This window comes from Prionailurus viverrinus, chromosome A2 (genome assembly GCF_022837055.1).
Source record: "Prionailurus viverrinus isolate Anna chromosome A2, UM_Priviv_1.0, whole genome shotgun sequence".
Lineage (NCBI taxonomy): Eukaryota > Metazoa > Chordata > Mammalia > Carnivora > Felidae > Prionailurus > Prionailurus viverrinus.
In genome coordinates, this window is record NC_062562.1 from 100,968,267 (window position 1) to 101,040,355 (window position 72,089).

A 72,089-nucleotide genomic window follows, 5' to 3' on the forward strand; every position below is an offset into this window, starting at 1 on the left:
CAGCATAGAGCCCGATGTGGGACTCCAACTCACAAACCGGGAGATCATGACCTGAGCCGAAGTCGGCACTTAACCGACTGAGCCACCAGGCACCCCCACCTCAAAGCTTTTTCAAACTTCCCATCCTCTACCACATTCCTGCTCACAGTGGAGGAATGCAGCCCTTCAAACCACTGCCATGCAGGTGACCTCTCTAATTCATCAGTTTGTTCTTAAGAAGGGAATGCCTTCATTCCATATTTGTCACTGAAACATTTTATCCTCTTTGAATGTGTAAGTGCTCATTAAGTATCTGAATAGTATTAAAGAAGAGGTGAGGTTAATAGTTATGAGATGTGAAGAGGTAAATCTTTCCTCCTGTTGCCACCTACCCCCCTCGCCAGACATTGAACTTCCATTCCCTCTAACTACTGTTATGCTTCCTGAAGAAGAAATACACAGCTCAACAAGGAGATTCCTATTCTGCGTGTTGGAAATGCATGTAAGAAACTCAGGAGAGAGACCAAAGATAAAATATAAGCCTAGAAGGGGCACCTGAGGGGCTCAGTCAGTTGAGCACCTGGTCATGATCTCACAGTTCATGGGTTAGAGCCCCACATCAGGCTTTGTGCTGACAACGCAGACCCCACTTTGGATCCTCTGTCCCCCTCTCCCTGCTTGCGCTCTCTCTCTCTCTCTCAAAAATAAACATTATATATATATACATGCCTAGGAGTCACCTCCCTGGGGATAATCACTGAAAATCCAAGAGGAGAAAAGCATGCCTTTCACTCATGCTTCCATAAAAGATTACATGGACAGTTGTGTTGGCTCATAGGACCAAAGGATACACCAGTTGGTGGCTCACAGTTCAGGTCAGGGCAAATTCTATCAAAACAAAAGCAGGTGACTGGTGTCTGCCTTAGAATGGATCATAACACACTGCTAAATTTCTTCAACCAAATATACATTAGAAATAGGGGCGTCTGGGTGGCGCAGTCGGTTAAGTGTCCGACTTCAGCCAGGTCACGATCTCGCGGTCCGTGAGTTCGAGCCCCGCGTCAGGCTCTGGGCTGATGGCTCAGAGCCTGGAGCCTGTTTCCGATTCTGTATCTCCCTCTCTCTCTGCCCCTCCCCCGTTCATGCTCTGTCTCTCTCTGTCCCAAAAATAAATAAACGTTGAAAAAAAAACTTTTAATAAAGAAATAAAAGCTGAATCCTTTTTACAGACTTTTGGCTGAAAGAGAGAACTTCCATGCTAGAGTCAAACTAGCGGAAGTTGTATGCCCTGCTCTTGCTTAATTAAGGTCCAGATTCCTGCCATCGGTGCTCCAGTGAGTCATCTGCATCCTGCCTGATTTACTCGGTGACGGTTGACCCAGTGCCTCGTGTACATAAAAGAATGATGAATCTGAAGCATATGGCGTCTTTGTAGTCATCTCATCAATTTTAAAAGTGCATTTGAATGGTAAATAAGATAGCATTTAAGATGGTTATCGTCATAGTTTCATTCTCAAACACTATTCTTACATAGGACAGACAAACAGCAATGATGGAATGTGTTAGGAAGAGGCCTTTTATACCAAACAGAGTCTCTTTTTCTGTAACATTTGAATACTTGATAGATTGACATAAGAAAGGTTGTTCAAGTCAATAAAAATAATTCTGCTATGTAGAACTTTTAAAAAGAACATTCTAATTCTCTTAAACCCTCATCAGAAATGTATCTCTATGTACAATATGTCACGTTGTATTTATGCATGTGAAATATTCACCACAATATTGGGTATGTGAACATAAATATTAATGGCGTAATACAAAAACAATTCTATTGATTAAAAGTTATTGTCCCTTCTGAGGATATACTCAGTACTATCATTATCCCTATTTAAGTGACTACCATCACTACTGAAACCACAAAGTAGAATTTAAAATTTTTAAAACATGTCTACATCCTAACCAACTATGAATGAAGTCGCCAGCTTCTGATTTAGTGCCAGTACATTTGCAGGCTTGTTTTGTCATTCCATTTGATTTTATGTTATTTTTAACTCTTCCCTATTGCCTCCTACTATACAAAGGCAGCTGTGTTCCCAAATGTGTTCAACTTCACAGTTATGTTGTAATTTTGTCTAAGAAAAAAAAAAAGATGCAAATAAAACACAGGCAAAAGAAATCTTGGTAAAAAAAAAAAGTGAATGCACAAAGATGTTTCTCAATTAAATATTTGCATGAGGATACTACAGAAAGTTTTGAGGACATTTGTACATTTCAAGCCCTAGAGAACAAAGGACGTTAAACATAATTTTAAAAACATAATTATCTTTTATGACTCATAACTAGGCAGAAGTTGAATGAGTAAAAATAACTAGAAAACTAAACCAAGATATTGACGTATCACTATTTACAACTGAACATTTGTGTATGTAATATAATAGTTATAAAATCAATAAGTGAGGGGCGCCTGGGTGGCTCAGTCGGTTAAGCGGCCGACTTCGGCTCAGGTCATGATCTCGCGGTCCGTGAGTTCGAGCCCCACGTCGGGCTCTGTGCTGACAGCTCAGAGCCTAGAGCCTGTTTCAGATTCTGTGTCTCCCTCTGTCTCTGACCCTCCCCTGTTCATGCTCTCTCTCTGTCTCAAAAATAAATAAATGTCAAAAAAAATTTTTTTTAAATAAAAAAAATAAATAAATAAATAAAATCAATAAGTGAAAATAAATATAAGTTAAAAAAATTAAATGGACGTTCAAATCCTTAGTCTTATTAACAAGCATTGTGATCTGGGGCAAGTTATTTAATTTCTGTCTTCTCACCTATAAAGCAAAGATAATGCATGACAAGTAACTGTATCATAAGATTCTTAGTTGAAAAAATAAAAAAGGAAAAGAAACAGAAGCCAACTCTAGGTAGTTTAAGCAAAAAAAAAGTAATTTGTTAAATGTTTTCAAGTGACTACACCAGCTACAAGAGAACCAGAACAACAAACATAGATGCTATTTAGCCAGAACCAGGGCTCTAAATCAGACTGTAAAAAGCTGGAGACAGCACTGCTATTCCCACTGCACATGGACACAGTGATTTGCATTGACAGCATCAAAATCACCGGACACAGGATGCTGTTGTTAGTACCTCTGTCACTGCTACCTCTGAGAAACTGGATGTATCTTCCATCATCTAAACCAGAACAGATTTTGTAGGATATCTTCTTTTGGCAGAGTCAGCTTCAAAGACTGGCATGGGTATATCCAACTGGCAGAACCTGAGTCACATACCTGTACTTAGCTACAATGAAGTCAGAGAAATAAGTTTCTGGTTCCCATAATGAGGGGCCTACTCACTGGGTTGAAAGTCCCCTAAATTTAAATAGGATTCAAAAAAAATAAGACAAAAGGAATGGAAAAGATCCATGACAGTCCACTCCTTTGCCATCTCAACTTTCTCATACATTCTTCCTCCTTATATATAAACTTTCAAGCGAATACATCCATTATTGGTTCCAGTTCTAAGCCAGGATCTCTGGGATAAGATTATTCCTCCTTCACTTTACCATCCCATCTTGAATAAGATGTAACCTATGGGTTATAAAAATTGCCATCAGCATAACTCCATATAAAATCACAGGGGACAAGCAAAGGGTTAAAAGATGAAAAAGTATGTGTGCTTAAATACATATATTTTTCACATCAGTCCATTTTTCTTCAAGTCATAAAGCTCTAGTTGATATTTATGATTTTTCTTTTTACAATATACATTGCATATTTTTGTTCTTGAACCAGCAACACAACTGGTTGTTGCCTTCAGCTGATGAGATGACACCAAACTATCCCTCAGAGATCTGCGTCCTGAATGAATGAAGCTGCTCCAGTCATCCATCAACACGCACCACTGTGCAGGGAAGTACTTCAAGGCACTCCAGAGGATCCTTGGTTTCATCCATTCTCTATCCTTTCCTCCCTGCCTTCACTGATTAACAGCGACTCTATTTCTCTTAGATAATCCAAACCAATTACCCCTACTATAACATATAGTTTTCCTGTGAGTACGCTAGCAGAAAAAGCTAAGAGTCGTGTCAGTTTTCTCCAAATAAAGAAACCACATCTGGAGCAGAAACTTCAATGAGCATCGTTACCTTATTAAGTGTGTCGTAATCTACTCACATTCTTAAAATCCACCAGTCCTGTGTATAGGCTAGATAGGTGAATTGAATGGCCATGTGGTAGAATAACTGCTCAATTAGCTGCAAGTTATTGATGAGGGCACTCATCTCTGCAGTCCTTTCAGAAATGTGAAGTAGCTTTACTATTGTGGTATGGAGAAGTAATTTGAGGGACTTCTGCTTGCTCTTTCCGACAATGATAGCTCTCACTCCATATGTTAATAAACCAATAAGGGTATTCTGCTAACTGCTAAATATTTGTATTCCAACTTTGGCTTCTGAACCTGGGACATTAACTAGTAGGTGGATTTATGAACTCACTGGGATCATGTGAGAGCCAAAACATCATTAATCACCCGAGTTCCATAAGCCACTAGTCTCACTGGTGAACCACAGTGGTAGAAAAAAGCTATGACTAAAAAGCCCTTCAAGGATCTTGGTTTTCAAAGCCATGGTGGAGGGCATATTCTCTGGGTCAACCTGGGAGTCACAGTTAAGGGGTAGCTGAGCGTTTTGTATGTAATAATTCCTATCTCCCAAAGCTTTAGCATGCCTTTCTCTACAGTTCACTAAGAATGTTCTGACATGTCATTTTCCTTTAACGTGTGAAATTGTTGGGTCTACATTTCAGTTATACAAACAAACAAATCGCTAAGGACACTCTCATTGCTTATGCTAACACACCGATACCGGACTCTCTGGTTGGCACACATGTATCAATAAATTCAGTCTAGACCAATATAGCATTCTTTCCACCTTGGGCTATCATAGTTAAGATTCACTTCCATACATATTATATTTCTGCCAATACAAATTATCAAAATCTTGCAATTTTTTATGTCTTTGGTGCTCCTCTCAGATCATCTCTTGAACCTGCCTCCTTGGAACCTTTTTATAATCGAGTTCTGTTATAGACCTAGAAACTATGAGATATGGAGGAGTTGGGCAGGATCAACATTTCTCTATAAGACCTGAGGAGAATTTATTACAGATTCTTCAGGTAAAAGAAAACTAACTTCATCAGGTAAGAGAAAAAGGATATTTCTACTGGGAAGGGAGGCTCAGAAGAATTTGAAATAAGCTCAGATGTCCCCATCTCAATCTTTAAGGTTCCACTCTTTCCCAGCTAATGCCCAGCTTTAAAATGCAGTATCTTCCGAGGCTTTGAATTCAATTTGTGTTGTAATTCAGCCATCCACAGGATCTAGACCATGCGGTATATAAGATAAATACTTCTTTCAAGGCAATCAAGAAAGATTTCTGAGTCTCCACCCAAGCCTTAACCTGTAAATATAAGGCACCAATTCCATCATTTTCTTTGTCTAAGTTCTCCAGCAACTTAGGGACCTGTGTTCCCCTCAAAAATTTAAAATATCCTGCCACACCTCTGCTTACGCTTGGCATGAAGCTTAGGAACTATGGATATAACTAGCGTATAAAATTGACTAGTCTCAGGGATATAAACACAAATCAGTCTTATTTTCTCTCACTAAGACTTTGAAATTTACTTCCTGGAGAAATTTTCTCCTATTATTAGAGTCTACTAGGATTCAGATACTGTTCTAAGCATGTTACAAATATTAACTGAGTGAATCTTCATAATATAAGGCAGTAGTGACTATTATCATTCCCAATTTACAGAGAATGAAACTGAAGCCAGGAGCAGTTAAGAAACCGGCCCAAGATCAACACAGCTGGTAAGCAGTCCATCTGGGATCCAACCCCAGGTAGTCATTTGGTTACAAAGTCTAGCGCTTTTAATCACCACATCATGCTGCCCCTTGAAAGTGAAGTCACTACTTCTACCGCCATCAGGCAGGAACAGCAGTGCCATCCCCACGCTGGGCACCGGGCGTTACCACTGAAGGCCCTGCCACCACTTCCTTAGGAAAATGCACAGGCAGCGATATCTACTGCCGTGCAAGCAGAATGGATTTCATTTTGTACTTTTATTGTTTTCATCACTGGCTTCTGACTGGTAGAGCCTAAGTCAGATGGTCAAATCCCTATACTCTAATGAAATGGAAGATGGGGAAAAGATGAATATTTCTATAGTGGGAGGTAGAGACTCACTGGAGTTAGAATTCACCAAATATAAGAAGGGCACAAATGTCCAGGAAGGATGGCAAATGTCTTCTATACAACACCTAACACTGTGTCTTGCACAGATGTAGACACACACATGAAATAGGAACAGTAATGATTATTCCCATTCGTTACATAAAGCAGGGAATATGCACTCTTATGTGGTATCTATATCTTATTGTAATGAATCCACATTTATTTATGCCTTTAACTTCACAAAATGAGTCTTCTGTCCATACTTTCCAGTAACACATAGGAATATGTGTGTGTTATTTCTTTCATTAACATTCACCACTTCACCAAGCCTACACTGTCACAGACCAAAAAAAAAAAAAAAAAAAAAAAAAAAAGATCTAAAAATACATCAACCCACATGCTTTTGAACAAGAAAAAAGGGCTCTCTCTCTTTCCCATGGTGATTCCCTCTCCTCCACACTTCTCAGAATGTTGGTCTAAATTTAGGTTTAAATGACTTCTCAGGGTGCAATGTATTCCAAGATATTATCCACATGTTCATGTTCTCCTCAAATCCCTATTAATGGAAACAGACCCCAAATTAAGGTTCTTAGACATAGAAGATAACTTTAAGTTTTAACATGTCTTTGCAATTGGTGACTCAAGCATCAGGGAAAACACATACTGCAACAGAAATAACGGAAGAACTAAAATGTTTATGCGTGTTTAGGTGTAAATATATGCGCACTAACTAAAGAGAGAAACCAAAAACACAAAAAAGGAAACATGCATATTCCATTGTAAGGCATCATGAAGAATGTTACTGAATCAGATGAAAAGTTAAACCAACTTGGTAATTCTGTCTCCAGGGCGGCAGTAACAGTTCCCTCCAGAACGTGGTCAATTTGCCAGACCCACTTGAACTTTACAGATCCTACATTAAAAAGTAGGTAGCATATCTATAGGAAAATGTGTTCACACTCATTCCAATATCACTAATTAATTTAAACCCAAAGGATTATCAAGACACTACAACAGGAACAGGACTCCAATGTCACACTGAGAATTATCACATGACTTGAGAAACAACCAACCCTTGAAGGCCCTGAAAGCATCTCCATCACCACGTATTGCAGCTGCCTCCCGTAGGATGAACAAGGGAGCAGCCTAAATAATTTCAAGGGAGCACTTAAAGAGGCCAGAGGTATGTGTATTCATTTTCATTTCTCCTGGGGGAGCAGCTCTATACATAGCTACTTATTCACAACCACACTGCTTATGCAGAAACGATGACCCGGGCAGAACCACAATGTGCCAAGAATTCTTTTCACATCTTGCTCCTTACCACTCTCTCCCACCCTCAGCCTCCCTTTCTCCTAACTCCATCACACATGATACCCTTGACCTACTCAGAGCCCTCCTCCATGGTGCCACCCTAGATCCTGAGGTCAGTGCCTGCAGGAACACTCTTCCCTTCCCTCTGTCTTTAGAACCACTCACTTAGGGCCTTGCTCTCTGCTCTTCTAGAACAGTGGGTAAACTAATACATTAATGAGAGGTAAATTATTAGTGGCAAATAATGCCCTGGTAAATTACTTCTCTAGAATAGCTGCATCCTAAAAGGAAATGCCTGAATTTTCACATGGTCTTCCCTGATTCCTCTGGGTTAGATTTCTCCATTCATTATTATCTCACTTAAATGTGACATTTTTCTTTTCTTTTTTAAATGTCTACTTATTTTTTAGACAGAGAGAGACAGAGTGTAAGTGGGGAAGGGGCAGAGAGGGAGGGAGACACGGAATCCGAAGCAGGCTCCAAGCTCTGAGCTGTCAGCACAGAGCCCGACGTGGGGCTCGAACCCACAAACTGCGAGATCATGACCTGAGCCGAAATCGGACACTTAACTGACTGAACCACCCAGGCGCTCCAAATGCGACATTTTTCTGTATTACATTATAAAATTTATGAACATGTCAATCTCCAGTCTCAGATTATAAGATAGGAGAGGGCAGCCGCAACAAATTTTATATCCTGCAAACATCCAGCAAAGAGTTTTATCAACTCTATGAATAAAGCCTGACTGAACAAGCCGGTTTTTCAGAGTACCCCAAGTCACACCATATAGCATGCCTCCTACTCTAGCTTGGTATGAAATCCATTCTGGAATTAGGCAGTGGGTGGAACTGACATTTGGACCTCCCTGCCTCTCTCTTTCCTCCACAGGCAGTGAAGCTTCTCTTCCCCATCTGGCACACAGACTATTCAAAGTTGGGGTGACATGAATGGGGAGACCGTGAGGAAAAGAATGCTCAGGAAGTAATAAGGTTCTTTACAAAAGACTTCAGGGAAAAGAAGAGAGTGAAGTTGGATACTGTTCTGAAATTTTTTGCTTCTAGGAAACTAGTGAAAATGACGAAGTGGAAAAACAGGTGCTATAAAAAGTGCCAAATTATTCCTCGCCGCTCATGTTGATCAGCAAGACCATATCCAACAGGCTACTGAGTCATAGTTTTCCTGGTTGTGAAAAAATGATGTCATAAGAAATTACTCCCACAGAGCTGGTCAGTCACTTAACTCGGAAAATAAAATCGACAAGATTCCAATAGCACGGCATATGGTATCATGTTACCAAACAGAAGACACTGCTGAAATAAGGTATGCCGTTTACATTTTTAAAAATCCCATTATTAAGAGATATGCTTATTTCCATTCACATATGTGTGTTTGGAGGAAATATGCACATTCTAAAATTAAAGCTACCAGATCCAATGACAAGATACAGATAGTTAATGGTACAACGAAGAGAGAGAAAGAAGGAGAGGAGGAGGGGGGAAAAAGAAGAGAAAAGGAAGAAGAGGAAAGAAAGACACTAGATAGAGTATCTTTAAGCATGTAAAGTATTTCTAAAATCAAGAATTCCTACCTCTTAGACACACGTCTGTCATTTTTTAACTGGCTGAATTCTTCCTGAAAAGTGCTACAAACTTTTAAAACATAATCTGCACCTGTGGTGAAGGCAAGCCTCTCCTCTGGAAATGGTGAAAGGGTGGTCAGCTTTCCTACTCAGCTACTAAGTGCATCAAGGAACACTGAAAATGCACCACTGTCCAGAGAGGTCTATCTAGCATTCCAGAAAACTTGGAAATAGAGATTTTAAAAAATGTGAGGAAAGCTCTGTGGTTGAAAGGCAATGAATACAACTTGACATTCTAAATAAACAATCTATCTAGAGGTGGGAGGAGGGCCAATTCTTAAGGAATCCATTTATTCACCCTTTTATTCACCCATCCATCAATTCACATATCCTTCTATTCACTCATTCAACGAGTGCTTATTGAGAGCCTCTACATACCAGGCCCTGGAAATACTATACTGAATAAAGCAAACACAGTTGACAGGGTATACATTTTTCATTCCATAGTAAGGTTTTGCTTTTGCTCCAAGAGAAATTACGGAGAAATAATATATTTTGGTCTTGTCATTAAATGGCAAAATATAGCAGACACCTGATGAACCCCTCAGGGATATTAATTGGACTTTGTGTCACTAGGAATGCGATAAATTGATACAACAGAATATACTTCCATTAATTATAACTTACCTGCCTCATGAATATTTCAGAACTCACTCTTTTAACAGGAAATGGGGGCAAAAGGAACAGAATTTTAGAAAACAAAGTTTCTTAAACCAAAAGATATATAAAGGGAATTCATCTCCTCTTCAGTCTCAAGCAAATCATTCACAGGTCAAAGGTGACAAAGAATTATCAAACTTTGTTTCAGTCTCGAAGGATTTTACATTGTAGATGTTAGGTTTCAGAAGAAGTGGACACCTGAGAGTCTTCCAAAAATCATAAACAAGGAAAAATAAGACTATGCCTTACAAACATTCAGGTTGTCCTGACACCCTTCACATACTGCTTTCCAGCCACGCTGCCTCGCAAACTGATTTTAAATCTCATATATCTCTTTTAATGAACTTAACCCCCAGATCATGTCTGTCTACTAAGTGAAGCTTAAAAATCTAAGGCCAGATAGTGGGTGCTTTTTTAACCAGAAATTCTAGCAGTGAAAAGAAACGTGGTATCTGTGTAAACACCCTCCCTCCTGGCTTTAGATGGTCTCTAGTACTCTATTCAAACACTTCTCATAGCCCTAACGTGGTGCTTTGTCACCCCTTAGGGAGGTTTCCCCTATCCCCACGCCCCCAACATTTCCCATGTTCCTCCCAGTATTTGGAGTGAGTTTTCCCTCGCTCTCCACACATCCAGTGTCACCTCTCCCTTCCAAGGTCTAACTCAAATGCTATTGCCCATAGACCCAAGGTACAGACCTTGGTTCAGGCCTGGTCAGGTTAACAATGCTTCCTCTATCATCTCTAATTCCCATATGATTTTAGTTTGTACTCCACATGTTGATGCTTGGCCAAATATTGACAGCCTCTGTTCTCTGAAGACGAGGAGCTACTTTAATCAGTTACTAAAATATTATAGCACAGAAACACTTGGCCCAACATATGCCTAAGTGTTAGAAGGAAAGTGAGTCCTCAACTTGTTAAAACACAACAGGAAATACAGAAACGAAGAGGTGAAGGGTCTTCTATTCTTCCTTGTTCAAGGTGATTTGTCCTTGTTCCAAATATGATCTAACTTAATTAGTGAATTATTCAAACTAAACGTGCCCTAAGAAATTATGAAATAAGCAAAGTTTGCCCACAATGCTTCTCACCTTTCCTTTTTAACCTAGACTCTGGGTTACTTTTTCTTCCCAGAGATCACAAAGGAGAAAGAGTAATTGCCATCAGGATCAGGTAAACTAAGTCACTCTCCTGAATGTAGTCTTGAGCCAAAGATCAGGATCAGGAGAGATCTCCTTTGCTTTGCCAGGCCCCAAGTTAGAGAGCAAATTTTCTCTGGATAACGATGTGTAACTGTTGGTATGTTCACTGCAGTGACATTAGGCAGAAAGAGTTTCCAATAAAATCGTCCTATTTCCTATTGAAGGTAGCATTATGGAACAACAATAGCTAAGATTATTTAAACCTTTGCATATGATAGTGCATTTAATCCTCTTGATCCTTTAATGCAGATCATGCTTTCAATGTCTATCCACCTTTGCCCCACACAACCCTGGTCTATGGACAACACAACAGCCACAGTGAGTTAATACCCTAAGTCAGACTATGTCACTGCTCTGTTCAAAACCCTTCAGTAATACCCAGTCTCTCTGCTAGTAAAAGCCAAAATGTTTACAATGGCCTTCGAGATCCTCCAGGGTCGGACCCTCTCTTCTCTCTCTGACTTCACTTCCTACTACTTTTTGCTCCCCTGCTCCACTCCAACCATCTGGGCCTTTTAGCCCAGATCTTCAAACACAGTAGGCACCTCTCTCCCCGGGGTCCTTGCTCTATTTCATAGGCTCCAATGACATCTTCCCAAAGAGACCATCCTTTTGAAATTGCAATACCCATTTCCATCCCCACAGTATTCCCTGTTCCCTTTATTCTACTTGATTTTTTCCCCCTAACAGGTATCATCATCTCAGATACTACATTATTTGTTTGTTTGGGGGCTTGTTTCTTTATTGGGTTTTATTTATTGTTTTATCCCCTGCACTCTGGAATATAAGCTCTGCCAGGATCTGGGTTTTTATGTTTTGTTCTCTTGAATTCCTAGTGTTAGAACAGTGCCTGGAATACAGTAGGCATTCAGTAAAAATATTCACTGAATGATTGTGTGAAAGTAATTGAGGTACAGAGAGATCAAGAAATTTGTTTAAGGACACACAGCCAATGAGAAATGGGATTTAAACCATCTCTGCAGAATCCAACCTCTAAATAACAGCAGAGTGTTCAAGCTGAATCCCTCGGAAGCAGACCCTGATGCCAAGATTTATGTACAAGTAGTATATTAGGCAAAATATTCCCAGGAGAAATCTATAAGGGAGTGGAGGACAAGGCAAGGAAGAGGAGGGAGTCAAGAAGGTAAGGCCTCAGACAGTCCTGAAAAGTAGAGTTTCTGCCTGATCCCATAGGGGACCTCTGGAGTATAAGTCACACCTCGACTCAGAGGAGTCCTAATCAGACCCAAAGCAAAGAGATGAGCTTAGTGGCCCTTCATTTGGCAGTCGTTGGCCAAGGGCTGGGAGATGGGTAAGGTGCTGAAGCACTTCCTTCTGGCTCTCTGTGCATAAGGGCAAAGAAGTTGTTCCAGTAGCCTGACAACGATTAGGGTTTAGAGGGGAAAGCACACAACAGGGTAGGAAGCCTTTGGAGTGGAGGGACAGCACTAACACATGTGCTACGGTGGTCCTTCCATGTCCCTCCTAATGCCTAAAATCATGTCCCAACTCTAGGTCATGGCCTAAGACTTCACATAATCTAGCCTCTGTTGACCATTCAAGTCACATGTTGCACCACTATTCCCTTGCTTACTGTGAACTAGCAGCTCAGGGACCATGGCCTTTGCACCTGCTACCTTTCTTTCTAGAACACTCTTCATTAAACTCTACACACAGTTTCCTTTTCATCTTTCACAGGCCAGCCAAAATACCCTCAAGGAAACTTTTCCTTAAGCAGCGCACCATCCCAACACTTTTTATTTCCTAAAAAGAAGAACAAAAAGAAAAAGAAAATTCCTTATCACAATCTGTAATCATTTTTGTTTTTTTATCTATTTGTATTCGTATTCTGCTTCCCCACTAAAATACAAACCCCATCAAAATAATGCGATGTCTGTTTCCCCGCCTGCGCTATCCCCAGTGCCTAGCACATTATAGAAATTCAAACTATCCCTTCCATGAAAACAAACACTGAGAGATAAATCTCTAACCATGCAAAATCACAGCTGCATCTACCTACCCGAATCTATTTGAGTATATCTTCAAAAAGTTAAATTAGTTATCCAAATAACAAATAAGGTTGGAAAGATAAGGACATACTAGTCTGGTTATTAGTGTCACTTTTTTTCAATATTTATTTTTGGGACAGAGAGAGACAGAGCATGAACGGGGGAAGGGCAGAGAGAGAGGGAGACACAGAACCGGAAACAGGCTCCAGGCTCTGAGCCATCAGCCCAGAGCCCGACGCAGGGCTCGAACTCACAGACCGCGAGATCGTGACCCGGCTGAAGTCGGCCGCTTAACCGACTGCGCCACCCAGGCGCCCCAAGTGTCACTTTTTAACCTGGTCATTTTAGCTTCAGATAGACCCCGCTTCTTCTCTTCATCCACAGAGAAGTCGTCAATTTAGATACACTACATAAGACCAGAGGCTAAGATTGCGAGCTAAAATAAAAAGGTTTCATTAGCCCATAATTTTGTGAGATTAGTTAAAACTACCCAGGGACTTCAAGCAGAAGCAACCTACAAAAGTATAGAAAACTCTCATATTCGCCAGCCTCCATTAACATTCCCTTTCTCTCTTTTGTGAATCAGAAGATAGTACGCCAAATGGAATGTAGAAGGAGTATTTGTATCTTTTCTTTTCTCAACGGTGGAATAAAAGCCACTCTTCTCCCCAAAATAAGTCATTCCTTGTCTCAAAAATTCTGCTTCTACAAGCACAGATGTTACAACAGATACAAACAGGAGCACAGAACGTGAATTTTAAGAACTCTCTGAGGTCAAAACAAACTTTCAATTTGTTGTTTTGACTTAGAAGCTTCAAAGACTTCATGTGTTGTCTGATTTGCCACCAAGGACAAAAGCCCCCAGTGTAAATAGGCTATGAACATTTCCAACTTTCCGATCTTAAAGATTTCTGGCAAGGATGATCTTAGTAATTTCTTTGGAAGTAATGGCATGTTACCTAATAACATGACTAAGAATTCCTACTTGTACCTAAATTTAAACTTTTCTCTTTTTAATCCTAATAATGGGGTGCACACGTCAACTGGGCTTCCATCTTCCGTTCTATATATATAATAAAACCTACACTAGGAGTAAATGGTACCCTTTCTTCAAGGCCAAGCTCAGCCAGCATCTCTTCTAGGTAAATTGTCCCATTCCCACAGCATTAAGTAACCCACGCTACCTTTCTTAAAATTTCCAAAATACTTCTCCCTTGGTCTTCTGGTACCTACCTCTTTCTGCCATCTGTGCTAATGATTCTTGAAGTGAACCCGCCTTCTGTCCTCCCCTGTGTAGTAGCGTGGCGATCGGTTATGAGCTGTGCTCTCGGGGCACGCTGCCTGGCCTCCCCAACTAACCAGCATCACCCGCGCGTGTGATCCCTTCTGCCAGGCAGCAATAGAAGGGATGCAGTTTTCTTCAACTCAACTGAATCTGTTTCAGCTCCTCATTCCACCTGATTCAGAAGTGACTTAGCCAATTCCAGGTTTCCTCCATCAATTCAGGGCTCTCTCCCTCCCCTATCAGAAAACAACCTCTTCCTGGTGCTGCATCCATGCATGGGGAGGGGGAGGGGGGTTGCCAGCAGTTATCATCAGCCCCTACTTGGTGTCGTCTGAGGAATAACTGACCTCATCTACATCCTGCTGGAGGTGCCCATTCCCGTGGCCCAGGCCCAGTGGCTGCACACCTCAGCTGCTGGACACCTCCAGATACAGTGGCCCTCAGAAATGTTGCCAGTTTCTCCTGCCTATCCAGGGCGGCATTATCCTGGTCGTTTTTGTATCATAATAATAAAGAAATGACAACCTTGCTCTTACACATCCTTAGACATACTCTATCTTTCCAAGCCCCCAGAAACATGTACAAAGCTGCATCACCCACTGTGCCTTTATACCCAAAACAACAAAACAAAAAACAAAAACATAGGTGTGGGAGGATTTAAAGGATTATAACTAGAAGATATTTTTCTTTTTCAATGCCCTTTTTTTAAGTTTATATATTTATTTTGAGAGACAGAGAGAGAGCACAAATGGAGGAGGGGCAGAGAAAGAGAGAGAGAAAGAATCCCAAGCAGGCTCCGCACTGTCAGCTCAGAGCAAGACATGGGGCTCGAATTGGCAAACTGTGAGATCATGACCTGAGTTGAAATAAAGAATAGGGAGGCACCTCAACAGAATGAGCCACGCAGGAGTTCCAAACTTTTAATATTTGTTTATCAAAGTCATATCTGCAGACATGCTAGTTGTAAGCAGCAGTCCCCAGCCCCGTCCCCTTCTGCCACCAGGCTCAGACTCTAGCTGTTTGAGAAAAAGAGTACACGCTCTTGATTCAGACTGAGAAGTGTCATTTGGGCTAAAACCCCAACTGGGAATAATATGAAGTGCAACTGTTAAGAAAAAGAAAGCAAACTGAGATCATTACACAACAACATATACATGCTAGACCATGGTCAGAGTCAGTGCTTAACAGTAAGGAAGGCAGTAAATACAGCTCATTGTCTTGCACTGTCAAAGACTCTTCACATCTATTCTCTCTCATTTTTCAGCGGGACAGCAAGACCCTAAAAGGCAAACAAGAGTCACAAACTAGACTCTGCTCGCCTCACCTGTCTCCTCCACTTTCTCTGCAACCACCTCTGACAAACCCAGTCTGGCTGAAATTGAGAAATTCAATAAGCCAAAATTGAAGGCAGACATGCAAGAGAAAAATGTCGAACTGGAAAAGCCAACCCGGGAACCCCAGTGACACCTGTGGCCAATACACACTGAACATTCCACAAGCGTTGCCTTCTTATTCTACTTCTTCTAGCTACTTAACTTTGTTAAGAAGCAAAGAGGTTGGATCAGATTTTAAATGATGGTGCTGCTCCTTTTCACATCAAAGAATCGAAAACTACTGACAAGGCCTGTCTGTTCCAGGCAGGTCTGGCTAGCAGGGAAGGAAAATCCTTGAATGTTGGTGAAAACGCAGCTGGATGGCATCACAGTGAATTTCAGGTAGAAACCAACCAAGCTGGTCCAAGGTGTCCTGCGGGCTGTAAAATGCAATGTGACCAGAATGGCAGTCTGATTCCATTGCATTTGTTGTTGCAATTTGTTGCAGTGTTGTTGTTGTTCAAATGATTTTAACTATTGGAATGCATCACTTTTTAAATAAGCAAATAAAACACAAAAGTTTAAAACGTAAAGAAAAAAAGACAAACAACCTGGTTTCACATCTGTATTCACTACTTCACCCTTCAGCATTCTTCAAAGAATTGATATAGATGCAAAGATCAATCACTATTGACAAGGTTACGGTATAGGTTTTGCTGCACTTGGAGAGTCTGGGACGGTGGTGCCTGGGAAATGCATAAAATAACCCTGCATGGATCCTATCTCCCTTATCTACTATCTTTGTGAGCTTGGGTCAAATTAATCTCTCAAAGCCTCAGTTGCCTTGTCAACAAGACACAGATAATGATAGCATTCATGTCATAGGGGTACTGCAATAATTAAATGAAATAAAGCACATAGCAATCTGGCATTTGGTAAGCACTCAGTAAACAATAACTATCATTATTCTCACTATTCTTCATATTCTCATATGGCCCAGCCTCTTTGGGTAGTTGCTCCTGTCGCCTTTAAATCCCAGTTTGCTTAAAGTGAGCTATGCCTTAATTATGCTATCTAAACTCATGAAGCCTGTGATCATAAAATACAGACCAGTGCTGCAAGCTTAGATATGTAATAAGAAAAGTAAAGATCCACAGGATTTAGTTTTATTTACAGAAAGTGAGTGTTGAGTAAGCTAATTTCATTTAGGTGTTCAGAGCTATCTGTTCCCTAGAAATAGTCTTCATAACAAGATGTGTCCCTCAGTGAAGCGTTGTTTCCTCTAAAATACCTGAATCCTAAGAGTCAATAATAATGACACAATCATATTTTTAATTTACTGTCTACCATTTCCCAGGCACTACATATGTGTTTTCCACTATGATTTTATGTTTTCATCACAAACACCCTATGATGTGGGCATATTAAACACACACACGCACACACACACACACACACACACATACACACACACACACACACACACACACACACGTGCACACACAGAATCAGATGTTAAATTATATGCCCAAAGTCAAACAGTGAGTGTATGAATAAAAACCAGACTACAAGACAGGTCCATCTTACTGTAATACCTGTGTTTCATTTCATTATCTGTGTTCTTGAGGCACCTGGGTGGCTCAGTCGGTTAAGCATCTGACTTCAGCTCAGGTCATGATCTGACAGTTTGTGGGCTGGAGCCCCATGTCAGGCTCTGTGCTGACAGCTCAGAGCCTGTAGCCTGTTTCAGGTTCTACGTCTCCCTCTCTCTCTCTCTCTGTCCCTCCCCTGCTCATGTTCTGTCTCTCTCTCTCTCAGAAATAAACATTAAAAAATAAATTAATTAAAATTTTAAAAATTCAGATAAGAAAACATTATCTATGTTCTTATAAACTCTAATGGATTCTAAGTGTGTGTGTGTGTGTGTGTGTGTGTGTGTGTGTGTGTGTATTTGTCACTTCTGTATCTCTAAATTTTAAAGTAGCTATGCAGAGGATGCCTTAAAGTAATAAAACCCAATCAAACTAGAATGGATGAAGTAATTTAAATGATTCTCCTTTGCAGGTTTAGCACATGCTTGAGAAACATCAAGTAGAACAAAGTGAAAATGCTGCTGTAACAAATTTTAAAAATCAAAAATAACTAGACTTCCTTCCCCTCCATGAAGTCTTCTGCTAATGGATAACTTACCATTAGATGATAGGGGAATCCAAAATAAAGTAAATGGAAAAGGGATAAACTTCTAAAGGTTTATAAAAGGCAATAAACTTCTAAAGGCTTCTCTGAATTCCCAGCTACTGATAATGCTATTTGCTAATTTTGGAAGAAATCAATTCCAAATCTCTTGAATTCAGTTGGCTAGAAGAGAGGAAGAGAAATTATTGAATCTCTACTTAAATTACTTCCTTATAATTAAAAATTCATTTATCCATAATTCTATTGATCATCATGGCTAATAAATAATAATAATAAATTATTATTTCATATACAAGTGTTATTCCAGGTAATTGCATACAGGATAACTCTATTACTGGGATAGCTTTATGACTGATGTTTACATGTCACTAACAATGACTCATGGCCTATATAAAACAAGCATAGTGCAAGGCTGCAGGCCTTTTCCTTTCTGTTTATAAAATAAACATCTAGGCTGAAGTATCAGACTTCTCCATGGCTGATGCATTAGTGTCTTCAGGTGTCCCCTCAAACTTTGAAGATGATCACAACCATATAGTGCTAATACTTCCCACCACAAGAGTTTATGACTTCCTTTAAATTCTATTAAAGGCTATGAAAATCATTGTCCAAGTTTGGTTTCTTCCATATTATGAACCATATTCCCTAATATCCAAGGTCTTGGGCAAAACTCCCTCCCACTAATAACTTGAATACCTCCTTGTCTTTCAATTCCCCTTTTTCCTGAAGTTTTCACCAGTTACTTTAGCAGGGCATCTTGGAATACAGTCCTTCATGTATTTCTTGCTCCTGGTTCCTTTCAGACAAATCTACTAAAAACATCATGGAGGCAGCTCAAAGGTTTTTATAAGTAATCAATCAATTAATTAGGCTTATAGATGGTGCTCAAACATCAAAACTATCAATGTAAATAGGGACACAGTACTATTGAACAATTAAACATCTCTCTGAAATCTTCCCATGAAATTGTTCTGATCATGAAATTTCATTACTAAGGGCACGCTGTATTAGCAAATTTATGTATACATACAAATTTATAATATATATTAATATGTAATATATTCTATCTATATTTTAATATAGACAATGCCTATTAGGAAGTTTACCTATACATGTATTTATTATTGTTTTAAAGATTGGATGTTTCTATACTTTTTAATAAGAAAATCATATCTAAGCAGATATGGTTTGTACAGCTCTGACTAAAGACTCTTCATAGTTTATCTGTTTCCATCAGTTACTTCATTTTAATTTTGATAAAACTATTGAATAAGGGAAGTGTTTTTCTGAAACTCCACTTTATTCTCTGTGGTAAGTACATTGTCACAACAACTCATGACAAAACAAAGATTTAAGGACTATGGTCTGATCTCACCCATGAGACTAGATTAAATCAAGACAGGGCCCATAGGGCAGTTATATAGGAAGGGTATTTTCAATGAAAGATGAATTGGGAAAGGGGCTACTTAAAATCTCAAAAAAATCACTAAGCAAAAGAAAAATTATTTTTAAACATGAAAGTAGGAAATGGGACATGTTCATTCATTTGTTCAGTTAACATTTATTACCTACTGTAATCATATATTTTTCTAGGAACTGAGTTTAAAGTGAAGAACAAGGAGCCCCTGGGTGGCTTAGTCATTTGAGCATCTAACTCTTGATTTCAGCTCAGGTCATCATCTCAGGGTCATGAGATGAAGCCTCAAGTCAGGCTCTGTGCTGAATGTGGACCCTGCTTAGGATTCTCTCTCTCTGCCTCTCTCACTGTCCCTCCTCCACTCACGCATGCTCTCTCTCTCTCTCTCTCTCTCTCTCTCTCTCTCTCAAATATAGATAAAATGAAGAGCAAAACCGATGCATTCTCTGCCCTTAAGAAATTAATATTCCAATTAAAGATACAGTTACAGGTAAACAATATATAAACACAACTTGTAGTGAATGTAATGGAATCACAAACTTGGTACAATTACAGAAAATTTAGGAGATCACCTGTTTAGAAACAGTGACAAGGAAAGCCTCATATTTAACTTGAGGGTTGTACAATGAGAAAAGATCAGCTGTGCAAAGTGTTGGGGGATGAATACTTTAAGTCAAAAAACATTTTGTAACGGGACAAAGAGTAAATATTTTATGTTTTGAGGGCCATTTGTTCTCTGTTGCAACTACTCGATACTGCTATTGACAATTCCTAAACAAATGAATATGGATGTGTGCTCCAATAAAAGTTTATTGACAGAAACAGTCTGTGGGCCAGATGTGGCCTATCAGCCATAATTTGCCAACTCCTGCTCTGGGCACACATACGACCTAGGGAAGGACAGGAGAGGTATTGCTGTGTTCAAGGAACTGATATGACACTGTTATGGCTAAAGTAGAATAAGTGGGAGGGGAGGGGCATGAAATGAGCTTAACAGGTAAGCAGGGCTCAGGTTGCGCATGTCTTTGGAGGCCAGGGTAAGGACTTTGGATGATATTTAAACAACTTATAGTTTTAGCAGGGTAGTAACATGGTGTGTGTTTTAAAAGCTCATTACAATTTCTATGTGGAGAATGGACTAGACTATTGAAGTAGTTCTGGAGGTGCCATCATGGCCTGGATTCACATGATGGCAATGAAAATGGGAAGAAGTGAATATATTCCAGAAACATTGAAAAGTGAGGATCCTAAATCATGGATTGTGCTGGGGTGGGGACACGATGATGAAAGAGAAGGGAAAATTAAGTTTGATGCTCAGCTCTCTGGCTAGAGCAATTGGATTGACCATAGGCAGTCAACTTGAGTTAAATGATAAATTCCAAAGAGGAAGACTAGAGAGAGAAAAGCATTGCAAGTTAAGTTTAACCCATATTAGAAAATATTTTAAGACATAACACTTGCCGAACACACAGTGTGAACATATAGATGCACTGCCATGCCATCAATCTACTGTTGGAATCTGCCACTGAGCTCTAAGTCTCCTGAGGTAGAGAACGCATTTACCCAGGACCCAACACAGCTCCTGGTACACACCAATCACTCAGTGATTGCAGCATTAAAAAAAAATAAATGCTCTCGAGGGGCAAAGATGGCAGAAAAGCATGGAAGGTTTTTTTTACATCTCTTGCCCCTGAAATGCAGCCAGATCAACACTAAACCATCTTGCACACCTAGAAAACTGATTTGAGGATTAACACAACAATCTGCACAACCTGAACCACAGAACTCAGCAGGTACACAGTGCAGAGAGGTGAACTGGGGGAGAGAGAAGCCGTGGAGGGCAGAGAGCTGTTTTTGCTTGTGGAGAGAGGACAGAGCTGAGGGTAGAGTATGGGAAAACCAACCCTCCACCCTCAGAAAAAAGGCAGCTGGAGAGAAAGTGGAAGAGTGAAAACAGCCACAGTGAAAAAAGCCACTCCTTTGTTTCTGAACAAAAAAAGGAGAAAGGAGAGAGTTTAATTCCATTAAGACTCTATAAACAGGGGAAGCAGAGTCTGAAACTATGCAGCTTGATACCTGGCAGTGCTCTGGTAGGAAGGGCGATTTCCCAGAAGCAGAGAGCAAGGTCATCAGGGTCCTCAGGCCACATGGGGAGAGGCAGTCCCCCTGCTGGGAGGACATTTGGTGGAGGCTGTGCAGCCACCCTACAGGCAAAGATCCCAACGGACCCCGGAGAACAACCACATTTGCTGGTGTTGGAACGAGGATATTAAGGGGGAAGTCTGGCACCAGATGTGTGTTGTAACTTTCCATACCCTGAGATGCTGCTGCTACATCGTGTGAACTTTCTCTGGCGTGGGCTGGCATCCAGCCACAGTCTCTGGGCATTGGCAGCAGGGTGGTCTCTGTGAACATTCCTGGGGATGGGCCAGCACCTGGCCATTGCTCAGTGAGACCCTCCCCCAGAAGGTCTGAGCAGGTCAAAGCCACAGTCCCTCAGAAGTCAGAAGTGAGGGGCCAGGAAACTCAGCCCCATTTGAGATAAAACTCAGGAGGAAGTGCCACCTGGCAGCCTGACAGCTTGGCTATGTAGAAGTGGGGAGTAGATGGAAGCCAGAGACAAAGGAGGGGTGCTTCATTGCTAGGTTTGGAGAGCAGAGTTCCTATATTAGAGACTGGGTAACTGGGTGACGCCATTTTCACCCCTCCCACGCATGTGCATACACACCTACGCGTGCCACAACAACCCACCCCAGTAAGCTAAGCAGCACCATCTAGTGGAGAATGGAGCCATTACACTAAACCCTGCCCAACTGGGCCAACAGCGCTCTTGATGAACACCACAAGTCTCTCCGCCTGCTTAGTTTATGGACTATAAAGTGCTTCATAGCTTGACTTCTACAAGAAACCAGATGTAATTTCAATTGTACTTCACTCTGTTTGCTGGTCCTTTTATTTAATTTTTTTTTCTTTTTCTTTTCTTATCCTTGAATACAGAAAGAGAAAAAAAATCTATTTTTATTTTCCATTTTTATTAAAAAGATTTTTTATTTTTTCTATTATATTTTTTATTTTGTAAATTTTTAAATTCTATTTTACTTTAATCATTTCATTTTATTCTATTTTATTGTATTCACTTTTTTCAAATTTTAAACGTTTTCCTTTTTTCTCTTTATTTTTTCTTTTTTCTTCTTTATTTTCCTTTTCTGATCCTTCTCTTTTTTCTCTAATCTATCAAGCTTCCTTCAACCAGAACAAATGCTAGGATTTAGCATCCTTTATTTGATTTCTCTGTGTTGTTTTTAATTTTTAATTTTAGTTTTTTTTACTTTATTAATTCCTTTTCTTCCTCCAAAATGATGAAACAAAGGAATTCACCCCAAAAGAAAGAACAGGAAGAAATGACAGCCAGGGACTTAACACAAATACAAGCAAGATGCCCAAACCAGAATTTAGAATCACAATAATAAGAATACTAGCTGGGGTCGAAAATAGATTAGAATCCTCTTCTGTGGAGACAAAAGAAGTAAAAGCTAGTCAGGATAAAATAAAAAATGCTATAACTAAGCTGCAATCTCGAATGGATGCTATGGCAGCAAGGATGGATGGGGCACAGCAGCGAATCAATAATATAGAGAACAAACTTATGGAGAATAATGAAGCAGAAAAAAAGAGGGGACTAAGGCAAAAGAGCACAAAATAAAAATTAGAGAGCTCAGTGACTCATTAAAAAGGAATAACATCAGAATCATAGGGGTCCCAGAAGATGAAGAGAGAGAAAAAGGGGTAGAAAATTTATGTGAGCAAATCATAGCAAAAAACTTTCCTAACCTGGGGAAAGACACAGTCATCAAAATCCAGGAAGCATAGAGGACTCCCATTAAATTCAACAAAAAACTACCATCAAACAAGGCCTATCATAGTCAAATTCACAAAATACTCAGGCAAGGAAAGAATCTTGAAAGCAGCAAGGGAAAAAAGTCCTTAACTTACAAGGGAAGGCAGATCAGGTTTGCAGCAAACCTATCCACAGAAACTTGGCAGGCCAGGAAGGAGTGGCAGGATATATTCAATGTGCTGAATCGGAAAAATATGCAGCCAAGAATTCTTTACCCAGCAAGGCTTTCATTCAAAATGGAAGGAGAGATAAAAAGTTTCCCAAACAAAAATTAAAGGAGTCAGTGACCACTAAACTAGCCCTGCAAGAAATTTTAAGGGGGACTCTCTGAGGGGAGAAAAGACAGGAAAAAAAAAGACCAAAAGCAACAAAGATTAGAAAGGACAAGAAAACACTACCAGAAATTCCAACTCTACAGGCAATAAATTCATATCTTTCAGTACTCATGTTAAACATCAATGATCTAAACACTCCAATCAAAAGACACAGGGTAACAGAATGGATAAGAAAACAAGATCCATCTATATGATGTTAACAAGACCCATTTTAGACCTAAAGACACCTTCAGATTGAAAATAAGGGGATGGAGAACCATCTATCATGCCAGTGGTCATCCAAAGAAAGCCAGAGTAGCCATACTTATATCAGACAATCTAGATTTTAAAACCTGTAACAAAAGATGAAGAAGGGCATTATGCCATAATTAAGAAGTTTATCCACCAAGAAGACCTCACAATTGTAAACATTTATGTTCCAAACGTGAGAGCACCCAAATATATAAATCAATTAATCACAAACATAAAGAAACTCCTTGATAATAATACCATAATAGTAGGGGACTTCAATACCCCACTTACAACAATGCACAGATCAGTTAACAATCAACAAGGAAATAATGGCTTTTAATGACACACTGGACCAGATGGACTTAACAGATATATTCAGAACATTTCATCCTAAAGCAGAATACACATTCTTCTCAAGTGTACATGGAACATTCTCCAGAATAGATCACATACGGGACACAAATCAGCCCTCAACAAGTACAAAAAGATCAAGATCATACCATGTGTGTTTTCAGACCACAACACTATGAAACTCGAAATCAACCACAAGAAAAAATTTGGAAAGATAACAAAGAGTTGGAGACTAAAGAACATCCTACTAAAGAATGAATGGGCTAACCAAGAAATTAAAGAAGAAATTAAAAAGTACATAGAAGCCAACGAAAATGATAACACCACAGCCCAAAACCTCTGGGACGCAGCAAAGGTGGTCATAAGAGGAAAGTATATAGCAATCCAGGCCTTCCTAAAGAAGGAAAAAAGGTCTTAGATACACAACCTAACCTTACACCTCAAACAGCTGGAAAAAGAACAGCAAACAAAATCCAAAACCAGCAGAAGACAGGAAACAATAAAGATTAGAGCAGAAATCAATGCTATCGAAACAAAAAAAACCAGTAGAACAGATCAATGAAACCAGGAGCTGGTTCTTTCAAAGAGTTAACAAAACTGATAAACCCCTAGCAAGTTTGATCAAAATGAAAAGGGAAAGGACCCAAATAAGTAAAATCAAGAATGAAAGAGGAGAGGGCGCGTGGGTGGCTCAGTCGGTTGAGCGACCGACTTCAGCTCAGGTCATGATCTCACGGTTTGTGGGTTCGAGCCCTGCATCGGGCTCTGTGCTGACAGCTCAGAGCCTGGAGCCTGCGTCGGATTGTGTGTCTCCCTCGCTCTCTGCCCCTCCCCCACTCATGCTCTGTCTCTGACTCAGAAATAAATAAACATTAAAAAAAACTTTTAAAAAAAGAATGAAAAGGAGAGATCACAACCAACACTGAAGAAATACAAACAATAATAAGAGAATGTTATGAGCAATTATATGCCAATAAAATGAGGAATCTGGAAGAAATGGACAAATTCCTAGAAACATATAAACTACCAAAACTGAAACAGGAAGAAATAGAAAATTTGAATACACCCATAACCGGTAAATAAATCAAATTAGTAATCAAAAATCTCCCAAAAAACAAGAGTCCAGGGCCGGACGGTAATTCTACCAAACATTTAAAGAGTTAACACCTATTCTCCTGAAGCTGTTCCAAAAGAAAATATCTTACGTAATGAGCTAAGGAGATTGATTTGTCTTAGTAAAATACAGAAAGTTACTGAAGAATTTTGAAGAGCAGAAAAGCATAACCAGAGTTTGTGCTATAAACAGTGTTGCATTGGGTACAGAGACAAATGTGTCAGGAGTTGGGGGAAATTGTTAATAAATTACTGAAATCTCATAGAAAGATAATGAAGAGTAGGTCCAGGGTTATTAGTATTAGAAATGGTAAGAAATATAAACTCAAGAAGTCTTTTGGTTGGAGAGATTGATTTATTTATTTGTTTATTTTTATATTTAAATAAATATACGGGGCGCCTGGGTGGCGCAGTCGGTTAAGCGTCCGACTTCAGCCAGGTCACGATCTCGCGGTCCGGGAGTTCGAGCCCCGCGTCAGGCTCTGGGCTGATGGCTCAGAGCCTGGAGCCTGTTTCCGATTCTGTGTCTCCCTCTCTCTCTGCCCCTCCCCTGTTCATGCTCTGTCTCTCTCTGTCCCAAAAATAAATGAACGTTGAAAAAAAAAATTTTTTTTAAATAAATAAATATAGCCCATATATATAAAATATATAATTTGAGAGTAATTATTATTCACAACTAAATAACATAAACAATACAAAACACTTAAAAATTTTTTTAGTGTTTATTTATTTTTGAAAGAGAGAGAGCGAAAGCAGGGGAGAGGCAGAGACAGAGGGAGACACAGAATTCAAAGCAGACTTCAGGCTCTAAGCTGTTTGGACAGAGTCTGATGCAGAGCTCGAACCCACAAACTGGAAGATCATGACCTGAGCTGAAGTCAGACACTCAGCCGACTGAGACACCCAGTCTCCCCTGAATACAAAATACTTTTAAACATTAAATCATAAACATAAGTGCCAAATTTTTAAGGCAAATGTTGAGTAATTAAGCTAGACTAGACTAAGAAGTTAGTATGACTGAGACCAAAAATTAGCTCTGAGTTCTCTGACAGCTAAGATAAACAGAATAAAAACAAGTGGAAGCGGGTGAAAATTGTTGGATTATATAGCTTCCAATTGCTATAAGGAGACATATCAGCTTTCTGGGGGAGATATACTGAATTTTACACTGTGTATAAAATCATACACTGAATTATAAATATATGTCCTAGTCTTGGGGCGCCTGGGTGGCTCAGCTGGTGTAGCGTCCAACTTCAGCTCAGGTCATGATCTCGTGGTTTGTGAGTTCAAGCCCCGTGTCAGGCTCTGTGCTGACAGCTCAGAGCCTGGAGCCTGCTTCAGATTCTGTGTCTCCCTCTCTCTCTGCTCCTCCCCTGCTCATGCTCTGTCTCTCTCTGTCTCAAAAGTAAATAAAACATTAAAAAAAATTTTTTTGAAATAGATCTCCTAGCCTTTCATATAAGGAACATTAGGACTATAATAAACTATACCATAATAGCTATTTAATAAAATAAGCAAAAAATGATTTTTCATGTCAAAAACTTGTATTTTATATCCAAATACCAAATTAAAATTGAAGACATTCTACTGTACACCTGTGATGGTATTTTCACAGAAAGTAGGAGCAATGGAATCCAAATAATGCGTTTTACAGTGACTTGACTTGATTCAGAAATAGAGCTTGGAAAACAGGAATAGATGATGAGTGGTTCCCTTAGACATCCCCTACCCAAACACAAAGTACCTTAGTGAGATCCACTCTACAGCAGTACAGACAGCATGGCAGATAAGAGCTAATGGCATGGACTCTGGAACCAGACAGCCCAAGTCCAACACCCATTTACCAGAGACACTAATGGAAGCAGTGTCATTAGAGCGGCTACTGATACCAAACGGCAAGGTGGTCTCAGGACTGGGATAATCAAGAAAGAAAAGTTCCAGTATGGACTATACTCTCTGCTGGCAAAGAGGTCAAAGTCAATTGCCTGCTACATTAACTATTACACTACTGCCTAGAGAAAGAAATGATTAAGGTATGGCTCCACAACTGGATTTCTCAGTTTGATTTTGAAAAATAAACTTCCGTGTTTCAGGGTATCCAATGAATCTAAATGTGAATATTTTCATTATGAATCTAGTCTGAAATAATTTATTTCCTGATTTTGAATTAGTGTTCCTATGACATGTACAAACTTACCATTTTGCTAAGACAGTTGGGCTGGCTGCACCTAATTTCAATTGAATTTTTGAACTTTAAGGATCCAGTTTAGTCAAACTGTTATTTGATCAGGAGTATTTTCAGTATACTTCTTAGTCTGGCTTGTTATTTTAAGAGTGCAGAGTCATGTTGAATGAGGAGATTATCTTCAGTCTTTTGGCAAGTGTATACAATATGAATTTCTTAATTGCACCCAGAAGCAATGGAAGGAAAACACATTTATTAAATATTTTTAAAGACTGTTTGTTATCTTAACTATATATCAGTAGTTCAAAAGACCACAACCCCTAATCTTTTGATTCTAGAACCACCTATGACTAGAAGTTTATTACTAGTCTAGAACAACCTAGACTAGGCATTTATTACGTGAAAAACAACAGCTGTGACTTTTGTACTTCTTCCAGAGCAAGTTATCTTTGCTTGCTAGTAGAATTTTTTGATACGTACCCTGAACAAAGAGTTGATGTCAGTTGACCTCATCTTGTTCTACCCTTTCCAATCCCTAGCCCCCTCCAACATTTGCTACCTTGATTCTGGCTTCTTGATGGATATCCAATGCATACTCTTAACTCGCTGCCTTTGCTTAAGGTGTTCTTTTTCTCTCCATACTCTCCAATCTGAGAAAATTCCACTCCATGTCTCATAATACAGTGCTAACTGCTCTGTTACAGCATCTGTTATATGCCCTTCCTCCCTGACTTCCTTGAACCCTGCTGAGGCAAAAACTGACTCATTCATCTCTGTATTCCCAGCACCATATTTGTTTGGCAAATAGCAAATATTAAATAAATGTTTATTTAATTAATTCTTCTTATGATATCTAAAAAAGGTTGGAGGGTTGAAATATTATGTCCTTTTCCCAGTAGCATGCTTAGTTTTTACTTTATTCCAGGAACTAAGATGAGTTTCCCATAAGCAGTGGCTTTCTGGACAAAGGGATGGCAGCACAAAGACTTTCTGAAGAAGCAGCATCATGAAACATAGAAAGCAGTAGTAACAGATTCAGACACAGGGGATTAGCGTTCCCTGATAAAACCATGATTATATTAGCTGGTTTTGTGGAAAGTGCTTAAAATCCCTTCTGTCCTGCCTCAGATGGTACAGAACCTTGTAATCCTACCTTTGCCTCTATAGTGGTGTCTCTTCTCATTCAGTGGCAAATGCGTAATAACTCAGACCAGGTAACAAGGTAGACTAGGAGGATGTTTAGTGATTGACATGAGTGTGCTCAAATAAAAATATACAGCTAAAATTGATAGAGCAAGTTAGAATTCTGATGAGGCAATACGAAAAGAGAAGTGATCATAACAGCAAGACTTTCCAGGTACATAACATGTAAAAGGCAAGCGAATGTGTAGGGAGGAGGGCAGGGACTTTGCCTGCAGACAACATAGTCTTCCAATGTAACACTTGCAACAATAGTTGTGTTTCAGAGGATTTTCTAAAGTACTGGAATCTGGGGCCACAAAACAGTAAAGAACTAATGTACCCACTTGGTCTGTAGACGATATCCAACAATTCCACAGACACTAGTTAGAGAACATGAACATGGTACTATTCTAGACTCTAACACCTACAAAATAAAGGGAAAATTGTTAATCCCAAGGAAAAAAAAAACATAATCAGGAGCCAAACAAAGCAAGAGTCACAATCTAATTATTGCCATAATCTTCAAGAATCTGTAGCCAGTGAAAGAAATGGAAAATCCTGCAGGAAATCAGAGAAGCCCACCACTACCTGGCTCCACAGAGCCCCTGTCCTGCCCACCTCACCATCACCTTCCAAAAGTTTATTGGTAAATTGACAAAATTCCCAGAATTCTCAGTGATGTTACGCATGGAGAGAAGAAAGCTGAGAAGATTTTTTTTCTTTCAAAATGGAAGGCACATAAGTGGCTGACAGAAACTCATGAAGCCAGGAAAGAGAACAGAGCTGACTCTTCAAGGGGAGAGCAGGGGGGCTCCTAGGTCACACAGAAATCAAAGTCCAAGAGGGCCCCTCACAAGAAAGGAGCAGACCCTCCAAACAGGGAATGGATATGGAATAAGACATTGCACAAAATCTCAGGGGAGGGGCGCCTGGGTGGCTCAGTCGGTTGAGCATCCGACTTCGGCTCAGGTCATGATCTCACTGTCTGTGGGTTCGAGCCCCACATCGGGCTCTGTGCTGACAGCTCAGAGCCTGGAGCCTGCTTTCAATCCTGTGTCTCCCTCTCTCTCTGCCCTTCCCCCACCTCACTTTGTCTCACTCTGTCTCTCAAAAATAAGTAAATGTAAAAAAAAATTAAAAACAAAATCTCAGGGGAAAGAGCAGTCTAGGTACTCAGATTGCACTCCACCTCATCCAAACTTCCCAGCCTTTGTCATTCCCTCAGGCTAAGAAGAGCGAGCAGAACACAAAATTCCTAGTCATCAGTAGGAAAAATATCTGCAATATTATAGGAACAGAGTTACGTAGCACTCCACTTTCACTTTGTCCAGAGCCACCCAAGCAACATCAAGATGGAGAGAATGTCCCAGAAACTGTGCAAATATACTATACACTGTATGAGGATTCTCCAGAGAAACAGAACCAACAGGAGGTATGGGGTGAGGGTGAAGGCGTGTGCTCGTGTGGAGAAGGAGACAGAGATTGATTTTAAAGAATCAATTAAGGATTTTAAGGAATTAGCTCACACAGTTGTGGGGGTTCACAAATCTAAAATCTGCAAGGTAGGTTGGCAGGCTGGAAATACAGCAAGAAACTGATGTCTTGAGAGTAAAGGCAATCCGGAGGCAAGAATTTCCTTTCTTGAAGGGCCTCAGCTTCTTTCTTTTAAAACCTTCAACTGCTTACATGAATCCCACCCATATAGTGGAGATTGTAATGGCTCTACCCAAAGGCTACAGATTTAAATATTCATTACATCTAAAAATACTTTCATGGCAACATTTGGAGTGGTGTTTGTCCAAACAACTGGGCAACATAGCCTAGCGAAGTTGACACATAAAATTAACCGTTGATAAACACACACATAGCCACCTAGAGTAATAATAATAGTTAACATTCATTGCATGAGCTAGGCACTGGCCTTTATAGTTCACAGGTATTTACTCATTCAATTCCCACAGCAACCTCATGAGATAAGTACTATTTATTATCCTGTTTGACAGATTAGAAAATTGAGGCAGGGAGTGCTTCAGTAACTTGTCCAAGGCCACATGGCTAGCAAGTGGCTAAGCCAGCATTAAAATTGGTAGCACTCGCTCAAAACTCATGCATTTTACCACCGACCTAGAAGAAAACGTAACTCCGGAAACAGAAGGACATTCCCTCAATTACTTCATACTAAGAACATCTTCATAAGAGCATGAATACAATAAAATAAGAGCATACCAACAAAATAATAAAGCAATCAAATGAGACAAAAAAGGAAATTACTAGTCTCTGAGAAGAAACTGGAGACTATACAACACGATTATGGAAATAATAAGTAAATTAGAAACAGCAAGAATAGTATAGACAAAAGTGAACTACTGACACAAAGAAGAAAGAGTTCAGACAATCTAAGTGAATGCAGATGAAAAGGGCAAAGAATTAAAGCAAATCAGAAAAATATTAGAGGAATGAAATATTATTTGTCTTACAATATTACATAAATATATATAAATAAATATATATCAGGACACAAAGAAAAAGATCATAATATTCTTTTTGTTGTTGTTAAGTTTATTTTCAGAGAGAGAAAAAGAGCACACGTCAGTGAGTGCAGTGAGAGATGTGGGGCTCTATCCCATGAACCGTGAGATCATGACTTGACCCAAAATCAAGAGTCAGACTCTGAACAGACTGAGCCACCCAGGTGCCCTGCCCATAATATTCTTGAAGTGGAATTTCCACCTCAGTAATATGTTCACAGACATAATGAAATAGAATTTCCCTAAAATAAAGAGAATAATCTGCAAAACCAAAACAGTTCATGATACTCCAAGAAAACTAGATGTAAGATGATCAACAAGGCATATCCTAACTGAACTATTGAATGTCAAGTATAAAGAAAGACTTTCTCAGATATTCAAGCAAAAACGCAAAACACATACAAGCAAGGGGAAAAACTGTCCCACCTCAGAATTCTCCAGGATACCCGAGGCAATGGAGCAATATCCACAAAGTCCTGGGAAAATGAAGCGAAATTTTAAAATACTTTAACTAATCAAGATGTTGTTCGAGCTCAGAAACCCCTGACAGATATATGCTAGCATGAAAGAACTCAAGGAATGCAGTATGCCTGTTTTCTTCTTAAGGAAAATAATGTGCTTGACAATGATATCCAGCCGAATCAGAGATGAAAAATAAACAAGAAAGGCAAAGCTAGGTTAAAAGGCTCGTGATGAACAATGAATTTGTTTAAATATAGAATGAACAGTAGACAACTAATGGAAATATGGTAGTAAAATTAAATGTGAATGTTATAAACCTCAATAATATTCAAATAATTGTATAACCACGAAAATTGGGAGGTGGGGGGAAGGGGTAATGGGAGGAAGTTAATGCCCTCATCTTTCAAAACAGAGAATAAATAGATATTGTCTGAATATCTATTGTTTTAAGTATTACATGCTAGCCTCTAACGTTTATTCCTAAATCTTGTTTTTGAACATTAATAGATTCTTTTATATAAAAAAGTATCTTGTGAAGAAATTTTTCACTTTTGTTTTGACTTTTACTTAAGACAAATAAAATATAAATTACTACCTGTCATTAAAAATACTTGTAAGGGTCCAATCCTATTTTCATAACTTTTACTCACCTACTGCTCTATTCTTCGATTGATAATAATATGCCTAGAGCAACACTCATAATGATGTTCTTTCAATGCGTAGGGTGGCAATTTCTGAGTTTTGAGTAATTTTTTAAAAAATATATTATTGAACTTTTCTGCATTGCTTTATTCCTTATAAAGAGTACATCACGTCTTATTTTTCAAAACAAACAGGCAACTCTCTTCCCTTTAAAAATTGTGAGCAGTATATCAAGATGTTACCAGTGGTTCATTCTAGGTTATGATAAAATTGAGTGATAGCAATTTTTTCTTTGTACTTTTCTGTAAGCTTTTAATTTACAAACATAAATAATGATTTACTAACTACTTACTTTTCCACCATTCTACTTCTCATACATATGTATTTTATTAATATGTATATTTTCACAAAGTTGATGCTCTGGGAAATAAAGCACATAAAGAGCATAAATATCTCAAATGAAACAAATAAAGAATGTAAGTATCCCAAACCCTGCAATGTTCAAGGAGAAAGCATGTCAGTAAGTGCATGATCTTACCAGGAACACTAAGTTAGCAATTAATGAATGACATGGAAAAAGTGAGTAATGAGTTCTTTGACCACTTGTCTATCTCATTATTGTTTATTACTCAATCCTATGAAAGAGCCAACAGGGAAGAAATTGTGAAGAAAAAGCTGTCCTTATTGTTACCTCATATACCACGTCATCAACAAAGAAAGAAACAAAAAATTAATCTAAAATGCCGCCCTTTAGGTATGGAATTTTACAAGCTGGAGAGGGATATAAATACATATCTGCTTATATTAAAATAACCACAATAACAGTAATAATAAAAGGATAAACTGAGAGCCTAAAAAGTAACAGTAAAGAAGGAAACAGAGGGGCTGGGAGTGAAACTACATTCCTTTGAATACATTATGTTTTGAATGTTTGCATTTGGAATATGTATTTTACATAATGTTAAATAAAACATAAAAAGCAATCCCTAAAACTCAAGAGCAAAATGAGCAAATGAACCATGTGTATAAAAGTTGGTAGCATAACCATACAGAGAAAAAACTTTTAAGTGACTTTAAAACACTGTAAGTTTACTGAACAGACCTAATGTGGTATATCCTAAGGACAAAAGGAATTGTAAATAAACACTCTTGATCTGCTTCCAATAATGGTACTGTTAATTATGTTGGCATTGTGTATTGAGATAAAGCAAATGAGTAATCATATTGATGTCACTGGGAACTGGGACTTTTTGGCATGGAAGAAAAGGTGCAAGGGAAGACCGTAGAGTGTCCTGATTTGGATAGAAAGTGTCAGCATACGTTCATTCACAATTTTATATACACCCACACCCACTTACACATTTTCAGCTCTATTCATTGAAAAGATCTTGAAACAATGAAGAACTCTGTGGCGATGTGCACCCATAATGCCCAGATTATAATCTCTAATTATCATTTCTAATTCAAAGGAAACAAGACCTCCTAAAATGCAAATTGCAGGTCTGAGACAGGAAATATAAAAGGTAAACGTGAAATATCTTGTCAGACGAAAAAACAAAAAGCCATTAAAGCCCATTAAAGGCATATCAAAAGCTTCAGGAGCCAATTTTGAAAAGTCCTGCTGGCCAAGAATTGGGATAATCTAAGCATCAATTAGAAGGCTTCCTTCTATCCTTCTTCAAAGGAGTGAAATACTTCAAATGTGTTTAAGTCCACGAAGTCATAATAATCCTAAATTTGGGGAGAGGAGGCCACATACGAATGTGTTAACTTACTAAATCATTATTTTAAAAATTGGCAAAGGGAAGTAATTAAGCATTTATCCCATGTTTGCTATATCAGCTCTTAGAGTAATTAAATAGTTGTTGAGAAAAAAGTTGCTCTTTATATGGAAGAAATAGTCTAGCTAATAAATTAAGAATCAATGACAAAATCAGAATAAGACTATTTTGAAAGTACTAATGAATTAATGGATCTAGAAAATGATCATCAATATCTGCTAACATCTCAAAGGGAGGAACAGCCAGATATCATGCATTTCGTAACAACACATGGTCTTGTCAGAAAACCTGAACCCACATAGGATGAAGCTTCTAGGTACCATTACCAATTAACAGGAAAGAGGACAGAGGAACAAGGTAAAAGAAACCATCAGGAGGCAATCAGCAAACTCCAGAATGTAGTACACTTTACTGACCAGTTTTATCCATAAACTACAAGAAGGGAGCAGTGATGGGGAGAGGAGAGCTATTGGTTAGGGTACATTTAAGAAATAAGTGAACCAATTTCAGTGTATGGACTTCATCACAATTCTGATTTCAACTATTAAACTCTGTGGAGGAGGGGTTTATGAAACAATGAGGGATACTTGAACATTAACCAGATATTTAATGTAATAAGGACTTATTTGATATTATTTTTAGGTGGAATAATGGCACGGTTCTGCTTTTATATTTTTTAATCCTTACCATCTTTATAGACATGTTGAAATATTCACCATTGAAATGATATCTGGAATTTGCTTTAAAATAATCTGAGTGGAGGGGAAATAGGAAAGGCTTGTCCGTAAAACTTGCAAGTGGTTTCAAGTGAATGATTCTCTCTACTTTTGTATATAATTTCCCACATAAGAAGTTATAAATACAAAAATAGAATGCCTCACCCTGTGAGGATGGCTGTAAAGAAATGAGATAGAGATGTGGGAATTTCAAAATTCAGGACTATTTAAGAAAGAACAGCAAATATGAGAGGAAAAAACATTACTGACTTAAGTGAATTGCAAAAAAATGTTATCTCCTTTATGCGGTATACTAAACACATCAGAATTAATTGAAAAATGTAATACTTACTTAGCAAAGAGGAGAAAACAGCTGCACCCAAGATACCTCATTTGATTCGTTTAGAGATGAAAGAAATGTGTCTGCAAGGTGAAACCATGGACTCATGGAAAGCTGTGATTTCTGTACAGACGTTATTTGTCTAATAGTTTCATATTGTTAATGACCATCCAGTTAGCATCTTCATTACACTTATTCTCATATACAGGAGAAATCAGTGGATGATCTGTAGAATCCTTTAATGACATCCAGTAAGGATCCTGTACACGGTCTCGCCGGTGTCTTAGTCTTCAGCGAGAAAGTGTAGGAGAGAACAGAAAACGTCCTCTTCCAACCCCTGTTCCTGGATGTGTGAAGGAAGAGGATTTTGCTAGCTTGGAACAAAAGATATCCTAGGATGGCACTGATACAAAAGTTCTACGTGTATCGCCACGTTTAAATTCTCCTTTCTCCAAAATGTAAAATACATCTGCTTTCCATCCTCTGAAATGCTATGGGACTGAAAATCCTTTTGTAATGCTGGAGAAACGCCAGTATTCTATCTGGTTTGGGAGAAGGATGCTCTGCTCATAGAAGATACTATATCTCAGAAACACTTAAGACACTGCAGATGAGATAGAAGGGGGAAAAAAAGCCTTTTCCTTCCATTTGAAATGCTCTTCTTAGCATAATTTCCGACGACAATATCTTAATACCTTAAGTTATTTGGCCATCCTTAAAAGTGCAACTTATCCTGACGTCTCAAGGGACAAAAAAGTTACGGAAGTCCGAGGAATGAGTCACTTTGCTCAATTTTGATGAGTAATCTCAGGTGTCATGGAACCTCGTTCCGAAGGAGAGGGGAGGGGGCGTCAGCTCTGCAGACGGAAGAAGACGGGCCGCTCGGGATTGGATGGCGAGATCTCGATTTTCCCAAAGTTGCGTCATTTCGAACCCAATTGGGTCCAGATGTTATGGGCACCGACGGGTTACCGTCTCGGAAACTCTCAATCAGACGCAAGCGAAAGGAGAGGAGGCGGTTAATTAAATATTGAGCAGAAAGTCGCGTGGGGAGCGTGTCACGTGGGCCTCGGGGCTCGTCGGGGCTCAGATAAATACCGCGCGGCACCGAGCGGGCAAAAGAGCGCGCCGCTGCCTCCACCACCACCTCGGAGACCGAGAGCGCAGAGCGCCCCGCGTGCGCTCAGAGCAGCCACAGGAATCCTTCGGGCCTGCCCGCCGCAGTAAGTGCCCGCGCCGCGCATCGCTCCGAGGTGGCGGCTGGCCACGCTGGATGGGCCGCTGGAGCTAGGGACAATGGGAGGACTGCGGGGGGACAGCGGGGCGACGGGTATCCCAAACGCCAAAGCCCCTCATTGTTACCCACCTGCAGAGCCTGCTGGCTTGATGGTACGGATCGGTAGGTCTGGGGCGGAAGGAGTCGGGTTCCAGGGAGAAGGGGATTTGAGAAGCTTTGGGGCATGATTATCTTTCCTAAGGCGTACAAGGTATCCTTTAGGCTTTTTATCCCTCGGCTCAATCGGCCCTGATTTGGCTGTGGGACCAGAAATTATGCTGCCCAAACTCTTGGATAACCATCCCCAATATGTACATTTTTTTCTTCCCCACAATTCCCAGAAATCCAACATGAAAATCATCGTGGCCTTGGCCGTCTTTTTTCTCATCTCCACTCAACTGTTCGCAGAAGAAATCGGAGATAACGATGATCTGAATTATTGGTCCGACTGGTCCGACAGCGACCAGATCAAGGTAAGAACGGGTCTCCAGCCGGCACGCGCCGTTTTTCCGGGTCTAGGGGGCCATCACTTCCCCTGCGATAACATTCTAGTTAGCCTGGAAGACACCGTGACCGCTACCAGAGGCGGTGGAGGCGCGCGGGGAGGGGAGGGGGGGGTGGGTGTAAAGGAATGCCATTCCCTGGGGCCCGCACGAGATTTTTGTGCCCAGGATCCCAAGTTTCCTCCCGGGGTCTGCGCCGTCGGGTCTCGGGAACTCCCGGGGGGAGGGGGGTCCTCATAAGGCTGAAAACCTCACAAGGTTTCATCCTGGGGTAACGGAGATTTCGGGGACTCCAGTCTAGCTGCAAGGACCGGGCGTTTGGAAACGGCTGGGCAGCTGCAGAAGGGGGCGCGCCCAACGCTGGTAGAAGCAGGGGCAAAGGGCAAGTTGCTGGGGGCTTCGAAGGGCGGGGTGGGTGGGAAGGTAGCTTCCAGCCTTGACTTTTATTTTGCTGACCCGAGGACGGAGCCGCAAGTTTTCCTTTACTGGGCTCGCAAGCTATTCCTGCAAGGGGGCGCGCCTCGAGGGAACAGTAAAAGTCTCGCGGTGCAGGTCTCCAGTAAAGCGTTGTCATTCCCTCCCCACTCCCGCCACACACCTGTGTGCGTTTAGGGCGGTCAGGCGTCTCCAAAGCCCGCGCCAGAGTCCAGAGAAAGTCAGGTGGCCGCGCGACAGATGAGCGGGGGGGTCTCCAAGCTAGGAGCAAAAAGCGGAAAGCGTGCAGAGCTGGGGGATGCCGCGCCGCCTGCTAACCATCGGGGGCGGGGCTGGGGGGTGGAGGCGCCGCTAGAACCGAGTTCCGCCGGGAGGGGTGTAGGAAGGGAGCTCCCTGGCTAGGACCCCACTCCGCCCCGGCGAGGGGAAGCCGGGCCTCCTCTCGCCTTCCTGTGGGGCGAGCTTCCGGGCCCTGGCGGCGGTGGTGCCCGCAGCCGAGCTTCTCCCAAGGCTGGCGCTCACCAGTGGAATGACTCGGGTTTCCCGGCGCCACGCGCTGGTTGCCTACACGCTCGTTTGTCTGTGCGTCCGCCCCCAGGAGGAGCTGCCCGAGCCCTTTGAGCATCTTCTGCAGAGAATCGCCCGGAGACCCAAGCCTCAGCAGTTCTTCGGATTAATGGGCAAACGGGATGCTGGTGAGATGGGCAGCCATCCCTCTCTCTGTCTCTCTGAGCAGTCGCCCTCTCTCCCCGTCGCGGCTTCTCAGAGCTCCCAGTCTCTCTTGCTCTTTGAGTAGAAGTTTCCATCCTAAAATGGATATATCCCCGAGGAGCGACTCTGGCCTTCACCCACCAACACACACACCAGTCCGCGGAGGGAGGGAGAGATCGTTTGCGCGTGCCTCACACAATTAGAGTGACCCAAATCAAGAACGGGGACCAGCCTTAGCTGAGCTCTGCCTTGACTGAAGATCCAAAATGACAAAGTGGAAGGCGCGGGGCCTCCAGGGGGTCTAACTGCCTGTGGAAACCCATTTTAGACCATTGGGGTTAGATTAGATTCAGGTGCCTCATGTCTCGTGATAGAAATATTGTTACCTTTTATTTGTCACATCAGTGGAACGTGCAAATAGTTAATGTCAATTCATCTTTTGTCAGATTCCTCAATTGAAAAACAAGTGGCCCTGTTAAAGGCTCTTTATGGTAAACATTTCTATAAATCTTTATTTTACTAATGTGAATGCACATGTAGGAAAAGTGAAGAAAGTCTTTTATGGGCTGAAATAGATTCTTGGTCATACCTGTTTAATAAAACTATAGACTTGTATCCATCTCTGAATGTCAAATAGTAGTCCCGCCCGGAGATATGGTTCTTATATGAAAACAGGTGGTGTGGCCTAACAGTTACTGTTAGGCTTCAGGGGCCTAATAGTTCTGGGTTTGAATCTGGCCCATAGAAGGCCCTCAAAAATACTCCCTTTGGAATATTTTTGGTTGCTATTCTGTTTTTATCATTAACAATTTGGTTAGCATTTATGGTTCTGCTATATTCCTCAGGATAGTACATGAATGGGAAATGTTAGGTATTTTAAAAATCAACATTTTATAATTCTCTTTTAAAAATGTAGCGTCTTTAAAACAAATCTGTTGCTCTGCTAACTTGGCCTTTCTTTCTTCTAGGGCATGGCCAGATCTCTCATAAAAGTAAGTTTCTAATTATTTTGAATAATTTTGACATTTACCAATGCAAAGGTAAATTAGATTGAATTTCATTTTATATCTTCTGTAATAACTTAGGACTTAGTATTTTTAATGAAGACGGTATTAGAAGGGGGGAGACTCCTATTAATTATATCCAGAATAGGTTTGTTCAAAGCTGTTTTTTAGACCTGGCTACTTACCAAAATGATGCATTATGTTAAAAATCCTTTTAACTCCTACCTAACCTGTTGCTGAATTCCTTATCCATGGAAACTGTGAGATAATAAATGTTTATTGTTGTTTAAGCTGCAAAAAAAACAAACAAACAAAAAAAAAAAACAAGAAGAAGTCCTTTAACTCCTATAAATTGTTAGTTTTAGATAAGAATTTCAGTCCAGGGGTAAAAATCCACAACAGAGTCCTCTCCTTTCACACACACCCTCTCCCATCCCTTACCACCTCCACTGCAAAAACAAAAACAATAAGCATTTATAGGCATCTCCTAACATTTCAGTCTGCTAGGTCTCCTGAGGACATCATGTATTAGGGTCATCCAGCAGCCAATTGAGAGGATCGAGTGAACGAGTAGAGAATCCATAGTAAAGAGAGCTAGAAATGCAGTTTTTTGATCCCATAATCGATCTATCAAAGTTCAGGGAAACACTTCATAGGACAGTGGAGATAGCAGACTTGTGGCACTTGACGTTCATTAGATCTTAGTTTTCCAGTTAGTAGAGCTCAAGTTGACAGGAAGTCCCCCCGGGTCCATCGCAATCCTACTCACTTACCCCAGGGTCCACTCACATCTCCTACTTGGACTTGGGTTCACTGGTTGGCAGAGGAGGTCACATTTAAACAGCAGTCCTATTCTCAAATAATACAGTTTAAACCACGAGACCTTTTGCCACTAAAGTTGAAATAGTAAGCTTTCCCGAAAGCTTTATGATTGAAAATAAATCTTATTCCTATTTACATTGTAAAGATTTGACTTTGAAGGGAATTGTATATAGCAAAATTCTATATAATGAAAATAAATGTGCTCTATTAGTGTGAAAACACACTTTTCCAAAAGGAGCATTTTTTAAAATCCAACAAAATAGAAATAGTGACCTTCTAGAAGTTTATAATCATCAGGTGCAAGGATCTACTCAACTAAGGTTCAGCTCCTGAGAAATAACAACGTAGTCAGAGACACGAGGACATCTACTTGGATATTTCTGTTTGTGAAGTTAACCCCCTAAAAGTCAAAGCTAGCTTAAATAGCGACAATATTTAAAACATATATGAGCAGATAGAATGTAATATGAATAAAGTGTACTTGCTAATATTTACACATAGAATTAAGAAAAATGCTTTCTTTTGTATTGTTTAATGTCATTTGTAAGACTTATTAGGAATCATCATTTCTTCAGTCTCCCCAAAACTTGAAATGGTTATGTATTTATTATATAGGCATATGTTCAAAAGCTTGCTTTTCTTCGGTACGAGTTTTAACCGTTGATTTCCTCGAAGATCTACATATTGAAATACCCCTAAATGTATTTTTCCAGGGCATAAAACAGATTCCTTTGTTGGACTAATGGGCAAAAGAGCTTTAAATTCTGGTATGTATAAAACCATGACTGAAAATAGACAATATCTTAAATCTATATTTTTTTTCTAAAGCTTAATTTTCAAAGTACTAAAAAGGCATAATAAATTCAAAATGAGTATTTGTGATGAAAAAAATGTAACTGCAATAAATAAGTCCAGGCATGGATTTGTAGCTGATTAAGCTAATATCACCCAGGATGCATCGATCTTTCTCAAACCATCAGCCTTCCCAGCATCTTTCCCACGTAATCCTTACTTAACCTGAATCCTTGGGCTAGTCTACTACTCTTCCCCTTATATTTGTTACATCAGCCACACTTAACTTCACTGAACTAAGAGAGGAAGGGTATGTGGTGAAATAAGACCAGGTTTCACTTACTACCAAGGTAATTTGAAAGTCTTAGAACACACTACATCCGGCAGTCTTTCAGCACAACATAAACAAAACACTATTTCCATTTATGCAGATCACTTGCTCTTTATGAAGTTGTAAAGTCTCAAACTCGAAACATCCTGATGGATGTTTGAGAGTATGAGAATGACCTAGTCCATTCCAGTGCCTTCAAAAAGGAACATGATCAAGCCACCCTGCAGGGCTGCGATCCCTTCCGGCTGCAAAACTGAGCGTGAAGGGATGCCACAGTTCTCTTAACCCAGTTTAATCTCGGATAAGTCTTTCACTTACCATAAAGGCTGCATATTTCCTTGCCTCTCTTTAGTTTGTCTTCTGTGAAAAGGCCTCATACGTAGATCTGAAAACCCACTCACCATACCATTTTTCAATGTGAAGTAATTCCTATATCCTTTTCATAGAGACTGATTTTTTTGTAAAGCACATTCAGCTTTTATAATCATTAGGTTCCTTAGGAAAGCTATTCAAACTATTTTACGTTCAGTGGAAAGAGAATTATAGTACTAATCAAGTAATTAATTAGAAAGCAACTGCATGACTCAATCATTTAGAATATTGCAAGTTTTTAGAAAATCTGTAACTAAGAAGTGCTGGCATAATTATCTGAAAAATTCATGTGAAAGTGATGTATCCCTACTATGGGTTCCGTACCTTCCAAATCTAGATATGACATTCGTATACCTGTGTCAGTAATTTTGGGGCTGCTCAAGTTAAAATTTTAAAGAAGTTAACAATGTGCCTAATGAAAAGCTTGAAATTATCTTACCACATGCTATCCTCTAGCTTTTGGAAATGGAATGTAAATTTAAACCCCCCTGGCTTTACTTGTAGCAGAAATGTACACCAGCTCTTATACAACTGTGGTCTTCTTGATAATCCTATTAGTCACCAGCTATCTATTTCCAGAATTAATACAGGTATCAGAACATGGTTAACTTTCCAAATAATACAGATATTGCGCAATTTACACAGAGCAAATGCTTTCAAATGTAGGTAGGGTAATCATATAATTACAGATAAATAGAATCACTAGAATGAATCAGAATCAATTTATGACTAAATCTTCACTCCTCCATTTCAGTTAAGAAAATGTAAAAGGGAAAAATGGGCAAAAATGTAACCTACACTCAGAGATCTTTTCATATGACCAGCTGAGGCAAGGTTGTGATTGTGTTCTGCAGACATCTGATTCTTAGCCTTTTGTGGTCACAGACCCCTCTGACAATCTGAGAAATCTAGAGCCCTGCTTTGTAGAGAACGCCTCATTAGCTTATGAACACAAAAATTGTTCATATTTTTGTGAACAATTGTTCACAAATGTGTTGACACTTCATTTGTGTCAGTGGCCAGTGAAGATGGCCACTGCTCATATAGTTGTGGAGAGTTCAAGGACCAGGTAAAAAAAATTCTGCTTCCGGGGAAGAGGCTATTATGTTCCAGCTGACGCTAATGAGTCTTTGGTTAGTTTGCATTATTTCACCTCACTTCCCTGAGGGTCAGATCCTGTTACCTGAAGCTTGTCAGGAACTGAACTTGGGCTTGCCCTCCTCTTCCTCCTTCTCCTTATACAAACAAAGCAGGATGAGAAATGGACTTTTCCTTCTCTGACAACTGCAGACCTCCTTGAAATTGCATATAATTTAACATAATATGTAATATAGTATAATTCTGGCTTTTTTTAAAGTCCAGATAGAGTATTAAAATTACTTGCTAGCCATACGATAAGTACCTTTGGAGCATTGATTAATCTTTCACAGGCCATTAGGCTGCTAGGAGGTAAGTTAAACTGTGTTGTATGTGGGTGGCACAATTGCCCTACCTACTGACAATGAACAAGGACAGTCCATCACTGGAAGGTATCCACAAGACAGGAGACCCTCACAGCATTAGGTACTCCTATAACAGGGATCCACAAACTTTTTCTGTAAAGAGTCCGATAGCAATATTTCAGATTTTGTGAGCTGTGCAGTCTCCGTAGCAACTACTCATATCTGTCAATAAAATACTAAAGTAGCCATAGTACATGGGTGTGGCCATGTTCCAGTAAGACATTCTTTTCTTTATTTAAAAAAAAACTGTTTTAATGTTTGTTTATTTTTGAGAGAGAGACAGAGCGCAAATCGGGGAGGGGCAGAGGGAGAGGAAGAGGGAGACAGAATCGGAGGCAGGCCCTAGGCTCCGAGCTGTCAGCCCAGACCCCAATGCAGGGCTCAAACCCACAAGCTGTGAGATCATGACCTGAGCTGAAGTTGGACACTTAACCAACTGAGTCACCCAGGCGCCCCAAGATGTTATTTTCAAGAAAAGGTGGTGGGCTGGATTTGTCCCATGACCTGTAGTTTGTTGACTCTGTCCTAGAATAGAAGTCTCACATTTTGCTTTTATCCTGCTACTATTTCTATTCCTGTACTTGAGGAATTATCCATTCTATAAATCACCAAGGGGCCTGCCCCTACTTAAGAAAGTTGTTGGGGAGTAACACTGCAACAGATTGTGGGAATGTGCTTTGGGGGCACAAAGTATATGGCAGATAAGCTGAACAACCAAGAATTCTGTGGTTAGAACACTTCCAGTCAGGATGGAGACTGAAGCAAGATTGGAGGACATGCAAATAAAATTCCTAGAAATACTTCAGTTGAGGGGGGAAAGTCATGAATTTTTATTAAATTCCCCTATGTCTTGAAGTTTATTTACCTCAGTGAATCCTCTTAAAAAACTCTCTACGTTCTCTTTGTTCTCAGTGGCTTACGAAAGGCGTGCGATGCAGGATTATGAAAGAAGACGTAAATAAACCAGCTAATGTGTAATTTATTGAGCTTCATTTGTGTCAGTGGCCAGTGAAAGGTAAAATGAGACATGCACTATGAGGAATAATTATTTAATAACAATTGTTTTGAGTTGAAAACTCAAAAAACTGTTTTTCATATCGTGCCAATATGTGTTGTGAAAGTGTGTTAGAATTCTAATAGGACTCCCTCAGACATAGAAGCCAGTGGTAATTTCTCAACAAGGCACAGTGTTCAATGAAAGTGAAATACAGTCTTCAGAGAAAGAAGTCATTTTTGTTTCTTGGAAGCAGGCACGTCAGCCACTGCTAAAGGAAAAGAAACTCACAGACAGGCTTGTGCTTCATCTGTTTTCATGGTGGAAATGTACTAAGATTTGGTATAAAACTGTATCCCTGCAGCATGTTTCATGTGTTGTGACTATATAGAGATGTTTTTAAAGTTTTAATGTGATTCTAAGGTCTTCACTTCATTGTATAATGCGTTGTGAGTTAACATTTTAAATAAAAGAAAAATTACCTTGAAGATTGGGTTTTATTCTTTCATTAATAATTCTCAAACCAGCAAACTTTCTTTTAGTAGATGAAATCTGTTTGAAGCTATTTTGGCTGCTACATGGTGAAACATAAAGCAACCAAGTTTCTCTTGTGGAAAATTACTACAATATAATGTTTCCCTCTCACATACACACACACACACACACACACACACACACACACAAATGCTGTTTGTTTGTTGTTGTTGTTGTTGGCAGCTCAGTCATTTGGCATGAGATCATTCACGAGGAAAACAATTACATTTTGTAATCCAAACAGTAAAGGATAAGTTCTGTTTATACATGCCTATGATTCCCTTTTACAGATAGGATAATAATCTGTCTTAAAGATGCATTCCACTGGTTATTTCGTCAGCAGCCCATTTAAGCCCTGCTTGGAGCTCAGGTATAAATGCATCCGTGTGTGATTCTTACTAGAATTAAGATACCAAATTCTCACAAAGGTCATCCAAAGATGATATGGAAAAATAGGGGACTGATTGAGAATACAGCATCACTCCTGTTAACAAAGACAAGAGCAACTTTCTAGCATTTCTAAGGAGTCCTGTGAATTGCCAGCACCTAAAACACTCTAGCAGAAGCATGTGTATCAGGAATAAATACAGAGCAATCAGAGCAAGGCTTTTGTGTATTTATTTAAGGGGAAGGATTGGTAAGTGTCGTTGGAATCGTTTTCTGATTGCATAGAGAGTGTGGGATATTGACAAGTGGGACGATGACTCAGGAGTAGCAATGTTTGGTGACATAAAACTCCATGATTTTAGCCTGGATTAGTGACTGTTGTTGATCAATGTTAAAACCATTTGTGGGACAGGAGAGCTAAAGTGTATTTTAACCTTTATATTTTTAAATGAAAAATTTGTCTTTAACAAACTCATTTCCTGTTACACAATACATTGAAATATTACAAATTATAAATAATAAGCAAAATGGAGAAAATTGGCGTCATCTAGAGCCCACTCCCCGATAGTAATGTTTAACATTCTATTTAATAATAATTGCTGGGGAGCCTGGGTGGCTTAGTCAGCTGGGCATCTGACTTCCGCTCAGGTCATGACCTCTTTGTCATGCCTTTGTGAGTTCAGTCCCTGCCTCAGGCTCTGTGCTGACAGCTCGGAGCCTGGAGCCTGCTTCAGATCCTGTGTTTCCCTCCCTCTTTGCCCCTCCCCCCACTCGGGTGTGCTCTCTCAAAAAATTAAAAAATAATTGCAATATATAATAATAGCTATCATATATAATCACTCAATGAGAGAAGTATTATCAGCATCAATTTACAGATGATATGAAGCTCAAGGAGATCGTGGGGTCAGAGAGTATAATGAGAGGAGTAAGTACTACAAAGGGATTATCAAGGAGAAGGAGAGGAACAAATTAAAATCTAACAATGAGATTGATTAAGCAAATTGGTATATTGATACAACTGTTCTGCCATGATTTAAAATGGCATTATGTGTTTAGTGACATAGAACAGGATATCTGGTATATTCTTAGGCACAAAACAATATGCCTGCATGATATATACATATTTATTTCTGCATACTCTACCAGGAAGGAACGATACAATGGATGAGCGTGGGGCTTGAACCGCTCAAGTTTGGATCCTGGCTCCATCAGTTGAATGGCCATGTGATGATGGGCAAGCCCCTTAACTTCTTTCTGCCTCATGATCCTCATCAGAATTGGATTAATGCTGGATTAATGCTAGTACCTGCCACTATCATACACTAGGATGCAGTGGATGGTATCCTCTGTGGAGCTTAGGTGAGGGCTGTGGAACATGATACCTATAAAGTTTGGAGCATAGTCTCCAGCCCACAGCCAAGTATTTAGTGAATGTTACCTGTTGCCATTGTTAGCTACTCTCCCAAAAGCCAGCGGGAAAATTAGCACCGTTTTTTAGCAACTGGAATGTTTTTTTCAACGTTTATTTATTTTTGGGACAGAGAGAGACAGAGCATGAACGGGGGAGGGGCAGAGAGAGAGGGAGACACAGAATCGGAAACAGGCTCCAGGTTCTGAGCCATCAGCCCAGAGCCTGACGCGGGGCTCGAACTCACGGACCGCGAGATCGTGACCTGGCTGAAGTCGGACGCTTAACCGACTGCGCCACCCAGGCGCCCCTGGAATGTTTTTTTAAGAGCACACTGAAGAAGCACCAGCATGGGGTGGTTTTTATATACTTGCTACGCAAATTAAATCTAAGGTTGTATCACAAACTGCAATGCTCTGTGCTGTTCATTGTTGTGCTAGATGGTCCCCATGGCCTGTTTCACCTCTGAGCGTCTATAAGTCTCCGCAGCAGGATCCCACAGTACTGCAGAAGGACCTGCATCAGCAAGAATTCATCCACGCCTGCTTTCCCTCCAGGCCCAGACACCCGACAACACTTGTCGGGAAGGAAAGGGAGAGGAAGTTCAGCTTTACGTGTATACTCATGAAATATTTACTATTACTTTCCCTCTGTGGCATGGTTCCTTTGATGAAAATAAGTTTTCTTCACCTTTCTTCTTTCTTAAATATTTTATTCTGTTATGAAACAGCAAGAAGATGAATCTATATAATTAAGTTACCTAAATACTTTATTGCTTTGGTTTTTTGTTTTCTGGTTTTGGTTTGGGTCAGGAATGAGGGCAAAAACAAATGATACTCAAGCTGAGTAATTTGAGGAGAATTTAATGAAGGGACTAATTACAAAGCTGTCAGCAGGGTGTAGAGAAGCCAGCAATGGAATGTGGGTCTCCAGGCTGGCACCCTTAGGAGCCACTGCTACCCCAGGCCTAAAGGATCAAGAGGAGGAAATGAGGGTCTCTGTGTGCAGAGGAGCACCTGGCAGCTGCTGTCTTCAGTAGGAGGGCAGAACCAACACAGGGTAGTCAGGTATGTAGTGGGGGAAGAGGGTGGAAAGGCCAGGGAATAAATACCCCAACCTCACTCACCTATTAGGCAAACCCAACTGGAAACAGAGGGCTAGGTGACCTTGATGTAGCCCACACCAGTAAGCAGCATAGATAGGGCACCAGAGCAGGTGGGAAAAGCTGATGGGTGCATTTAGAGGTAGATAATAAAATGACATCCAATGGGTTATATATGCCATTATTGTGAATCCAAAAACAGAAACAATAAGTTGAAGTTCAAATAGAGAAAAGTATAAAGTAAAAATGAGTCTTCCTCTGGACACCCAGTTGTTTTCCCTTGGAATATAGTTTCATAGGGACTTACCCAAACAAATAAAAATAATATTTTAATCGGAGCACATGCTGAAATCTCCCCTCTTAAGACCAAGTCATTATGATTTTTTGTTATATTTTAAAAGAGTAAGTACATTGTGATTTGTGAAAAGCAGAGTAAGGACTTTTGGTGGACCAGAAATTATGTGATCCTTGAGAAAGAAAGCACACAAGGGGCCACACTGACAAGACATGGCCCTTGCAGGGAATCACAGAGGCTGCAAAAAAAGGGGCCAACCCCAGAATAGGGAACTATACTGCTGCAGAAAATGGACTTCTCATCAGCAACACTGGGTGCCATGAGATAAGGTAACAAAATCTAAAACTTCTTAAGGAAAAAAAATACTTGGTCAAACTATCCTTTAAAAATGAGAATGAACTTGTAAAAGAAGAAAAACCAACTAAAATCTGTTAGCTTACATTAAAATCATCACAACAGAAAAATTCAAGATAGCTGTTCTGCTGGAGAGCAGACAGCCTAAAGAATTTCTATGTTAAACTGATGAGGGTCAAAGTTCTGTTATATTCTAAGAATTGTTCACTGTTCCAGTTCTCAGAAGGTATGGGGAACTTAGGCTGCATTAGTCAGGGGACAGGATTTGGGGACTGTGAGAGTGGAGCTAAAATTTTAGCAGCTGTTAGATAGTCTGGATTTAGTAGGAGTGGTGAGGAGGAAGAGGTAAGGACTAGATCTTGCTAGAATCAGGAGAATAAATTCAGCCATTTAGCTTCTTTCATGAATCAAGGACATTTTCAAACATATCAGACCTTAGAAAGCTTACTATCCACATTCTTTGAAAGAATGACCCCAGGATATTATTTTAGCATGAAGAAAAATAAATAAGAGAGGGAGTAATGAGTAAAAAACATGGCAACAGGGGCGCCTGGGTGGCACAGTCGGTTAAGCGTCCGACTTCAGCCAGGTCACGATCTCGCGGTCCGGGAGTTCGAGCCCTGCGTCGGGCTCTGGGCTGATGGCTCAGAGCCTGGAGCCTGTTTCCGATTCTGTGTCTCCCTCTCTCTCTGCCCCTCCCCCGTTCATGCTCTGTCTCTCTCTGTCCCAAAAATAAATAAACGTTGAAAAAAAAAAAACAAAAAAACAAAAAAACATGGCAACAAAGAAATCATATGAAACAACATTGCTAAAATGAAATTTGTATGTGTGTTAAATAAACCATCTGGAAATAAAACTCCATAAGATGTCAACATGAGAATTAGCTGGGGGAGTATAGATGTCTGGTCACATAGGCACCCTCAGACTCCCATAAGGAAAGCAAATGTTTAGGCATAGTGAGCTATCCTATCATATGGGAAAAGTTCTAATATCAGCGAAGGATTGAATTTACCAGTCAAGTTGCCCGACACCAGCCAAGGGCCAATCTTGCAGGCAGGACTTGTCAAGTGTAACAGTCTCAGGCCTGCTATGTGAACTAGTTTTTTGCAAAACATGCATGGCCTCTATATCAAAACCTGGGTATGGAACCAGAGAAATTCTCAGGAAGAAATTTATGGCCATAAATGAATTTTTCCCCAAATAAAAGGGGTTGAAATCTAATGAAAAAGATTTCACCAAAAGACACTAAAGAGAACAACAAAATAAGTCCACTGAAGACAGAGTGAAGGAATTGAGATTAAACCAGATAGTAATAAAACAAAAACTATAAGAACAAACACAAAATGGTAAGCTTGATCAATTTTTTTCCAAAGAAAAAAAAGTTTTAAGGTAAAACTTTGCAAATCTATATTTAAGAAAAAAGAAACAGAAGGTAAAACTTGACATTGGCAGGAAAATGGCTATAGATACACAGGAGTTTGAAATTTTTTAAGATAATACCATATAAAATGGTACCAATGCATGCAAAAACATCAGTGAAAGGATATTTTTGGATATTAAAAATTAAAAATATTGAAATTCGTGGGGCGCCTGGGGGGCTCATTCCATTAAGCATCTAACTCTTGATTTCAGCTCGGGTCATGATCTCACAGTTCAGGAGACTCAGCCCCACATTGGGCTCTGCACTGACAGCATGAAGCCTGCTTGAGATTCTCTCTCTCCCTGCCCCTCCCCTGCTCGTGTGCATGCGCACACACTCTCTCTCTTTTTCTCTCTCTCTCAAAATGAATAAACAAACATTTTAAAAATATTGACACTAGTTAAAATAAACCTGTGAATAACTGTGAAGAGTTTACAGCTGTACTCGTTAACTACACTGCTTCTCTCACACCGATACCCAAAAGACTATGGTGCAGGCCACTTAATAAAGAAAATCAACTAAAGCTCCAGGAATAAAGGAATGAATTTTTTCAGGTTTTACAAACTGTTTCAAAACTAGGAAAACAGGACAGGGTAATGACCCAACACAATTAACAAGTTTGGTCTCACCCCGAAAGAAACTACCCAACCCATTCAATAATACCAGCCTAACTCTAATGACTCCGTCCAAAAACTGTTAGAACTAATAAATGAGTTCAGTGAAGTTGTAGGATATAAAATCAACATATGCAAATCAGTTGTGTTTGTACACACTAACAATGAAATATCTGAAAAAGAAATTTTAAAAATCCCATTTACAAAAGTATCAGAGCCAATGAAACACTTAGGAAGAAACCTGACCAAGTAGGAGAACAATCTATAAATGAAAAGCTAATTAGACACTGATGAAAGAAATTGAAGAAGTCACAAATAAATGGAAAGATATTCCATGCTCATGGATTGGAAAAATTAACATTGATAAAATGTATATACTGCCCAGGTGATCTATAGATTCAATGCAATCCCTATCATAATTCTAATGGTATTTTCTTACAGAAATAGAAAAACAATCCTAAAATTTGTAGGAAACCACAGAAGACTCAAAAGAGCCAAAACAATCTGGAGAAAGAAAAACAAAGCTGGAGACATCATACTCCCTGATTCCTGTAACTATATTACAAAGCTCTAGTAATCAAAACAGTATGGTACTGGCACAAAAACAGACACCTAGATTAATGGAATAGAATCAAGAGCCCGGAAATAAATCCATACATACACAGTCAACTAATATTTGACAAGGAAGCTAAAAATAGAAACAACAGTTTCTTCAATAAATTGTGCAGGGAAAATTGTATATTCACATACAAAAGAATAAAATTGGATCTTCATCTTACATAGCTTACAAAAATTACTTGTAATGAATTAAGGATTTAAATATAATACCCAAAATTGTAAAACTCCTGGAAGAAAATATAGGGAAAAGTCTCCTGGACATTGGTTTTGGCAATGATTTTTTGGATATGACACCAAAAGCACAAAAAAACAAAAGCAAAAATCAACAAGTGGGACTACATCAAACTAAAAAGCCTCTGCACAGCAGAAGGAACAATAAAATTAAAAGGCAACTTATTGGATAGGGAGGAAAATATTTGCAAACCATATATTTGATAAGGGCTTAAGGTTCAAAATATATAAGGAATTCACACAAGTACATAGAAAACAAATCTGATTTAAAAATGAGCAGAGGCCCTAAATAGACCTTTTAGCAAACAAGGCATACAAATGGCCAACAGAGGCATGAAAAGATGTTCAACATCATTAACCATCAGGGAAACGCAAACCAAAGCCACAATGATCGATCACTGCACACATATTAGAATGTCTGTCATCAAAAAGACAAGAGATCACGAGTATTGGCAAAGATGTAGAGAAAAGATGTAAAGAAAAGGGAACCCTTGGGGTGCTTGGGTGGCTCAGTCGGTTGGGTGTCCAACTTTGGCTCAGGTCATGATCTCACAGTTTGTGAGTTCGAGCCCCACATCGGGCTCTGTGCTGACAGCTCAGAGCCTGGAGCCCGTTTCAGATTCTGTGTCTCCCTCTCTCTGCCCCTCCCCTGCTCGTGCTCTGTCTCTCTCTCTCTCAAAAATAAATAAAACATTTAAAAAAATTTAAAGATTAAGGAAAATAAAATAGAGAGGTAATTATAGATGAAAAGAGACAAGATACATCAACCAATTGAGTCTTTTTTAAACTAATAAACTTTAAAAAATTATGAAACAATCAGAGAAGTTTGAACAATGGGTATTTGATGACAGTGAAGAATTATTGTTAATATTTAGATGTGATCATTGTATTCAGTTATAGTTCAGCAATATATGAATCACAGTCCTCAACCTCAAGAGGCTCAGAGCTAGTAGGAGGAATACACACGCGAGAAATGATTTAAATGCAATAAGGCAAGATTAGGGAGAAGTGAAAAGTGTCCTCGGAATGCAGAAAGGGTATTATCTGGGAGGTATGAGAGAGGTGAGTCTCCAAAAACAGAAAGTTTTCAGGGGGCAGTCAGGGAGGAAAGGTGTTTGGAAGCAAGGAATAAATCTAAAGACAGACAAGTAGGTGTGAAAGAACAGGATGTGCTCTAAGGAGTGCAAATATTTGAGTCTGATTACAGCACATAACAAGTGGGAAGAGAGTCTGGAGAGACAGGCTTGTATGAGATCATACAAGAATTTCTTGCTTCCATACTAACACTAATGGAATAGCTGGTTGATTTTTAATTATTTTCAGAGGTGGAGAAATATCACTGAAGAGTTACAAATACCCTTCTCTTTCTACAGATGAAGGGTTCATTGTAGCTTTGGGAGACAATTTGTTTTGTTTTAAAAATAAAGCCAAAATGGGTCGTTTATCATAGAAATATTAAGAAAGCACTGGACTTGGACAAAGCCGTGTGAAAGAATAGTGTTATTAAACAAAAAGCTTCTTAGACTGTTTGCAAAGAAATGTCAGGAACCACTGTACTGAGAAAAACTGCTGCAAAGCGCTTAGTTAGCTCTTTAACCACCAGGGAGAGTCAACACAAATGGAGGTTTTTATGGACTTTGGAAACAGTGCATCTTGGAGAAAACGTCACAAGCACTCCATTGAATCATTTACATCTGCTATTGCAATATTTGTTTTTTTTTTTCAACGTTTTATTTATTTTTGGGACAGAGAGAGACAGAGCATGAACGGGGGAGGGGCAGAGAGAGAGAGGGAGACACAGAATCGGAAACAGGCTCCAGGCTCTGAGCCATCAGCCCAGAGCCCGACGCGGCGCTCGAACTCCCGGACCGCGAGATCATGACTTGGCTGAAGTCGGACGCTTAACCGACTGTGCCACCCAGGCGCCCCTGCTATTGCAATATTTGAACCATGAATAATTTTCACTATAATAATTGTTTTAATAATTTAGGTAATCTACCTCAGCGATGCTTTGAAACATTTGTAAATAAAGTAAATAAAGTGACTCTATGGGTACAGTATAACAAGATTGTTGCTTTATCTTTTTCTTGCTAAGCAGAAGCATGAGAGCAATAACTTTGGAAAAAAGAATTATAGTCTTTAGACATTTTCTTAACTTTTAAGTAGAGCTAACATTTTATTTATTTATTTATTTATTTATTTATTTATTTATTTCGAGAAAGAGAGCTCGTGCATGGGAGCAGGAGAGGGGCAGAGAGTGAGAGAGAATCCCAAGCAGGCTCTGCTTAGAAACCCAGAGTCAGAGGCTCAACCAACTGAGCCACCCAGATGCCCCAACACTTTAATGATAAGAAACTGACTCCCTTTCCTTCCTGTCCTCCCTTTCTCCTCCCTCCCTTTTTTCTTTCCCTCGTTCTTAAGCAGAGTGTATGTGCTAATATACCATAGCTATGAAGTCACCACTAACCCACATTTAGATGTTTCAAACTAAGAAGTTGTGCTCTAATGACGCAAATTAAACACACTTTTAACACAACTATTTCCTTTCAGGGTTAGCATTTTTCCCCTAGAATTTCTCCACAATTCTGGCGGCCCTATTCCTGGAAAGTACCATTTGTTCTTAAAAACAGTGTGTATCTTTTTCATCAAATTCTTGCTCACTGGAAGTTCCTGATATCTGTTTCTTCAGAGCAACTGGCCTGTTTTTCAGTAAAATGCAAACTGGATTGTTCTCGCACATGTACTATTATTTACCAAACAAGCCAGACTTGGGAGATCATATGATTGCCAGTTATGCTTTGTCTGAGCTGTGGAAACCTCTGGGTTGGAATAGAAGATCTCCCCTCATCTCCCTCTCCTGAATTTCTCTCTTAAGAATGGGTATTTTGTTGACAATTATTCTGGAACAACAAAGAAGCATAAACCATAGAAAGGGGAAGAACGAATTTTCTTCTAATGAAGCAGGAAAGAAAAAGCTCTCCAGAGATTCTGCTCAGTAGAAGCTGAGTTGCCTTTCACGACGGGACTGGACAGGGACTCAGCATCAGGTTTGGGACCTAAGAGTGGCCAGTTCTACAGCTTATTTAAGCTACTCTTTGTATGTCACTACCAAAATATCAGCAGCTTTGCACACATTAGAACCCCTCTGAGGGGTTTGCACCTTGGAACAAAGCTGTGGTGGCATCTTACTATTTTTCTGTTTTCAAGAGAACCCAGACTGAGCCCCTAGCCATACTATCATTCACATATAATGGTAGATTAGAGATATTTTCAAGCATTCCAAGTTAAAAAAAATTTACCTTGCGCAGACCCTTTCTCAAATATGTTAATGGTTATGCTCAACAAAAAGAGAGCTAACAAAGAAAAAGTAATAAATATGAAAAACAAGCTTAGGACTCAGGAAAGAAGCGAAAAGAATTTCCTGGCTAATTGCAAGGTAGATTTCAGGGTGGCAGCATGCACTACAAAGAAAGAGCTTCTCTCTAGGTCCAAGAAGTGTTACTCAACATGAAGAATATAGTGAAAGTTGTCATCACTAAGACTCCTGTTACCAATGTAAACACAAGCACATCTTTTAAACATCTTTTAAATACCAGAACAGGTACCTAGGTGGCTCAGTCAGTTGAGCGTCTGATTTTTGACTTCGGCTCAGGTCATGATCCCAGGGTCACGGGATCGAGCCCTGCATTGGGCTCTATGATGAGTGTGGAGCCTGCTTTAGATTCTCCCTCTCTCTCCCTCTGCCCCTCTCCCCCACTTGAGCACACTCTCTCTCTAAAATAAAATTTAAAAAATAAAAATAAATAAAAGTATAGAGATGATTTCTAATCACTGCTTTAGTGAGTCATTATTTGGAATAAAGGAATATTTAAGGAAGTTACAAAATTTTCATCTACTGCCATTTGTAAAATGGTATTTCTTCATAATACACACTAATGGCCTCTTCTAAATAGATGTTAAGTCTGCTAGGAAAATATGTCATTCTGCATTTGCAGCCTCCTGTCAATTTTGACTCAGATATGTCAGGCTATAGAAAATGTATTCTAGGGACGCCTGGGTGGCTCAGTCAGTTAAGCGTCCGACTTCGGCTCAAGTCATAATCTCGCAGCTCATGAGTTCGAGCCCCACATCGGGCTCTGTGCTAACGATTCCCTCCCCCACTCACACTCTGTATCTCCCTCTCTCTCTGTCTTTCTCTGTCTCTCTCAAAAATAAAGATTAAAAAAATTTAAATAAATAAAATAAAATAAAAATGTATTCTACAATTGCACAGAAGTATTTTTGGGTGGTTTCTTAAAAATTCCACTGTAACGGCTTCCTTGGCACCCAAGTATTTTATGTGACCCCAACACATAATGATGGAGGTTAGGTTTGCATTGTAATATTTCAGAAAGGTGAAAATTTAGTTGCATTACTCGGGCATAAGGAGTCAGAAAGACTGACTCATTCACTCTTGCTCATTCACTTGTCCATTCATTCATTCATTCATCATATGTCAATTGTCTTTTAGTTGTAAAACCTCTGATAAGTGAATTAGACAATGGTACTGACATCAAAGCACTCACTGTCTTACAGGAGGTTGACATATGCCCAAGTACAGCAATTGCCATAAGAGAAATACAGGTAAAGTATGATTAACATGTGATGCCAGAGACCATTTCCCTTTGGCTCTCTGGTAATCCCTTACACCTGAGACAGTGCTGGCTCATACTTGCTGAATAAGCACTCATATTCACTGAATGGGGGAGGGGGAGAAAGAGTGACTACAAGAGGAGGTGGCATGGAATACAGGCTTCAGTGACGGAAAGATGTGGTTATGGGAAGATGAAAAAGGCAGGTTTCAAGAACCAAGGTCATACTTGTGAGTCTTACTTTGATTGCTCTGTTTCCGTTCTTTCCCAGCTGGGCAGTAAGTGCTTCAGTGTAGTCCCAAGTCTCCCTCTCCACACTGTCCTACTACAATCACGTGAGAAGTCATCTATGAATATAAGGGCAAATGAAGTTCCAGAAACCTGGGAAAATTTGTTGAACTATGGTCCATTCATCAAATGAGTGCTGTCCTTTCAAAGCAGTCATCTTGAGGTTTATGCACTTAGTTCCAAGATATTGATATTATTCAATATATAAAATATTATTCAGTTGCCTCCATAATACTCATCAACTCTTTTTAACATCCACAATGGTTACATTTTTATCATTTTAGAGAGGCTTTGATATTTGGGAGTCCTGATGCTTCTTCCACTGAAATGTACAAATAGATCATTCAGTAACATGATTCTTGACTATCTTAAAGAGAACCCACAATTACAGAATATTTGTTCCATGTGGTGACAATGCATAGAGATCAAAAAGGAGATTAGATGCATGCTTACATTACTGTCTTACTTAAATAAGTCTTCAACTACCCACTATAAGGTAATGGCATATTTTTTTCAGCAACAGAACATTAATTTTTACATTAGTTTGATTTTTTAAATTTTATTTTATTATTATAAAAATACTGAAGATCTACCCTCTTATCAAAATTTCAAGTATATAATACATTATTGTTGGTTATATGTATGATGTTGCACAGCAGATCTCTAGGGCTGATTCCTCTTCCTTAACTAAAACTTTATGCTCATTGATTAGTACCTCCCGATTTCTTCCTCCCTCCAGCCCCTGGCATTCCACTCTTTGATTCTATAAATTTGACTATTTAAAATTTTGATACAAGTGAAATCATGCAGTGTGTGTCTTTCTGTGACTGGCGTATTTCACCCCAGTTATTTCACTTACTGCACTTATCCTTAAGGTTCATCCATGTTATTACATATTACAGAACGTCCTTCTTTTGTAAAGCTTAGTAGTAGTCCATTGTGTGAATATACCACATTGTCACTATCCAGTCATCTGTTGATGGGCATTTAAATTGTTTCCACTTCTTAACTCCTGAGAATAGTTCTGTAATGAACATAGGAGTGCTAATATCTCTTTAAGATCCCGATTTCAATCTTTTTGGACAAATATCCAGAAATGGGATTGCTGAACCATATGGAAGTTCTATTTTTAACTATCTAAGGAATCTCTACACTTTTTTCTATAGTGCTACACCATTTTGCATTCTGACCAATAGTTGCAAGAATTTGTAATATTGTGTTTCTAAAAAGCTCAATAGAACTGAAGTACTAACTACCCATCTATCTATTGGAACTTCTGAGTTGCCAGCAACTCAGTTAAGAGCTTGAAGTAAGATCAGACTAAAAACTCCTGGATGATTATTTTAAAGACTTATTGTATTGCAAACAAGTACATCAGGACGACTAGAATTTTTTTTTAATAGAAACCATGCATGTGCTTCTCAACCATAGAAATATCCTTGCAAAAACTTCAAAGAGTGGACAAGCCCTTCCCACATAATACCCACTAGTAACATATACCATGGAACAAACAAAAGAACATTCTATTTTTTAAAAGTGTAAGATGGCTCAGAAAGGGATCTTACCTATGCTCCTAGATGGTTAGCATATTTCCCCCTGTATCAGCAACATGATGTAGTATTAATGCTGTGTCTTTGATGTCATAGTTAGAGAAGATATGCTAACGTCTTTCCCTTAATGTCCAGGATAAACTATATTTTACATATCCCATCCTTCTATGTTAACTACAGATTTCTTCCATTATTCAGGAATAGCCAAGATACTCTGTCTGCTCTTTACCGTTGACTCAGAAAATAAATCAACATGTGGAACACCTCACCTCAAATCTGATAGTTTAAAAAAAAATACTTTCAGAAAGTTCTATTAGCTAGCAATAGTGTAAGGAATATTTAAAAACCCTTGTTTTTTTTTATTTTAAAACATGTCTATTTCATTTTTCTTTTCACTTTGCATCTTAGATTGTCAAGGTTTTCCTCAAAATTAAAGTAATAATGCATGAGACAATGTCATGTCCCTTCACTCTTCTAAAATGTTCTAAGAATTTCTTATAGGCTTGTGGATATCAGTTTCTTGATCTTAATAGAAGAAACTGAGGGAGAAAATTTCCCATCAAACATTTGTCTAAGAAAACTAGTGAAGCTTGAAAAAAATGCTCTTTTGAGAGAGGCAGACCAAGAAACAGACTCTGAACTATAGAGAACTCATGGTTCCCAGGGAGGAGGGGGGTGGGGGAGGGTGAAATAAGTGATGGGATTAGGGAGCGCACTTGTGATGAGCAGCAGGTGTGATACAGAAATGTTGCATCACTAGACTGTACACCAGAAACTAATATTACACTCTGTTAACCGACTGGAATTTAAATAACTTAAAAAAGAAAAAAATAAAAACTAAAAAAATCTTTGAAAATGCTTTCAAATAGTAAGTCATTTATGTAACGTGCAATAAATAATTACCACTTGTTTTTAAACACACTAGAGCTATTTTCCTGTGTGATTTATATTAGAAATCATTAAGCCAAGTGGAATGATATATTTCAGTGGTTCTCAAAAAAACCCGTCCCCCTGGGACCATGATGCATGGCATTCATAAAACACCGCAGCTGACCTGATCCTAGATAGAGGGCCTCCGAACAGGACATTGTGAAGATGGTAAACAATTTCCAGTAATGCTACCCTCATGCTCAAACAAAGCGTGCAGGAATGTTAGTAAATAAAAGTGGTATTCTTTTTCTTTACCTTAGTTTTTCTCCTTTTTAAGTTCTAAAACCTTAGAATTTTAACTGTTATTGTTGTGACTCACCTCACGTCTGCTCCTGACTCCCTGGTATTTCATTGTAGCTACCACTACTGTTTTCCATCATTCATAAATTATGATACATGATATAGTATTAACGAATCAGCTCACTCAGCTGAGAGCCTTTCTTTCGCCACGCATTTATGGGACGTCTGCTAGGCTTCAGGCTCTGCGACGGGCACTGGCCTTTTACAGAGACAAATGAGGAGTCCCTGAATTCCATTTTGTCTCTTACTGATCAATTCATTGAATGACTGTGAACATTGAATGGCTGTTTTATGTTAGACTTCTATAAATGACAAATTATAAAATGTGCTTTATCTTAACTCAAGATTCACTGCAATTTTTAAAATTACTGAACATTTTGCCTATTTCACTTAATATGCACTTACTGAACACTGTGTGTATGATAAAGAGGATGAAGGAAAAATCTTAGGTTTTAAGAATACCAATCAGAAATTAAGCCATAAGCTTGTGGTGAAGATGGAAGTCGCATGTAAGGTATGCTCCTCCCCTCCCCGAGACCTACTGACATTAAAGGAAGAGTGACTGTAATATTCTACTTAGCTTCCTAACCAAGAAAAAGTAAAAACAAACCCTGCAGCTCCTCAATTAAATGAATTGAGTTGAGATACAGAACCATCAAGTGAAAGAAATAAGAGTTGTGTTCAATTACTAGCTATTTGAATACTGGAGAGCCCAAAACTCATCTAGCCTCAAACCATCTTAAAATATTTGTAAGGGGAGGGGCACCTGGGTGGCTCAATCAGTTATGTGTCTGACTTTGGCTCAGGTCACGATCTCACAGTTCATGAATTCAAGCCCCGCGTCAGGCTCTGTGCTGACAGCTCAGAGCCTGGAGCCTGCTTCGGGTTCTGTGTCTCCCTCTCTCTGTGCACCTCCCCTGCTCTCACTCTGTCTCTCTCTCAAAAATAAAAAAACATTAAAAAATTTTAGAAAAGTATTTGTAATGGGAAAATATTGTCAAATATGCTTTTATATTAATGAAAGATGCTGTGAGAAATTAAGATAAATCTTGTGGGTTAGTAACAACGTGGGAACTCCAGCCTGGGAAATAAGTTTGCAGCCCAATGGACAGAGCACTGTAGTGGTTCTCAAAGTGTGGTCCCTGGGCCAGCAGCAGCAGCATCACCTACGAACATGTTAGAACTGTGAATTCCTAAGCCCATTCCTAAACCTACTAAATCAGTAACTCTGGGAGTTGAGGCCAGCATCAGTGTTTAAAGGAAACTACCGTGATTTGGAAATTAAAGCAGACATCAGAACCCTTTAAAGGGCTTGTTAATTTTGCCAGCAGTCTGAGAATCAGAAGCATTGTTAGAAAGGCAGAATCTAAGTCCATCCCAGACCTACTGGATTGGAACCTGCAGTTTTCACAAGGTATACAGGACACCCATGCACATTAAAATTTGAGAACCACTGATACACAACAGTGTTTTGCAAATGTCTTTGACCCACAGAATTTTTTCTCTGTAACACAGTGTTATGCACACTGCAGGGCCAGGCCCAAGACAAGCGAGGGAAGTGCCCAGGGTGGAAAATTTAAGGAGATACTATCACAGTCTATTTCACCTGAATGAATGTGTGAATTGAACTGTGGAATATATACATATATATACTATATATATATATATATATACACACTATATATGTTTTTTTTTGTATTTTTAATATTTTCACAATATATCTGAATTAATACTATAATTTAAAAAGAAAAAAAGATTCCTCTTCTTCAAAAATAAGAAGGGGAATACATGAGACAAACACTAAAATTGTTACGTTAATAAAAGCCCCAAATCGGTGAAGAGGGTGAAGGGATATTATAAATTAGGATTTTATTCAGGAAATTTTATTCATTTATAGAAAAACTGGAATCACTGAGTGCAGTGAATGATTAGTAGCCATTAAGTCGTAGCACAAAACCAGTTTACTGAAAGTCAGGAAGCCTGGCTTCCAAAGCAATACAATAACCATGGCGTCATGATTCTTTCTTGGCACTGAGTTGGTATAAGGAGCATCTCACATGTTTTTGTGCTTATAGCGGTGGCAAAAGAGTCTTACGTGGAAAATAAATTGTACATTCAGTCTTCCATGCAGCAGAGACAATGTATCTTGAATGGATCAACCGATCTGTTTTTGTTTTCTTGTTTTGTGTAGTTTTGTCCTTCTTTGTTTTGTTTTAAATAAAATAATGTGAGGAGGATTCTGCTGAAGATGATAGACCTAAAATATGACACACTCAAAAGACTTACATTAATAAATCCCTCAACTAGGGCCAAGCTGTCTGTAAGCGTTTTAATGTCTTCCCGGAAGGCTGAGCCCAAAGGTTTCCACGTGTGCCTCAGGAGCGTAGCACAGCTGAGTAAGCCCACGAATAGGAAGAGAAAGATAAAACCGTATCTTCAGCAAGCACTACAGCATTACTTCCAGAAATCACACTTCCTCCTTCCCCCCCGCCCCACAATACCGCAAGCAGATAATGGAATTATTCTTTTAGCAATAACTTTTACTTTGTTGGTTATAGGTAGAAGTGGCCAGAAGGGAATTATAGAATGTTTGAGTTAGAGAGACCAGATAAAATCTTACCTAACGACTTCTGGCTGAGGAAGCTGACATCCAGAGAAGTCAGGTCGCTCCTCAGTGACAGCAAAGCAGCGAGGAGAAAGCCTTCCTCCCCTTAGTCCCTGAGATGATTATTTGTTTCTAGTTGTGGGAATGTGATTTATTGGCTTTTCTTAAACTCAAGTTAGAATCTGCTTCATTTCTATTGCTATAGAACAAACCACCACAAATTTGGTGGCTTAAAACGACTCCCGTTTACGAAATGCTCACAGCATGGTGGGTCAGTGGTCCGTGCACAGAATGGAAAAGGGGTCCTCAGCTCTGGTTCTCAAAAGGCTGAAATACAGGTCTCGACCCACTGCACTCTCATCCAGAGCTCAGAGTTTCTGCCCAGCTCATGTGGTTGCAGCAGAATCCAGCACCTTGAGCTTGTAGCACGGTAATCACCATTTCCTTGATTGTCCGCTAAGAGATGCTCTCAGCTCCTGAAAGCTGCCTGTACTCCATGCCATGTGGTCACCTAATGCTCAAAGTCAACTATGAAGAATCTTTCTCATGTTCAATCCCTCTCACATTTCAAGTTTCCCCGACTTTGAACCCCTTTCTCTAGGAAGAGCCCCATTCCTTTCAAGGGCTTACCTGACAAAGTCAGGTCGCCCAGAATAATCTCCCTGTTAAAAGCCAACTGTGCCAAGTAGAATAACCTAATCGTGAGAATGATAACCCACCACATTTACCAGTCCCTCCCATACTCAAGGGTTGGAGATCATCCTAGAATTCTGCCTACCACAGGGGAGCCTGGGTAGGCAGGTCTCAGTTGGTTAAGTGTCCCACTCTTGTTTTCAGCTCAGGTCATGATATCAGTTCGTGAGTTTGAACCCCTTGTCAGGCTCTGCATTTACATTGCTCCTAACTCTCTGCTCCTCCTTCTCTCATGCTGTCTCTGTCTCCCTCAAAATAAATAAATAAACTTAAAAACATTCTACCTACCACAGAACCCTTGCATTTCAGCAGCCTGCCATAGCACTGGCCCAGCTGTGGGCTTCACTGAGCTGAACAGAAGGTGCATCAGGATTCAGCACATTTCTGAGGGCAGTGCGACTGAGACTGTGGCCGTGGGAGATTAATGAGCTTCAGAAGTTCTTGCCCACTCCCCAAATATAAAAAAAAAAAAAATTCCAGAGGCTTATAGCCTTATGTAAAGAGTGGTATCCAATCTAAATAACATTAGATTATCAGGGGGAACAGAAACATTTTAAATGTCTGATTTGAGATTATATATATCAGCTACTCAAAATTATGGTCTTCCTGTAAAAGCTGTGTTCTGATTCTCCCCTTCATCATTGAAAATAAAAGTAACGACAAGTGATGGTTTTGTGTATTGTAAAGACAACGCTTCATTTATGATGATCTTAAGCCTCTGTTTTGTGCTCAGTAGAAGATGCACTTGTTATAAAGACCAAAAAACATTGCATGCTGCTGGCAGATGCCCCACCTGACCATTTCCATGGCTACAGCTATTTCAGATCTTCTCTCTCTCTCTCCTGGACCCTGCCTTAGCCCCTCAGCAGTGCCCTGAGGTCCATTTGATATGCCTTATAATTTTTTTCTTGATAACCAGACTTGATGTACTGATTAAAAGAAACTGCTGAAAATAAACTGTTAGCAATGTGCTGGTGAGGCATGTGGGAGCGAACTGTTCTATGGTCCTATGAGTAGGTCCCAGTCTTTCAATGAGCCTGTGCCTCTGGACTGTGTGAACTTCACAAGACTTTCTCCATTTTTTTCTCCCCCCTTAGATGATACAGATGGCTAAAGTGGGCTGGAGTTTCCTATTTCCCTTTCCTCAGGTCAATTAGGTTTTGGCAACATCCCTGTAAATTAGGCTGAAGTTAACTAGTTTCCCCTGAGGGCTTTGGTGTATTTCAAAACGGCACCTTTTCCCTTCTTCCCGCTAGAAGTACTAGGAGATTTTCCTCTGCTATTTACTGTGGGAACCTGGCCAAGCTCCTGGAGATAAATCTCACAATATTGTAGGGGCCCCCTATGAGTAGGTCCCCCTGAAGTTTTAACCTCTCAGACTTGTCAACACTGAACCTCCTGCAATTCCTCAGTTACGGTTCTGGTTTTCCTTCCCCAGCACTGGTTCTGGCTATGGTTTCCTGTCAGGATGCCGCTCAGGTAAGATGTGACTCCCTGCATTCACGTCTCCAATCTTGGAGAGAAAGCCAATGTCAGAAGCGAGGGGGTTCTTGAGCCAATGGGTAAGAAAGAATTCTTGAGAGGTCTTTGTTGAAAAAAAGGTGATTTTATTAAAACATGGGGACAGGATTCATGGGCAGAAAGAGCTGCACTAGGGTTGTGAGGAGTGACTGTATATGTTTAAGTTAGTGGGGGCTAAGGATAATGTAAGTCCCTAAGGAATTTGAAAGCTAGGCTTCCAGGACCTTGAGGGTCTAGCTGCTGTTAAGATAAGGTTACTTTTCCTCTTTAATAAAACAAAAACATTAATGAACTAAGGCAGCCATGAGTTGCTTGAGGAAGGTCACGCTCTGCGTGTTTCAAGTGTCTGTGAGATGCAGGCTGTAAGGAACTTTAAGCTACATTTAAGCTACATTTCTCTTGCCTTTGTTCCCCTCATCAAGGAACAAAGTTGCTTTTCCTAAATACTTTAGGTATGACATATTACACACACACACACACACACACACACACACACACACATTTTGACTTACGGCATTAACATTTTAAAAGAGAAGTAGTTGCCGCTTGCATTTTATGAAAAAAAAAAAGTCATGATATACAACTACATTTTCAGCTGGGATTTCTCATGCTAGCTATGATCTTTCCTATACTCTCTTTCCTTGTCCATCTCCCAAAATCTATTCTAATTAAGTAGCTGGTATCAGTAACAGAAGGCCATAGTTTGAATTTAAATCATGGTGTCATAGCCTCCCAGGGTAACTTCACTTCAAACCTTAAAGCAGAAAGTACAATGAATAGCTTGTCCAATGTTGTATACACTTACAGTATCAAACGACAGGTGGGGAAAGGTTGTGGAAAACATGACAACAATCCAGATATACCTGAAACCATAGAACATATGCAACGTATGAGACCAGGCCTTCATAAACTTGGGCTTTTGTACTCAAACTTATGTTTTAAACACAGAAAAAACTCATACTTTCCTTTGGTTAAAGTTTTCAGTAGCTGAGGTTTCCATATACGCTGTTTTATTTGCAGGTTGACATTTCCTCTTTAATTCTAATATGCATGATTTTCCCAACATCTGAATCTTCCATCAAATATCAGAAACATTGCCTAATATAATTAAACTATATATTAAAGAAAATGATTATATTAAACTTAAATGCTTTCTTTAGGGCTGGTTCCTATTATCACAGGTTTACATATTTCCATCCAGAGGAACATGCTACTAAAACAGAAGAAGGATGTTATTATGGCGTTCGTTTTTTGTAGCACACAAACACCTAACAATTTCTCCAACAAAATGCAAGATATATACTTAAGATAACAGCCTGTATTTGGATTATGCTATAATACACTTCTCTTAAATTATTCTGTGTAGGTGGGGTGCTATAAAAAGAATGTTTTTCTTTTAGTACAATGTGAATTGCACAATGTGCAATGTAACATTATTTTGAGTTTTTAAAAAGGCTTTTCTTTTTAAAGAAGAAGCAATTCAAATACTAAGTATTTCTTTTCTCATACATGCTATTAAGTTTATCCTTAGTTTACAAGTTACAATCTCAAAGTCTGAGGCTGTTTCATTTTTAAAAACTAGAAGCCACGCCCCCTAGAAAAATAAACAATCAACATGAATTTGGTTCACTTGAGTGATTTCATCTAAATAGTACTAAATATTTGGTTCAGTCCTGATACCAAAACCATGTTAGACGTATCAGTCAATAAATACTTAGCCATAGAAAATGCAAGGTTATCCGTTAATTTCCATGCAGCATATAGATGCCAGTTCTCTGTTCCTTACAGAGCTAATACTTGAGTTGAACAGACAGAATAAAGACATAGAAGACAAAAGGGGGCAGTTCATGCCTGATGCCAAATAAGGAGCACTGGCACCACAGAAGCTCACAGGAGAAAGATCCCGTAGGAAGGGTTACTGAGCAAACTTTCTGTCTTCTGGGTGGTATTCAAGTGTCTGTTTTATCTTTTTTTTTTTTTAATTTTTTTTTTCAACGTTTATTTATTTTTGGGACAGAGAGAGACAGAGCATGAACGGGGGAGGGGCAGAGAGAGAGGGAGACACAGAATCGGAAACAGGCTCCAGGCTCCGAGCCATCAGCCCAGAGCCCGACGCGGGGCTCGAACTCACGGACCGCGAGATTGTGACCTGGCTGAAGTCGGACGCTTAACCGACTGCGCCACCCAGGCGCCCCGTCTTTTATCTTTTAACATGCGTGGATATGTTGATATATTCCAACAGCATTTGTAGAAGTGACCCTTGTCAGTGTCAGATTTCTTTCATGTGTTTGTCCTTCAGGTGTAGGGATAGCAAATCTATTACACTGATTCTACCCCTTCCCCTACTGCAGACATAGAAATCCCTCCCCAAATAGCCCCACCGGCAACACTCACCATCAGCTGATCAGCATTGGCAAGCCAGGGAAGACTGACTGGGCAGCAGGCTCCCTGCTGTCCCCAAACTTAGCGGGCAGCTTGGCATGCAGCAGGTCTTCAATAAAAATGAGCTTAGCGAATTCATTAATGTTCAATTCCATTCTTGTCTAGGTATGAACCATTTCTTTACTTACAGAACATAGCGTTTTACTGCTCTCCAGGACCAAGGAGGGACATTACTGGGATTGGTGGCAGTAAGAGCGAAATTCGAGGGGTCGTAGAGGCAGTGGAATATAGAAAGCGAAACGGGCATAAAGCAGGAGGCTGCAGAATGGAAAGGGAAGGTCTGAAATATGAAGAGTAAACTAATGGCATCTAGGTCAAGTTACGCCGACCTAAAATCTGAGGGAGGTAAAATTATAAAGCATGACTTACATACAACTATGTATCGAAAACATTTGTACAATTTAAAAAGAGATAATAAAATAAACACTCATATGCCTACTACCCAGGCCAAGAAATAGAATATTACCCTCCCCAGAAGCCACTCTGTGCCCTCCCTGATTGAATCCCCCCTTATCCTTCTCAGTGGTAACCATTATCCTGAAATCGCAGTTATTCTGTTTTTCTTCCAGTCATTACAACCTACACGTCCTTATGTTTGAACATTTGTAATGGAATAAAATGTGTCTCTTATTCCATAACTTGCTTCTTTTGTTCAAGTTTATGATGATGTTTGCACTCGAGTTACTTATTTTCACTACAGCGTGGTATTTTACTAGATAACTATTTCACACGTATTTATCCGTCTCACTATTTATGGACACAAGTTTTTTCAGGGTTTTTTTTTTCTATACAAACAGTACTGCTGTAAACATTCAGGTACAGATGTGCCCAAGTTTCCTGAGAGTATATACTTAGTAGCAGAATGGCTGGGTGGTATGGTTTTGTTCAATTTCACTAGGTAATACACTCTGTTTTTCAAAGGCAACATACCAATTTGCATTTTGCCCAACAGCAGATGAGTTTCCCAAGCTCTACAACTTTGGCTGCATCTGGTATTGTTGGTCTTTCTAACTTCTGCCAATTTGCAGAATAAATAAATAACCCCTACAAGTTAACAAGAGCCTCCATGCCTTGCAATCATCTCGGAAAGCTACAGATGCACAAATTCTATGGTCTAGAATTTCCATTCTTAGGCAGGTACCTTAGAAAAACTCATGCATCTCTGTCAGCAGGAGGATGAATACAGAATTGTGGCATATTCAGTCAACAGAGTACTATGCAATAGTTAAAATGGGCTTAATCTCAAAAACACAATGTTGAGGAAATGTTGGAATTTTTTAAAATATTGAGAAAGTACTTTTTTGAAAATTTAAAATATGCAAAACAATACTATGTATTGTACATAAATACCTGTGTATGTCATAGACATAGGACAACATTACTCGTGATGATAAACATGAAATTCAGGACAGTGTTTACCTCTGGAGATAGGTCTCCACAGTATGTATTGTGTTCATTCTTAAGCTGAACAGTGGGTCATAGCCTTGAAAGGGTGGGCCTACGCCTGCTGACTCCATCTTGTTCTGTGTCCTCCACCTTGAGTGACTATGTCCCCGACATGGCCCCTTTTCCGGGAATATCGCAGAAACCTCAGACCACGCCTCCTCCCCTTGAGTAACCTCCCACTCACCCGTTCAAACTTCCTGATCAAAACACACCCAGTGACCTGCCTAACAGGACTCTGACCCTTCCCCAGCCAATCGGCTGAGGCCACAGCCATTACCTCACCAGCTGCCCCTAGACCCCTATAAAACCTTTGTGCTTTTGAAACTCACTCTCTCTCCCCCATATCTCACTGCTGCGTCGGTGGAGGTAGGGGATTGAGCTCGAGCTAGCTTGAATAAAGGCTCTTTTGCTTTTACATCAGACTTGACCCCCTGGTGGTCTTTGGGGATCACGAATTCTGGGCATAACAGCCTCTTGATCTTTTTGTATATCCAAAATATTTCTAATTAATTTAATTAAAGGTTAAGGACCTATGGGGAAAGGGGAGCCTGGGTGGCTCAGCTGGTTAAGCATCTGACTCTTGGTTTCAGCTTAAGTCATGATCTCGTGGTTCATGGAATTGAGCCCTCATCAGTGCAGAGCCTGCTTGGAATTCTCTGTCTCCCTCTCTCTCTGCCCCTCCCCAGCTCTCACTGTCTCTGTCTCTCTCAAAATAAATAAACTTAAAAATTAAAAAAAAAAGGAATCTATGGGGAAAAAAGGAAGGCAGAATACTTAAAACAGTGGGCTGTGAGCAGGGCAGGCCTTCTGATGAAAAGATTCTTCTTGAGAAACCTAGATAAGGCCCCTAGAGGTCCACATCCCACCCGGTATTGAACCCTTCACCTGTGACCACGCTCCTGCCTTCTTCCATTGCAGTGTTGACTCCCTTAACCTAGAGCCCTGCTTCTCATTCCTGGCATTTGCACTAGGGTACCACCCACCTGAGAGCGTGCTGCCCCCTACAGCTACCCAGCCACCGCTACCGTGTGGCATCTCAGCATCCCTCCTGGTCCCTGCCAAAAGAGGCCTCACACAACCCGCTTCAGCAATTCCCACTTTTCGATGGGACATCTCAGCTCCACAGAATGTGGCAAGAGCCATTTTTTGAGGACATTTCTGAAACAATTGGTGACACGGCATTAATAAAACATTCCTCCCGGCACGGGCATTTACTGGATGTTCTCATTACTGAACCTCAGGTGGTATCTGCAGAGTGACTGGTTTTCTTGAATAGTCCTCATTTCTGTGCACAGCTGGCTTTCCCACTTGATATTCTGCTTAAATGCCTACAATTCTGTGTTTAATAGTTAAGTACAAAAATGCTCTAAGTTTTATTGTCACCATTGGGATTCTTTTCCCATCATCTCTGTGCTCCGTGCCCAAAGCTGAACTAGCATTTGGTGAAATGATGCCACAATAGATCATCTTTAAGAAGTTTTCTGCTGCAAAACAGTCCCCCACTGCTGCCAAAGGATGCTTTCGTTTTGAAAACGTCGGCAATCCCTGAAAATTGGACGTCTCACAGGAAAATTTTTGGTTCTAGTTACTCACACTGAGGGTTGTGTCACACCCAATGCACACAGAGAAAGAGAAGGTGACCCAAAACCACAAAAAAAGAATTTAAAATACTTAAAAAAAAATTGTTAGTGGAGAAAAAGAAATTGAAAATGAAGTTCAACAATTGAAAAGAACCTCATCAAAGGATTGGGACCCTCGTGCATTAAGGTAACTAATGAGTCAGGTTTGGTACAATGCCACCCCTTTCCCCAACCTCACACCCACCTCCCTTTTCTGTTCCTCTTCTATTCCCAGTAACACCCCCCCCCACCACCGCCATCTCACTACGTCCCTGTGTCCTGCTGTGTTCTGCCCAATACTGAAATGAATTGCCAAGGTTGTGCCCACTGGCCTCACTCTTCCTGAGTGTTTAACACCCAGAATCTGTCCTTGCCTTTCATGCCACCATCAGACCCACATGTTCTGCATCCCATCCACAAGGATTCATACTGTTTTCTCGATGGAAACTTGTCATCTTGAAAGGAATGAATGAGAAATGATGGCTCTCCACGGTGCATCCACGGACATTTACATGAGCTCTAATCCAAACAAGTGAATCTCGGAGGGTGAAATTTTACATTCCATAAGAGGCACCTTGGGGAGACCTTTGGGGGGCTAAAGGTGCTTTTTCAGTTTCCCTACATCACAATCCCTGGGTAACTGATAACTCCATCTGCCCCTGAGCTATGTAGTAAGTTGACCTTGCAGAAGTGGACAGAAGCTTACTTTGTCTTCGTTTTTTGTAGTTGTCACCCCAAGAAAACCTGGATCATGCCATGACGCAGGACAAGAAGGGATATGCAGATGGCGTTGGTCTCAATGCTGTGCCTTGAACTCAGGCCCCAGACTCTGAGCCCTTATCTGAGGTTGCAGCACACCTGCAGCCAACCAGCTCTGGACTTCTTTAATGTTTGTTTATTTTTGAAGGAGAGAGAGAGATAAAGACAGTGAGTGGGGGAGGGGCAGAGAGGGAGACACAATCTGAAGCAGGGTCCAGGCTCTGAGCTGTCAGCACAGAGCCCGACACTGGGCTCAAACCCATGAACCGTGGGATCATGACCTGAGCTGAAGTGGGACTCTTAACCGACTGAGCCACCCAGGCGTCCCTGGACTTCTTGCTTGGCCTTCTCTTTGAGACCTAAAAACTTTGGGTATGGTATTCTGTTTTCCATCCCAAGGCTGGTTCAGCCTCCTCCCTTTATACCATACCTAGGTGCTACAGGTATTTCTCCTATCTGATTCAGGTCTGAACCTGAGACCTCCCTGGTGTCAGCCTGGCTAGCCTGTGCTTCCCACTGGCCCTCCTGAGCCCCCCACCCCAAGCCCTGAAAGTAGATTTCTGCTCCAACTTCAGTTCTTCTGTCTCTGATTTAATGTCATGATGAGCAAGGCCAGCCTTAGACTTGAGTGCAAAAAAGTGGTCATCTGCACAGTGATTATGTATGTAATATTATCAGTGGGCCATTTGATAGAAAAATAATTAGGAAACCACACCTGGGGTTGGACCACTTGGGTTTGATTTCCACATCTGTTATCTATGAACTGTTTGACACTGGGAAACTTTCTTAACCTCTTCAAGCCTTCCTTTGTGGGAATGACCATGGCTCTTACCTCCTAAGATGATAGTTAAAATTAGATGTGACATGCAAGGACTGTGCTTGGCATAGTCACTGCAGTAAGTGGTCAGCACATTAGCTCATGCTGTCATTATCGCTGCAACCAAGGGTTGTAGGACCTGTGCTTCCACTATTAGACTATTAGAGATTCATACCTTTATCAACCCCTCCTCAGACCCATTATACTAATTCACAGTAGATTTTTGAGGACAGCCAGAGAACTTTATTCTTGAGAGGAGGGCAGGGAGTACAAGGAAACCTGAGGGTGGCAATTAGCGGGAAAAGTTGAAGAAAAAAGTATAGATGGGGAAGGAAGAACAAAAGATGAACTTGCTAATTCACAGCTGTGCCTGGGCTGACCCTCTGACCAGTCTGGGTGTGTGTCTGTTACTAAGGGTCAAAGGGGAGTTTGTAGGTTGCCTCGGTAACTATCATGGTACTTCTGTGTTGAATAACTCAAGGAGTGCCACTCACAGGGGAGATGTGCTAGGGGTGCTATTAAACAAACATAGTGTGAAGAGCACCCTCTGCAGTTGTGTGACTTGATGGCCCTGAATGGACAATGTTTGCCACTCCTCAACATCCATTACGCACCACCCCACTCTCCTCCCCACTGTTCAAAACCCTGCCCCAAGGGAAGAATGAGTAATCTAAGCCAATGGTTCTTACCAGGGAGTGATCTGACACCCAGGGGACATGTGGTTGTCACAACTGGGCAGGAGAAGGGGTTGCTACTGGCATCTCATGGGTAGAGGCCAGGGATGTCACTGAACACGTGACAGTGCCCAAGACAACCCCACACAGCCAAGAAACATCTGGCCCCAAATGTCAATAGGGCCAGGCTTGAGAAACCCTGATCTAAGTGAATCACAGCAATGGTTTTTCCTTATCAGTGCAGGAGTTCAAAGCTTCTAGTGGGAAAAATGCTTGGTATGCAGAAGTGGAAAGTGAAGACAGGGTCGAATTTCATGTGATGGTTGATGTGGTGAGGATCCATGACTCCATAGATGAAGTGCCCTTAAGATTGTTATTAACCTCATTCTCAGTCCTCCCTTTGAGAATTCACCAAAAAGTAGGCTCCATATCCACTTCACCTAGGTCTTGAGCGAGTGGGGAAGCTGACATTTGAGTTGCATTTCTGTGTTTTATAAAGTGTATTTTATTTCTAGAAAAACATCTAATACCCAGCTCCCTCTAAAAAAAAAGCACCCCCTCTTCCTAAAACCTAAGTAGACATAATCTTGGAGTATGTTTGGTTTTGTTCTCTGTCTCCTGGCTTTCCTTGGACTTGCCTCTAGTCAAGAATTCATCCCTCCCTTCTCCTAAGCACTCACGTAGGCCATAAACTTCTTGAAGAAAGATTCTCCATCTTCTCCACCTGTTTATTCCACTTACCTAAAACAGGTCCCAGCACGTAATAAGCACTCAATAAAGATTCACTGAATAATTGAATGGGTGAACATATAGATGAATATAGTCTGGAATTTTGTTCCAAATTTATTTTTCTGTTTTGCTCCTAAGGATTACGAGGCATCTTCTCCATTTTTATGCATCTACTGGTACCTGATAGTAAAATGTGACTTCAAAGGATCAATTTCATATTTTTTCCTAGGACATTTTCACCTATCTTCTCTTATCTTTATGTAGCATGCTTGTCAGTGACTCTCTTGTCCATTATATTCTTCCTGGGCCTCACGAAATTCACAGAAACCCTTGCCAGCCTTTCTTGCATCATCTTCATGCTGAAGCCTTGTTCTCGTCCACCC

At 40.1% G+C, this 72,089-nt stretch overlaps 1 protein-coding gene across 3 annotated transcripts; it reads left to right on the forward strand.

Moving 5' to 3' along the window:
- The first annotated feature begins 36,129 nt into the window (after positions 1–36,129).
- TAC1 (tachykinin precursor 1) lies at positions 36,130–44,149 on the forward strand. Of its 3 annotated transcripts, none has more exons than XM_047849462.1 (7): positions 36,130–36,220; positions 36,615–36,746; positions 37,810–37,906; positions 38,369–38,413; positions 38,891–38,914; positions 40,462–40,515; positions 43,658–44,149. In XM_047849462.1, the coding sequence occupies exons 2-7, from the start codon at positions 36,624–36,626 to the stop codon at positions 43,705–43,707; spliced, it is 393 nt and encodes a 130-aa protein (XP_047705418.1). In that variant the 5' UTR covers positions 36,130–36,220; positions 36,615–36,623; the 3' UTR covers positions 43,708–44,149. The 3 variants fall into 3 exon arrangements, with proteins under 3 accessions (XP_047705418.1, XP_047705417.1, XP_047705419.1); XM_047849461.1 differs by lacking the exon at positions 36,130–36,220 and adding an exon at positions 36,418–36,484; XM_047849463.1 differs by lacking the exons at positions 36,130–36,220; positions 38,369–38,413 and adding an exon at positions 36,418–36,484.
- The last annotated feature ends 27,940 nt before the right edge of the window (positions 44,150–72,089 follow it).

Coding starts and splice junctions, on each gene's coding strand:
- TAC1 (XM_047849461.1), top strand. CDS start 36,458: ATGATTATCTTTCCTAAGGCGTACAAG. Junction 36,747..37,809: donor CCGACAGCGACCAGATCAAG/GTAAGAACGGGT, acceptor GTCCGCCCCCAG/GAGGAGCTGCCCGAGCCCTT. Junction 37,907..38,368: donor AATGGGCAAACGGGATGCTG/GTGAGATGGGCA, acceptor ATCTTTTGTCAG/ATTCCTCAATTGAAAAACAA.